The sequence below is a fragment of the Molothrus aeneus genome, chromosome 1, assembly GCF_037042795.1.
Source record: "Molothrus aeneus isolate 106 chromosome 1, BPBGC_Maene_1.0, whole genome shotgun sequence".
Classification (NCBI taxonomy): domain Eukaryota; kingdom Metazoa; phylum Chordata; class Aves; order Passeriformes; family Icteridae; genus Molothrus; species Molothrus aeneus.
This window is the reverse complement of record NC_089646.1, coordinates 29929148-30001236: the sequence shown is the minus strand read 5'-3', so window position 1 is coordinate 30001236 and position 72089 is coordinate 29929148. Positions and strand designations below refer to the sequence as shown.

The 72089-nt window shown below is 39.7% G+C and overlaps 3 protein-coding genes across 3 annotated transcripts; 2 read left to right on the top strand and 1 right to left on the bottom strand.

Moving 5' to 3' along the window:
• Positions 1-10799: 10799 nt before the first annotated feature.
• AGR3 (anterior gradient 3, protein disulphide isomerase family member) lies at positions 10800-19106 on the top strand. Its single transcript, XM_066565751.1, has 8 exons — positions 10800-10821; positions 12524-12653; positions 14887-14950; positions 16208-16260; positions 16892-16968; positions 17224-17287; positions 18261-18344; positions 19057-19106. The coding sequence occupies exons 2-8, from the start codon at positions 12548-12550 to the stop codon at positions 19104-19106; spliced, it is 498 nt and encodes a 165-aa protein (XP_066421848.1). The 5' UTR covers positions 10800-10821; positions 12524-12547.
• Positions 19107-45907: 26801 nt separating this feature from the next.
• Positions 45908-49202, top strand: AGR2 (anterior gradient 2, protein disulphide isomerase family member). Its single transcript, XM_066554083.1, has 7 exons — positions 45908-46037; positions 46388-46451; positions 46525-46577; positions 47537-47610; positions 47987-48050; positions 48474-48557; positions 49153-49202. The coding sequence occupies exons 1-7, from the start codon at positions 45908-45910 to the stop codon at positions 49200-49202; spliced, it is 519 nt and encodes a 172-aa protein (XP_066410180.1).
• Positions 49203-55199: 5997 nt separating this feature from the next.
• Positions 55200-71352, bottom strand: TSPAN13 (tetraspanin 13). The gene is made up of 6 exons (XM_066554082.1): positions 71220-71352; positions 59577-59744; positions 58451-58531; positions 57505-57618; positions 57065-57175; positions 55200-55889 (listed from the first exon to the last, which is right to left on the bottom strand). The coding sequence occupies exons 1-6, from the start codon at positions 71280-71282 to the stop codon at positions 55815-55817; spliced, it is 612 nt and encodes a 203-aa protein (XP_066410179.1). The 5' UTR covers positions 71283-71352; the 3' UTR covers positions 55200-55814.
• Between the last annotated feature and the right edge of the window lie 737 nt (positions 71353-72089).

Here is a 72089-nt window from a genome sequence, read left to right as displayed (position 1 = left end):
AATTACAGAATCACAGTATAAGCTAGGTTGGAAAAGACCTTTGAGATCTTCAAGTCCAACCTGTGACCTAACATCACCTTACCATGGCACTGAGTGCCTCATCAAGTCTTTTTTTAGACACCTCCAGGGATAGTGACTCAATCACATCCCTGGGCAGCCCATTCCAATGCTGAACCACTCTTTCTGTGAAGATTTTTTTTTTCTAAAGTCCGGCCTCATTTGCCCCTGGTGCAGCTTGAGGCTATATCCTCTCATTCTGTCACTGGTTGCCTGGGAGAAGAGAACGACCCCCACCTGACTCCAGTCTCCTTTCAGACACTTGTAGAGAGCAATAAGGTCCCCCTGAGCCTCCCTTCCTCCAGGCTGAGCAGCCCTGGCTCCCTCAGCTGCTCTTTACAGGGCAGTTGTGTTATTTCAACACTGCATTTAGGTACTGTGAGGTTGTTTTCTGATTTAGGAGTCTCTGTGACAATCAGGTTACCAGCAGGTTATTGGCACCCTGGCAGTGAAGCAACATGAAATCTGAAATTTGGCTGGGGTATTTGACATTTTTCTTCTCTTCAAGACCTTCCACTATTTCTTCTGCTCTTTACCTCATGCAATAGCTTTGTCCAAAGGTTCCCCTTTTTACTTGTCCTCTATGTAATTTCTCAGTGGTTTTGAAAATACTCATTATTTTCTGTGTGTAATGATTAAGAAACACATTAAGTTACATTATCATCCCCATTTCACAGATAAATAAATAAAATTCAGACACAAAGCTCACCAAAGACATTATGTACAGTATTTTCATAAAAAGCAAAACCTACTACCGGACAGCAGTGGACTGGATGAAAAAATGCCATGGGAGACCAGTACAGCTGCAAAAACAGACCAAGTGGGTATTTATGGTAGTCTGAGATGACTAATTCTATATAAAATTCCTTTTTTTTTCTTTATAGTACATTTATACATTTTATACATTTGCAATAGCATTTGTCTCAGTACAGTTGTTTTACTAGCTTTAGTTATGCCTGCTGAGGGCATTTTTTCCAGGTTTTCTGTTCTTTGTCATGTTAAAAATGCTTTTGAGATTTACCTCTGGGATAAATTCTGATATATATATAAACAGAGATTTATTTATTTATTTATTTATTTATTTATTTATTTATTCACAAACTCATTTTCCATATGTGGGACATGAGAATCTCGCAGGTAACTTTAAGAGTTGCTTACAGATTATGTCATGGACAAAACAGAAAAACAGTTTCATTCTTCTCTTACCCAAGAACTTTTCATACCTTTAGGGCATGGTTGTGAAAAGAGAATGTTTGTGGTTGTAATGTTGCTGACTTGAGCTTTAAATCTTTAATTGTGAACTGCTAAATCAAACTGAGAGATTGCCTCTAGGTCCCTGCCTGGTTTTAATTGCATAGTTTTATTCTGTGGTTGTCCAGTTCTAACCATTTCTGCTTTTCCACTCTGAGCATTTCTGCTGGTTGTTGTGGGGTGAGAAATAGATATGCTTTGTTCTGAGTATAATTTAATGTGATTAAATTTCTGGAGTTTCATGACATTCAAAAACAAAAATAAAAGCAAACTGCTGAACCTGGGATGAGCTAACAGACTGCAGTGGGGTAGTCTGGAGGCTGAGCAGCTTTAATAGCAGCTCTGGTGAAAAAGACTGGGGTGAAAAAGACGGAGGTCTTGCTTGGCAATATGCTCTACATGAGCCAGCAGTGTGCTCTGGCAGGAATAAAAGGCCAACAGCATCCTGGACTGAATTAATAAGAATCCTGCTACTGGTTATTCCCCTTTGCATGGCATTTATTAGACAGCATATGCAAACCTGGATCCAGTTTTGTACCCCCAACTACATGAAAGATGAAGATAAACCTTGTCAAGGGTATGTAGAAGATTCTGCCAAACATCAGGAGCTGGAGCAACTGACCCATAAGGAAAACCAAGAGGATTTGGGTTTGATTAGCCCAGGGAAGAGATGTGTTAGGAAGAACCTAACAGAAATTGTTGAGGGGTTGGAAGAAGGAGGCAAGATTTTAATTGGGGGAAGAAAATGTAAACTGGAACAGGGAAGGTTCTGTCTGGATTCAAGGACAAAAGAAAAAGAAACTCTGAAGATAATTTAACATTTAATTAGGTTACTGAGAGGAGAAATGGAAACCCTTTCCTGGAAGGTTTTCAAGGCCCAACTGGACAACGTCCTGGACAATGTGGTCTAAATTCGGTGTTAAATCTTCCCTGAGCAGGACATTGGACTAAGGACCTCCCAAGGCCATTTCCAAATCGGATGTTTCTGTATTTAAACACTATTAACAAATTTGGAGTAAGTTAGGAAACAGGAAACACATTTCTCATTAAATAATTGAAGAAAACATTGATTTCTCTGTTTTAAAAAGCCTGCTTTGGAAAAAGTCAAAATACCATGACCTCACAGCCAAGAAAGAGAGTTTCATAAAGATGAGAGGAAGATAAATAGGCAAGAAATTGCTAGGTTTTAGAGCATCAACCTGTTATGCAAATGCAATCTCAGAACTGTAACTAATGTGGTCCCTGTGAAACGTGTTTGCCATGGTACAGGCACTAACTGATTTTTGCTGTTGCTGTCATGACTGTTGCCTTTGCTTCCTTTTCAATTTGGTGGATATTGCCAATCTAAGAGACCTCCCTTCAGCAAGAGCCCAGGGTCAGCTTTCTGTCCTTGAGGATAGGTTCATCCTGGTAGATGGCTGCTTCAGAGGGTCCTCCACCCTGCTCTCCCTCTGCCATCCACAACAGAAACATATGGGATAGATTTTCCCTGCACAGCTTTGGTACAGATGTCCACAGTGCACACTTCCATATCTGAGCTGGTCAACCTCCATCAAAGTGCCTCATTATCAGTGGAAATACAAAATCTTGAGATCTCTACAAACCTATTTTAGACTTCTTTATTAGAAGGCACCTAATCAGAGTGCATTTGCCAGAGGGAAAATCCCCATGACATTTGCATCGTGCTCATATTGGAACAGGGGTTTTCATCCCACCTGGAATAGAAATGCATGGTCAGTTGTGCTGGGGCATCCATATAGCACTCCCATGCAATTTATGGCTACTGGCAAGCTAAGCTAGAATTGAATCTCCATGCAAGAGAAAGGGAAAGTATTTGTAAGCCACCAGCCTTCCCTCACACTGTCCAGGTCCCATTGATGATGGGCTCTGCCCATTACTCCTGCAGTAGCACCACACTGCAGACCTTGCTCAGCCTTTAATGTGGTTTGTGCTCCTATGACAAACAACAGACATTCTTTTCAACAAGTTTCCAAAAGTTCACTAATTTCCTTTTCATCATGGAAACATGGTAGAAGCTGAACAGAACCCCAGAGTTGTTGCAACCCACACAGCACCACAAACCACGCTTCCTGGCACCAAAATCTTTCAGCCAAATACCAGTTACAATATTTTACATATATATGCAACAATAACATATTTTTCATTCAATCAAGGGAAAAAGATGAAGTCACTGGAATCTCTAACATCATCCTTTGTGCAGCATCACCATCATAAATAACAAAGAATTGTCAGGTTGCACCTGTCTACTGAGACACCTCACTAATTCAAGCAAAAGGTTATCCTTTATTCTGAAAAAAAAGAAGCATATGTGGGAATGTACCACAGCTGGAAGTTATTATGCAGGCCTTGGAAATGACTGTCAGGAGAATATGAATTAATCAAGTGTATGGTGATAGCTAGGGCATATAATAGATTCACTAAGGTTAGCTTTAGTATTGGTAACACAGTATTTTGTGTTTCAGATATCTAGATCCTCTAGATCCTTGGGCTTAAAATCTGTTAAGTAGGTTTTGGGTTTAGGGCTTTTTTTTTTTTTTGAGATCTAATATTTTGATGTTATTTTGATGTACGTGCTAAAGAAGAATGCAGATATAATGAGATCTTCCAAAGATGTGACTGGAAAGATATCTAAAGAAACTAACATCAGCTGATGGGAGCCAATCTCCTAGGGTGTCTTTATCTGGTACCTCCCATCCGGATCCCATCTGGCTTCTCCAGATGGTGACTTAGAGTAGACTTAATCCATATGTTTGCAGTCATCTCTGCTCCTCTCCATTGCCTGAAGAAGTGGCTTTAGGGAGACCAACTGCTTTAGGTTAGGCATAGCCTGAGTGAATACTCCCAGAGAGGAAAATGCAAGATGTTCCAGTTTTCCCCACTGTCCTGAAGGCCAGCTCATCCACATCTTATAAAGATTGTAAAAGATGGAAAAGGCACTCACATAGAAAATTCTTTTCACAGAGCCCAGTGACAGATATTTCTGCTCAAAGTTTGAGCCTCAGATATTGGAAACAATTCTGGAAGAAAAAGGATGTGGATGTCATAGGACAGATCATATTAAGATTAATCATTAGTAACCAATGCATTTAAAAAAAAAATCTGTAAAAGAGGCAAATGTGACTCAGGGAGAAGTAAGACAACATATTGTCAGAGACACAGTAGCTGCACAGGGCCATGTGTGGGACCATGTCTGTAACACAATGGTACACCTCCATTCAGGAATTCTGAACTCCTGCCAGGATAGATGCAGAAAAGGACAACGAGATGTGGTAAAGGAAGAAACTCAAAATTCTTTCTTTGTTCCATCCAAAAGAAAGAAGATCCAGCTGAGATATGATTTCCCTGGAGACATACTTGAGAGCAAGAGAGACAGAGAGAGAGAGAAGCAGCATTTGGGGCAATGCTGGCAAAAGAACACTTGATCAGAAGTTGCCAAGTGTAAGTTCAGGCTAGTTAAATCAGAGTTTCTCCAAAGGACTCAATTTCAAAGGCAGGCTTGAGAAAAGAGAATGGCAAAATTCCTAAGTCATTTTAATGCATATATAAGCAGGATATTATGCTGTGGCTGCCTCCAGGAGTGGAGGACAGAACTTGATGACTCAGTTCTATGTTTCTGTCTGTCTCCTATTAATCCTTGGCTTTATAAAAGCAACAGCAAGAAAATACTGTAGCTAGAAGCTAATCTCAAGCTAAATTTTTTTCTGCATCAATTATGTGGGCTATAAATGTAACAACAAAATAGCAAAAGGTTATGCTTGGCCAGGCTAAAAATATATTCCACACTAAAAGCAAACTGTTACTCAGTGGAAGCCATACTGTGATAATTACCAGTTTTTAATGGCCATGCAGATAAAGAATAGCAAGACCTTGGACACCTGTCAGCATTTCAGGATAGTCCCATGTATTTTTACATCTTTGCTACCTCCATCTGTGGCACTCAAAGTGAAATTTGTTTTCAGTAAGCTGATGCTAGCTTCACCCTGCTTCTCAGATATGAATTGTTGAAAGAGGACAACCATAGCAAGCCATAAAGTTTTTCTTTGCTTTTGGTTTTATAAATATTATTGTTCAAGTTTTCTGAATATACTGAGTATATAAATAAATATATTATAATACTGAATATAAAAAATATCTGTCTGGACTGCAGTGAATGAGCTCAGCTTTAGGGGAATGGCTGAGCACCACCAAAGGGGTTAGTGCAGGCACCTCAGGCTTAGGTGAACAGTTCTGCATTGAGGTGGCCAAAGCTGAAGCCTTGCTGTGGCTACAGTTGCAGCATGGTCTGCTCATCAGTGAGTAACGATCTGCTAGAGCCCCTTTTTAGCAACTGGCTGCTGGAGAGAAACATTACTGCAGCATGACATGTCCACATCAGAAGAGAGGCTTGTCTGGCTTCTTCAGGAGAAGCCTGCCTGGACACTTGCCAGACACCTCAGTCCCATATTCTCTGATCCTGCAGAGACACTCAAGAACATGCCTAACTTTAAGCATATGAGTGGCCCAATGGACATCAATGGGGTTGCTAGTGTGCCTAAAGTGAAATATGCATCGAGTGCTGTGCTGGAATGGGACCAAGGACTCGGAAACTTGCAGGATCAAGATTTGGCCAAAGAACAGAGAGTGCAAAGGGAGACAAAAGCTGAGAGATACCGAGTTGCTCTCATGCCTCTTGCATCAGTCCTTCAAGGAAGCAAGCCCTGGAATAAACCCCTCAATGCAGCAAAAGGAATACCTGTGCAGAAAGCCAAAACACTGCAACTCATTTTGCAGCACACAGTGTCTTTTGCTTTTTAGATGGAATTACATTTTAAAGCAGATATTGTGATGTCACTGCAGGAAAACATTGCAAAAACATTGCAGCAACAGGATTTCTTTCAACAGAGGCCTGGTTGACTCACTCCCACAGCTGCAGCAAAGTAGTCCAATGTGTTTCTGGAGAGCGTTCTTGCTTGTGAAGTCTTTATTGGGACACCCTGACTGCAGGGAAATGCAGCCGCTTTTCATTTCTTGTGGCAGTCAGAAAGTTTCATTGAATATTTCTGAGCTCTCAATCTCTTCCAAAACACATGCTGAATTTCCTGGCTCTCTTCCTTAAAATCTGGTCTGGGTTTCTACCCCTGTCACCTCTCAAATTACTTGGTGAGCACATATATTTAAAAAGAAAAAAAATTACTTTTTCAAAATTGATTTTATTTGTTTTTTCCAAACGTTGTGAATTTTTATGTGCACTCATTTTTATGTTTAAATTATCTGTATTCTGAACTTATCACTAGAATACAGCAAAGCTGAAACAGAAAGATTTGTCCTTTTGCTATTAGTAATGCAACACTGCCAACTAGAGGCACTGGTAATGATCAAATTTTTGTCGTGGACCGCATGGATAAACTTCAATGGATTGCATACCTATGAATATTAAAAAATCATATTTGCACTAGAGGAATCCCACCCAAGTCCTTAAACTACAATCGTACTTACATATAATTTCCTTCAGTACGTCATTTATTGAATCCAAGCACCACATCACATCATCCAGAAACTCAAATTAAACCAAGTCAGATAGCAAATTACTTTGGGTTCCTCGAAGAGTTATGGAGACTCTTTAACAGCTTTTGGAACACCTCCACGAGAGGTGGTTTCTAACACCTCCAAAAGACATTGCAAGTATTTTTTTAAAAATGAAAATTGTAACTTTCACAGCAAACTAAATTCTAGCTATATTCGCAACTCATCATTTCAATAAGGCTTCATAATTTATTATTTCTAAAGAAATCATAGTCTATTCAGGTGGTTTAAAACACAATTTTTGTATAGGTTTTCAGCTTTGTCAGGTGGCATACACTTTGAGGACGGTGTTTGTTCACAGCTGAAGGAGCAATATTGAAAATAGAGAAAACATGTCCTTGACCAGAAAGCTCAGCTACTGCCTGTCCCATGTGGTTCCCTGACATGTCTGTGGTTGCTAATTTCCTGTGTGAGAGGGGCCAGAGCAGAGCTGTGGGTGTTTGTGCTCCAGCACAGAGCGGGGCTGCCTGGGCCCCGCAGTGCTGCCCCTCCTGCCCACGATGGTCAGGCACAGCAGCCCAAGCTGGGCACTGCATGCAGCAACAGGGAGCTGGAACGGAGAAGGACAGGGACCTTCTGCAGGTCCTTATGCCAGCCCAGGTCCAGCAAAGCCTTGGGGAAAGACCCCTCTGCTGCACCCCTCTTCTGGGCTGGCAGTGAGTGCCCTGGGCTGCACCAGCAGCTTGGGACGCCGGAGTGGCTTCCCAGGCTTCCTCTGGCAGGGCTAGAACCACACTGTAAGAGAAAGATCTGCTGGTAGAAGAGAAAGAAGAGAAAGTCCTGCCTGCCAGGGCTCTCACAGCAATAAATAAACAGTCCAGAACAGATCGTACTTTTGGACTGAAGGAAGGAGCCAACAACATCTAGAGCTGGTTTCCTTTTATTTACCAAAACACATTTATTCCGTAAATCTCAGCAAAATCCATGAAAAATAATAAATTACTTTTTTCCACTTACAGTCTTCAAAGCTTTGTATCTATAAAAAGTTCTGGGAAATCCGAGAAGCCTAGAGGGCAGGAAAATAATCTTGCTGAGAAGTGGGAGCCAATAGACAGTAATGACTCATGGAGGCACAGAGCTGCAGAGCAGCTGAGAGTGAGGTGTCAATGAAGCCTGGAACCAAGTTTGCCAGGGGCTGTACCACAGGGCAAATTAAGGATGGTGGGGCCAGCTTCCAAAAAATGCAGAGAAAACCTTAGAGGGGTTGGAGGTGACAGTACTGGAAGAAGTTGAAGGCTTAGAAGTGAAAACACGGGCATTGGCCTGTTTGCAGCCAGTACAAACCACTGCAAAAAGTAATTCAGTAAATGTTTTCCCAGTTATATTATTATGCTTATGTTCCATAACAACGTCTTTACAGGAATACAAAGCTAAAAATGTGCAATGGTGGAGCAAAAGCAAACAACTGGCATGCAGATAACACTGGAGTAATTTGTTAATTGAGCAGTACCTGGAGCTCTGCTTTTAGGGAAGGGGGTGGGGGGAAAGTACATCTGCTGTGAATCATCTTCTAGGACCAGAAGAATTATTTCCACAATTATGACTGTTTTGAAAGACACACACACAGAAACGAATCACCATGTCATATCTAGATTTCTTTAAATTACTTTATTGAAATTATCCAGAAATTGATTTTTGGCTGTCAGTCAAGACATAAGCCCAATGGACATTTGCAGGGTTTTTCCACTTATTCCTTTTACTGTTTGCCAGTGAAAGCTAATGCTCAGCACTCTAAGCCCCAAGAGTAGTTCTCTGCTCTGGTACTATGTGCTGCTTGAATGTGCAACTGAGATCCAGACTCAGTCCACACCAAATACCAGTGTTAGGAGCCAAAAGTACCTCCCATCCATGAAAACGTGTTCTGCAAAGTTTTCCCATATTGTTTACTGTAAATTGGTTTGGGTATTTGTGGTGGTGCATCTCCCTCCTCCAGGCCACACTATGACCTCTCTTTGTGATCTCCTAATTAATTTTGTATTGATTTGCAGAGGCACATTGATCACATGTAAAAGTCTTTGGCAGAATTGCCAATAGAGGTTGCAGGACTGGTGCTGAATTGCAGCTGTCACAGGAGCTGTGATCTCATCCCTTGTTCACACAGGAACTAAGGCAGAGCTGGGCAGAGTAAGAACTTCATCAGCAACCTCATTTGTGCAGCATTCTGTAAAGTAATATTTAAAAGTCAGTCTCACTTTTCATAAATAGGCTACACATATGAATATTTACCTAGATCTGCTGCTGCATGACTCAGACAAAAGCAGCAGCTTGAGATTCCAAATGCCAGTTATTCTGCAACATCTTTCTCTCTCTAGAAGTCTGTCTTTGACACATACTTTATTGTTGCCTTATTCTGCCCTACTTTTAGATAGTTATTACATTTCCTAATTTTGACTTAGATATTACTGTGTATACACAGTTAACCCATAGCTGTGTCTCCAAAACTGATCTTTAGAGTGGAGGAGAAAAATGGAAAGACTTTCCACCACCATGACCCTACAGACTAAGCTGGCTGAGTTCAGTGAGTGAGAGCACACTGGTTCAGTGAGGGGTGCAGAAGCACGTGCTCTACATTGCAGAGATTGAATTGAATATTTGGCTGGTAACTGCTGCTGCACAGGTCACTAGTTTGACTGCCAGGCAGCACAGATTGTGCCTGGGATAGAGCTCTGGCTTCACACTCCACTCATGTGTGGATGCTGACCAGAAGAAATCAAGGACAGGCAGCTGATCAGATGCACTTAGCAAGCAGGGACTGAATAAGAATACTGGAGGCATCCAGCTTGGTTTTACAAATTATTACAGTCATTTTCTTTCAGCATTAAACCTTAACATCTTTTTCACCAGGGCTGCCAATCTCTCTAACAAAATCGACAAAGGCTGAAGTTCTGACCTTCAAATATAGAGACAAATTGCTGAACATGATCCTACTAAAGGGAATTCTCAGGTAGCTCAGCACTAATTTCAGTCTATTTGATTGACTGTCTACCACTTTACACCTTACAATAATAAACCTGTGCCATGAAAAACACAATCTCAGAACTTAAGAACACAATATCTCAAAAATATTTCCATAATTTTGGAAAAATTAAATATTTTTAAGAACAGTAACCATACAGTCCATATAAACAAATGCATGGGAGAAGAAGAAGCAAAAGAGGATTGCTTCTGATTCTCCTGCAAAGCTATTCGAGGAGGAGGAAAAAGGTGATTCAGTTCATTCCTTCTTTATGCAAAGGTGATGAATAAAGGACTTTGCTTGTATTCATCAAGTTCAGTAAAATTATATCAAGCATCATGTCCAAAAAACCAGATATTTTAAAACTACAACTCCCAGCAGCAATAATCAGGTGGTTTAAACCATAGTTTTTAAATCAATAATTTTCTTTCCCTCTCAAAAAAAAAGAAAGTTTGTTTTATTTGTTAATTACACTTCTCTACACAAAGTAACCCTTGTGTCTTCCTATTAGGTTCATTCCTATCTTCAAGCACCAGTGAACCCTGCCATTCTTTGGGAACAAAAGCACCTCCAGTTCCAGCTTTCATTGGTGGTTTCTTTTTTCACTGGACAAAAGCCAGACTCAAACTGTTGGAGGGGGTGTTAGCAGACACACACAAGCCACTATTTATTTCCAGTCCTCATACAAGACACCTGATACAAGCTAAGATGAAGAGAAATGCGAGGATTCAGTGTGTAAGCATGGGAACTTGCAAGAGAGAAAGTTGGAGGCAAGGCAGAAAAGCAAGGGGGAGGGTGGAAACACATCATTTCAGTTTTCAGCTCAGAGGTTCCTCTCATTTTTTCCCAGGTGAATGTGCCGCTGCTGCTACACAGAGACCTGGGCAGCTCAGGTGTTCTGTGCTTAAATCACTGATTTTTAACTAACAAATTACAGGAAAAGGACCTTCAATCAGGAGAACTGGTCGTGGCTGGTGAGCAAGTATTTCTCATTCTTAACTCTCCTTTAGTAAAGCAACGAGGTTTTGTTCACAAATGCCTTACAAGCCTAGTTATACAAAAAGACAAGTGATAGATGCATAGAGATTACCTAGCAAATATTTGTTCTGGCAGGGAATTGAAGGAAATCTATGTGGTCTTGGCTGTCCTTTTTTAATCTGAATCAATTAAATAATATTGGAATATGCAGCATCAAAAATATGGAATATTAAATTTAAACTGCCTCCATTTGCAGCTCCAAATCCCTCTTAATTTTCTATAGGATAATCAAGTAATAAGCTTCAGATGATTTTACCTGTGATTTAAAGAGATTAACATTTTGATTTTTTTATTAATACATCATGAAAGACTCCTTTCTACTACAAAATTACAATGTATTTTTTCCTAGCTTTTGCATATTTTAATGTACAACTTCTTCTCCAGCCACCTGAATAGAATGAATTTCTCTAATTGAGATTGCCAGTTATTAGAAATGGAGTTTTAATTTGTTCACAAGACATTTAACTGCTAACAATGATTCTGTGATGTGAAGAGATCCATTAAAACAGTACTTTTCGTGCCTCTTGGTCCTAAAATGTATGAAGCATTTTCTTTTGCCATTGGTCAAGGTTGTATTTCCATACTAACATCAATTTTAAATGCAAGTTAGAGGTTTTCTTTATCAGTACAGGCACAAATATCTTGGGATTTTTTTTTTTTTTTTTTTTTTTTAAGGCAGGGGTGGAGGGTTGTTGTTATTATTATTCATTTGGTTTGGGGGTTTTTTATTCAAGTCAAAGTAATTTTTCAGTGGGGCATCCTGGTAGCTCCTAAAGCTCAACCTCTGAAAAGTGGAATCTCCAGTAAGATGACTGAGAGGTATCCTGACCTACATGCATTACACTTTTTAAACTCAGTTGAAACAATCTTATATCCACCTCAGTATCAGATCTTTAATGCCTAGAAGTGATTGTACTGGAATAAAGTGAACTTATCAATTAAAAACAGTATGGCTTTGTAATGCTTTTTATCAACTCTTGCTTTTGTTCTCTGACTTTTATCAATGTAAGAAATTACTGAATTTCTTATCATGATCTTGGTCAGGAAGAGAATACTCAACCAGACAGAAACACAGAAGAATCATTTTATTCAGAAGGAGTTAAGCTGAAATTCAGTGTAAAATATGAAACAAAGAATGGGAATTTTTTTAAGTGGAGACTTAAAAAATTACTGCAATTTCAACATTTTGGAAGGATTGGACAATTTAAAGAGCATTATACTCGAGGCAAATTCTTGCCAATCTTCCTACTTAATTAAGAAGGATATTATGATACATCTTTTCACAAAAAAGCTCCAATGTAAAAAAGAAATAAAAATCCCATGCTGTTACGTATCACTGAAATGAAAAAACCCGGAGCAGTGTCTTGAAATTGCTGTGATCCAGTATTACAGCATTGTACTAGTTCATGAGAATCACATGAGAACAGTACCCTGCAGCCTCATTTTGACTGCTGAAAGTAGCATTGCACAGCAAATTTAAGCACTTCCAGTTTGCATTTTCCTCACAAAGGCAAGCATTTCTAGAAAAAAACCAGAAGTGTCTCTGAAGTACAGATTGTTAGGATGCCACTAACATATTGATCTATGCTGCACCAAGTGACAAATCCATGTGACTAAAGCTGTTTCTTTGTTTCCCAGTTTCCTTGCATTGGAAGGGAAATAATGCTCCATTCTACACTGGCCTTGTCCCTCTTGCTAATTGCAGTCACTTCCAACCTTGCCATGGCAATTAAAAAGGAAAAACGAGCACCTCAGACCCTGTCAAGAGGTATTGTATGTTCACTGAATGTAGTTACCTCCTCACCTTACCATATAGATCAACAAATATGTTTATTTTGAATGTGCATTTATAGAATGCACACACATATATATTTATAAAACATACATAGAATGCACATATAGACTTACTGAGGTGTGTTTTCTTTAGTGTTAAGTAATGCTGTAATTAATATATGTTCTCATTCCAGATAATTTGACCCCATCAGTTTATTAAGCATATGACTGAAGGCCTCATATAGCCTGTATATTTTATATAACTCATTGTGATCTAACAGAAGCAAATAACCTAAACTGAGTCTCTTAAATCAAGATGTACGTGTAGGACTATCAGTGAAAAAATATTCTTTGACAGACCCATTTGAAATATATATTCTTATTGTAACCTACCATAACATCAGTTGCTATGGAACACATTTTCTACAGACTCATTTTTGTACACAGAACAGTTTGAACCACTGGTGGGGTTTCCTGCATGACTTTTTTTTTGCTTTTCATCAGATATCCACTGCAAAGCATGACTGTGTGTAATTCACTTCTCTATGGTGCATAATTTTCAACTTGGATATTAAATAAAGACCTTGTTTTAATTTATTTATATCTAATCAATCCTTAGAAATACAAGCAGAAAAATAGCTTAGCAAGCTCTTTTTCCCTTCCCCATCCTTCTCCTCCTTTTGGGACTATTCAACAACAACAAAAAAATCCCTTCATCTCTCTTCCTAACCTCTTCTGCAGGCCATGTAATGCCTGCAGATCCCACAGGATCTGAGTTTTCCCTATCCTAGCAAAATTGCACATCTCTCAGACATTCATCTGAGCCTAATTGCTCAGAGATCATTTGACAAAATCATGCACCACCTGGACTAGCCTAAGAGAAATTTCAAAACACTTTTTGCAAGCAGTGTCCCTGGGGAAAGGTTATTATCAGTCTGGGATCTGTTGCTTAGTTTGCCTAGATCAGGATTTATTTTTTCCCAGTAAGCCTAAATGGACAAAAAAGATAACAAAATCTTTTACATTGTGTCAGATTTGGAAAAAAGCAAAGCAAAACAAAACAAAAAAAAACAGCAAGCAAACTACAAAGTACTCACAGAAAACAAATATAACTTTTCTATTTCAGGTCGATTGGGATGCCTTGAGCACTTTCCCTGTAATTTTCACAGGCCACGGGAAAATGCTTAAATGTGCTGCAAAATGCCCCAGATTGCTGACTCCTGTGTGCAGTTACCTGCATCAGGAGCTGCCAGCAGCCAGGGTTGGGAAGGCACTGGTCAGCATGCCAGAGTCCCACCATCACCCAGACAGACCTGTGTACTGAAACAAGACATGATCTAGAAGCATCACAAGCAATTGTCCTGTGAGAAATCCAACAGCAAATCTGGGCTGGGCAAAGCACTGTCCAGACAGCACAGAAGAAACAGAGCTTTAACCTGGTCCAGGTCCAGAAACTGTTCTACAATTCCCATGAGAACTGTAGAACAATTCCCATGAATGGAGCCACACTGCCTAGGATACAGGGATCTACTATGCAAGGGCTGGCATCCTTGGGAACTGAAGGCATAAAACCAAGAAGACCATTTGATTTTTGAGATCTGTATGTCCCCAGCTATGGATGAGCTATGGAGCTGATGTTTGTTAGGATTTTGTTTCAGTGGAGATTTTTATTTAACAGCCGTTCCTTTACTGAATTCTTAATTAAATGAAGGGCTTGCAACTTCAGGGATTAAAGTTACTTTGGAGTTAAGTGTACATTCCAAGACTGTTCTAATGGTATTCATATTAAAGCTGATCTTATTTGAGCTGCCATATTTTATTTTTCTCTTGTTATATGCCAGCTTCTCTTTAAGTCCCAGGGTCTACATGAAATGCTGGGCAGACAATATGAAGATAGAAAGGACTAGGGTGCTGATTTAGGGACCTCTGAGCATTTAGAAAGATTAGATAACTTAAAGTCTGTCAAAGGACTTGAAGTGGATATGCAACCAGATATTTTTTGGGCGGGGTTGGGTTGTTTGGTTGAGGTTTTTTAACCTTTTAGTGTGTCTATCAGGAGATGTGAAATTAACATATCCACAATGTTAGAGAACTGTCAACTAAAAACCCCAAATCTTATTTGCATACAAAAGTTAATGCACAAAAACAAAAAAGAAAAAAGATAAAAAAACGTATTTGTTATGAGTTACTTGCCTGGCCAGCAGCTAGTCCTTTTGCTTTATTTCTAGGGTGGGGAGATGAAATTACATGGGTACAAACTTATGAAGAAGGGCTTTATCAAGCAAAGAAAAGGTAAGAGAATAAAAAGTAGCATGAAGACAAAGTTGTTACTTGGTCTTGCCAGAATACACAATAATGAGAGGGAGCAAAGAAACACCATGAGAGCTGATCTGCAGACCACCCAGTTAAATAAAACAGATTCTGTCTATAAACAAAAGGACTTCTAGGACTCATGACTCTGAAGTAACATAATGTAATGCTGTCATTTCTTTGCCACAAAAGAGATGTTGTCATTTAAATTATCAATCATAGATACCATAATTTTTTAACTACATCTATTGTGTTTTAATATCATGTATTTCTGATTACTTCCTTGAAATCTGTTACGTGTACTCTTGCATGGTGATCTACTGCCTTTGATGTTTCCCCCAACACTTTCTTAGTTGGAATATGTTCATGATATATTTTCTCACTATCTTGATAGAAATGGAAGTTCTAAGCTGTCTTCTCTGAGACTCAGCTGCAAATATATTTGAGAATTCATAACAATATTTATTTAAATATCTTTTACAGTTCATTGTAGATCATAATAGTGTAGCATGAGCTATTGCTCAATTGAAGGCAAATTATATGTAAAACAAAAGACAATTAATTTCATGTACCCTGTGTGAAAATGGTTAGAAATTGACAACTCCTGATATTGAAAGCAGACCCAGCATTAATAACCCACCTGCTGAACAGTAAATATAGTTTAAAAAATATGGGAGGAAATGCACAGAATTTGTTTATGTTTTGACATCCAAAATATAAAATTTTAACACTTTATCAAACTATTTACAGAAGATAAGTAACATCCCATATAGCTGTTCAAGAAATCTTAAAACACAATAAACTTTTCATGGAAAGTATTTGATGATAAACCCAATCTTACCAAATCTATTTTATTCTAATTCATGTACATAATTTTTATTCTCTTAACCCTGGAGAAATTCACACCTAAGCAACATTAAATACCTATTCAACCTGATTATTTACTACCTGGGAATGAAATTATGGTGGAACTGTTGTTTCTTTCTTCCAGAATTTCTTACTATAGACAGCCTATCTAGACATAGAAACTCTGTTTCTCTATTTCTTTCTTTTATGAAGTGCTTATGCTCTTTTCCCTCACTCAGAATTTTCTATAATATTTTACAGAATGTTTATATGGTTTTACTGTGGGTTAACATAAGATTAAATGCAATTTGCCTTTTTCAGTCAGCTAGTAAAATCATCCATCTGAATACATGTCAAATCATCTAACTACATCTTTTATTATTATTAATAAAGTAACAAGCCACTGATGGTAATTCATCATTTGGAAGACTGTCAATACTGCCAAGGTAATTTTGATTTTTTGTGTGTTAAAATCTTGTGAATATTTTTATAAGAAACTGAACCTATATATTTACATTGCACTTACTGAAAATTATTCAGAAAAACAGGTAAATGAAAAGTGAAAAATTTATTACCATTATTTACAAAAACTCCACTATGAAACTACGCAATAATGAACATGAAAAATTCTCACTGCTGCTGTACTGCTATCCCAAATGCAGCACTCAGTTTAAATTAAGAGGCACAGATTGGCTACTGACTCATTGAACAGAATTAATATTGTTTAGCTCTCCTGAAATGGTAACTAAAGAAGGAAGCAAGGACAGGGCTGCTGAAATTGATCTAACAAGAATTTTCTGAGAATAATGCACTTTTGTCAAACCAAGACATGGTATCCATTGAGACAACAGGCTTCATAAATAACAGAAGAGAGCTTCCATTTTCATAGCCAGAGGTTGCCCTGCCACAGGCCAAAAAGCCCCCAAAAGCAGAGATAGAGGCCTGAAGTGTCTCCTCAGGAATGTGAATCAGCAGAGACAGGAACAATGTGGCCCAGTCTCTGGCCAGTGTGGTGCCCAAGCACAGATGGAAAGGCAGCGTTTGAGATGGATTTCAAAGTGATCCTGTCTTTTCTAGCACTGAAGAAAGCTTTCGCAGAAAATGAAGAAATACAGGAAATGGCCCAAAATAACTTCATTATGCTGAATCTCATGGTATGAAGGGTTTGGGGCAATTTGACTGTATCGTTTCATGGTCTGTGTTTTCTCTTTCTTTGCCTTGTGTTTTATGTCATTTTAGATAATTTATCTGACATTTTAGTTATTTAAGTAGAGGCAATTGTGCATGTGTATCCACACATGAGTAGTACCTATCTGGTTTTGTCTTCTGGTAAAAGGTAATTCACAGGTGGTACTATTTCAGCAAATTTACAGAAACATTTTAACAACTAGCCTTAATTTTTATACCAGCATGAAACCACAGATAAAAACCTGTCACCTGATGGACAATATGTGCCTCGAATCATGTTTGTAGGTATGTAAAATATTTATGTATCATTGAAGTTGTTATATCTGAATTATGCCACTGTTGACCTGTGGGGACATCAAAGTGATTCATTTTGCCAAAAGAAAATCTCTCTGCCTCTGTTGTATACTTTGACTCTTGTAAACTTCCTCAGATTACAGATATATCCTGGAGGGTACTAATTTGGGTTTGAGAGCAGGACGTTTAAAACTTTGTTATTATCTGAGTTTTTGCTCTCCATGCTTCTTTCTAGTGCTGTTACAAGACAAAGTTTAATAAAAAAGTCAAATATCTGACTGAATGTAGATGGCTATAAAGTGGACATTACCACAGAATAAATCAATAGTCAGTGGCATCTAAGGATTTATCCCATTTTAAAGCTGACTACTGGAATGTACCAAATTAATTATGCCCCAGAGTGCCTGTTCCTCCTCACTCACTGTACAGGGAGCCTGGAGTGACTCCGTGATGGCATTCAGAGTCCAGCCCACACTCAGACAAAGAGCAGTGTAGTTTCAGCAATCGGTAAATTAATAATAAACTTGGAAGGGTAACTGAGAGAAGAGATGTTCACAACAACTTATTCCCACTCTGGGAACATTAGTAATCAGAAGATTTTCATTCTGAAGGCTCTAGGTAAGTCATGCTATCTATTGCCATAGATAGGCATGACCCCCACTATGCATGCATCTGATCAGATTAACCTCTTCTGTTGTAAACTCAGAACCTGTAAAACAGGATATTTTTCTTTAAATATGAATGTGTAACCTAGCACTTAAAAATAACTGTGTACTATAAAAATGAGCATTAGCTTTTGTTCAGGATTTCTCCAAGTAAAGAGCAGTTGTTTGGAACAGAGTGTAACGGCCTCGTAATTGCTGCACTGATGGAATCAGAAGCAGGGCTGCCAAAGTAATGCCACACCATCACCCTCAGCTGCTGTGGGAATGGAAGGCAGTGTTTGACCCAAACCCTTTTTCAGACCCATCTCTCACAGTAAGAGCTGATATCACAGGAAGATACTCCAACCGGCTGTACACGTACGAGCCGCAGGACATGATGTTCCGTAAGTGCCCCTTTGCCCTTTGTATTTCACACTGGAGGCAGCCAGATAGCCCCATCCTGATCACTTGTGCTTGAGAATCCATTAGGATCTCAAAGTAAAGAATAAATTCCTTGTGAGAGCATTTGCAATAAATTATAATGGTCTAACCTGTTCTAGCAAACAAACATGCATTGTCCCGTTGAATTTATTGGGACTACTCAAGTAAGAAGAATTGAAAGATCAAGGGTGAGAACCTTCAGGATCAAGATCTGAGCAGTTTTATGGAGAATGGTGAAAGTCACTCAAAAGTATCTGACTGTACAATGTAAATAGCCAGTGGTGGGAGGGAATCAGTAAATGCAGGTGGTTGTGTCCATACCCCTAACAGCCATGTATCAGAAAGGAATGTGATTTTTCAGGTTGAGCCAGTTCTTACTCTATGCCATCTATTTGACACCAATGCCGTATCTCACCACAAATACACACTTCACATCTGATTACCAGCTTGCTGTTGAGAAATGGGGAGTTGAAAGGATTCTTGTCAAATCCCTTAAGTTAAACATTTTGATTAATGAAATTTTTTACTTTCTGTCTTAGTATCAATTGCTAAAATAAAATGTGTGACCATAAATCAATTTCATAATGTGAATAATTTACTAAATTCAACTAGGTTTTTTAATTGTATAAATATGCTTCTAATACATTTTCACAGTTCTTTTTTATTTTCTTTCAGTAATAGAGAACATGAAGAAAGCACTACGCCTCATTCAGACAGAACTGTAACCAGTAACAGTGAAATTACCAGAACCTCTACGAGGTGAAGCTGCACCTCTCTGTCTCTACTTGCAAGATGAACTTTTACAAAGCAGATCTGGTATATCAGATTTCATAAGAAATGTTTCTGTGCAACTTGGAGAACAAAAATAAAAGACTAAAGCACCCATTTGGAAAACATGAGGAGAAATATATTAAACACTTTGCAATTAATTATCTAAATAACTGAAAATTATATTTTTAAGTGCAGCAAATTCAAGCTGTACTTTAGCAACCAATTATGACTCACTTAGGTGAGTTATGACTTCTGAAGAGGAGTTATAAACAACCTTTTTCATGTCTATTTGCAATTTATTACATGAGTTAATATCTGCATCTTGCCTCCTCATTTTAACTTTTATTGCAAGAAGCTTATTAATTGTTAGTGTACTCCTGCTTAATACAGTCATTTTTCATTAAAGGAAAGGAAACTTTGCTGTCAAAGCAGACCAGAAAGCTCATACTATAAATTTTGGAATAAATTTTCCTAGGGGGAAAAAACACCAGAACAAACCCACAAAAACAAACAAATAAATAAACAAATAAACAAAACCACCCCACAACAACTGAGTTCTGGGCTTAGCTTTCCTTTGTATAATCCTTTAATTTTTGTTGTGGTAGCTGAAAATGGAAGAGACTGAGTATGCAGTCTCAGTGAGGTGATAATAATCAAAAGGCAGTTACATGTTTTGCTGCAATAAAGATACAATGAAGCAAGAGAGATAGAAGGAGATAGACCCAGAGCTCCAAACCTGAGGCTAAGTGATGTTTGTGAATTCTGGCATGAGAAAAATGAGGAGGTCTATCCTAGCTCTTGACATTTAAATGTCCTTTCAGTCATGGGAAGCTCATCCCAGGCCATTCCCTCTTTTTCTGCAGCATTCCGCCATAAATTTGGGAGCTTATTGAGGGAATCTGGACATACAAAATCTTGGCAAAATTTTCACAGGATTACTGTATGCAAGGGTGGACACCTGTTTTCAGTAAAAAGCTAAAGTCATTTGAAATGGTTTACTATCCCAGCCATGTGGGTTTTTGTGAGGGAAAAATAGTCAGCAATTCAGCTGCAGCAGGAGCATGTATGTTATGTTACATGTAAGGAACTGTGTCATTTTTTTGTGCCACTTGTGTTTGCTTGATGCTGCCTCTGCACCCCAAAGATCCCTGCAGGAAATCTTTGCTAATTCACAATACTTAGTATTAATATGTCATGAGTGAGTTATATTGCATATATCCATGTGTTCATAATTATGTAAAATTTGAATATAAGCATATATTCAACAGAGTAGAGATTAATGACCTGTACACGAAGAAAAAAAAACTTATTTCAGTAATTAGAAATGTATTGTCCTTAGAATCAGCATGATCTTTTTAACTTATGGGAAAAATGCAAGAAGTAAAATTAAACTGCAAAGCTCATTCCTTTGATTTGTGCTCACGTCTACTCATTTATATCTTTATCTGCTCCAGATTTGGCAAGATATCCCTGTGTGTGGTCATACCCTCTTTCGAGCATGCCAGAGATATTCTGGAGAAAGGAATGCAAACTAGCTGCCAGAGATGACCCAGGGTAGCCACAGCAGCCATTCATCTTCCTTTTCTCCAAGCTAAACAACCCCAGTACCCTCAGCGACTCCTCATGGAGCTTTGTGCTCCAGACCCTCCACCAGCTCCATTGCCCTTCCCTGGCCACACTCCTGCCTTATTGGTCTTCCCCCAACCCTTACCCATAAACATCAACCCTGCCATCACCATCACCAAGCTCTAGGCCATCCAAACTCCCCAACATACAGAGCCATCCCTTCCTTGCCTGTCCCACTGGAAGAGTTTATAGCCATCCAGTGCAGCACTCCAGTTGTGCCAGTCAGCACACCATGTTTCCATGATGGCAACCTACACCAGTTTTCCTGACTCCCAGGGGCTTCCAGTTCCTTCTGTTTGTTGCCCATGTTGTGTGCATTGTGTAGATGTGCTTCAGCTGGGCTATTGATCCTAGCACCATTTTGAGGGGAGAAGCCCTAATTCCTACATGACCATTCCCAGGTACTCTGTGGTTTCTAATATCAATAACTCTTGTGTCTCTGCTGCCACATGGCTCTATCCCCCACCTCCACTGAGAGAACAGACCAAAGGACCTCACCAGCACACTGTCCCTCAAACATTTGTGTGACACTACCAGGCTTAACTCCACGGAGCCTGCTTTTATCCCCTTCCCTCTTCAAATCCAGTTTAAAGTTCTTGATTCCTTTAGTGGATCCATTCATAAGCAAAGATGGCTGTCAAGAATGCACAAAGGTGGAATCCCAAAAGATTTGTACAGGACCACAGTCCAGATCTTGCTTGATCTCAGGAAAGCTTAACTTCATAATCTCACCTCAGTGCTGTAAAAGGAAATAAATGGTAGAATAACCAGTTATTGAAATTGTGAAAGAAACAAGTAATTCAAACCTTAGTCCTGGAAGACTACTGTTCTTCTGCTCTTTTTTGGCATTTGATATTGAGTCAGCAGACTCAAGGAAACAAACAATGTAAATTAAACAAAATAAATAACCAAATCATCAGAACAAAGCAATGATCACTGACTCAATTGTCAGACAAAAGCTAGCCTTCAATTTACAATGCAGTGAATGTTATTTTAACATTTGAAGCAAATCCAGATTCATTTCCAAAGGTATTATTGATAATGATTGCATCTGTAACCTTGAATAGTGTTTGCTGCTGTGGAACTTTGTAACAGTTTTGACAAACCACTCATTCAAGCAGAGAGTAGCCAATTTCTAGAGATGCCACAGGCACATGAATTATGCTGTGTCAGATGAAATCTCTTTGAAAAGTCAGTAAAGAGGATTTCACCCTCTTCTTTCCCTTCTCAAATCCCCATAAGTACCATGCTGAAATCTCTTCCCAGCCACAGTCTTCAGAGATGGGACTAAATCTTTGGTATTCTTAAAGACTCAGATCAAGTCCTTTTGGTGGAGCTAGATATTCAGGTAAAAGACATCCTGCATGTACATATTTTTTATTCACAACTTCGTTCAACAGTTATCCCTAATTTTAGAGCTGTTACTACATTTCTGCCTTCTCTTTGAAGAATCTTTTGCCAGGTAATATTTTGGCTGATGGAACAGAAACTCAGATCTCAGATTAAAGTCTCATTGCTCTATAAGAGAGTAAGTCTGTAACCTATTCAATAACAGATTTAACATGATTCTTTCTCCTCTTTTCCTCTGAAATGACTGGCATGATAGTCTGCTCCCTCTTTTATTCTTTGCTTTTCTGTTTGCACACCAACAAATTTATTCACAATATTAGTAGGCAGATTTTTGTTTATACTCTTTGCTTTCCACTTTCTTAAGAAAAGAGTTGAAAACTGTTCCTTTTGTTCCTTGGTTATCTGGAACTAAACCAACCAGGTTAGAGTTGAAGGAAGAGAATAAAAGGCTGAAAATGTGAACATGAGAGCAGAAGTTATTTTACACAGAATAAATTTATTCACAGAAAAAGGACCAATAGATGAGAAAACCTATCTGTGTAGACTGTGTGCTTTTACAGAACTCATAACCTGTATTCTCTATGTTTAGGTGTTAACATTCACATGGGCATAATGCAGTATCACCTGTAGAAATCCATGTTTTATACAAAAAGATTTCTCTGAGTTTTGCCTTTGGTATGAACACAGAATATTCTGGGAAGAAAAAATTACTGCCACCTGCTCACATATCCGTCTCTGCTTTACTGTCTGGACTTATCTGGTGTAATCAGACCAAGAGTAGACAAACAAATGTGGACTTAACGTCAGCAAGGTGAGGCTCAGGAATCTGAGAAGTGACAGAACAGGATCCTCCCCTGTGTATCCGCCTCAGCGCAGAAAGGCGTTCCCTTTTCCAGGCAGATGGCTGATCCATTGGTCTGTGGAGCTAAAACATTTTCCCATGTGCAAATATTTGCACCTGACCAGAACAAAAGAAAAATCACCATACCTTTGTGTACTGTGGAGGTGAGAGACTGTGGGACACCTCAGCACTTAAAATGCAGAAGTAACTTGATCTTGCAGAATAAGACTGATAAAATTAGGCTTGTTTCATGTACTACTCATATTCTTGCCAAAGGCTGACACAGAGAAATTTCCAAATGCTGAGGTGTCCTCCACAGGATCAACCAAGTCACTGACTGCTTCCTTTTGTTTGTTCCTTTTTTCAAATGGATGTAGAGATCTACAGTGCAAGTCAAAAGGAAATGAATAGTCTCCACAGCAATTAAAAAGTCCAAAACCACTGAATATAAGGGGAAAAATATTTACTTTTTCACCAGAAAATCTACAGAATTTGCAGTCTATCTCTTAATTCCTTTTCCTTTCTCCTTAAGACGTCTGTGCAATTCATCGCTTCCATCTTTGGTTGCTACCATGTATTGTAAATAACTGATCCTTTCATCAATAAAAGTGCATCTATTTCAGCAAACTGTTTTCTTTTATGAGGTATCAGATATTTGCTGATCCCTTTAGAATCAGAGAAGGCACACAATAACTACTGCTTCCCCTATTTTTGTGTAATTAGACAAAAACCTAAATAAGCAGAATCATCTTTTAGTTCACACTGCCATATCAAGAACTGCATTTTGAAACTTTCCAATAATGCCAGCTCCATCAGACATTCATCAAGTCACCCTTTGTACACCTCTAAGTCTGACCTGTGAGAAAGAGAAAAGATGCTATACACGATAAGTTTTCAAGTTTATGAGACTCAAAAAACAACACTCCACATGGAGTGTGCTGGTGCTTAGACTGTGTTATTATTTTAGGAAAGAGCCTAAAACAGCTTTAAAAAGATCTGTGTCTTCTGTTACCTTTCTGAGGTATCACTCGTTACTCCTTACCACACCCTGGCTACATGTCCCCAGGTGATTGTTTGTAAAGGGCTGGCACACAAGAACCCACCCTGCTATTTAGCACTCAGCCAGCTGCAGAGAGATGAGTGCACGGATGTATAAAAACCACCAGCCTCATTGCTTATGTTCACATGCAGGGAAGAGAGCAGTGACTGCCTGGAGGAGAAGCTACACCCCATGGTGAGAAATATTGCATAGGATGGAGAGAAAAGTCCAGGAGTCCCTTGCTGCGCTAAGGGATTTTTTTGCTTCAAGCCTACAAGTAGTGGGGGCTGTGATTTTACACAGCTCTTGAGCATTTTTATCAGAGCATAAGAGCAGCAGAAGGGCATGCATCTTCCAGACCTTCACTGCTTCCCTTGGAAGACAGCTCTACAACACATATATCAAATTATTATTTATTCTCAATATTATTTGTATTCACAAACATTTTCGTATATGCATTCCTACTGAGGAGCATTCTTGCCCTAATTGAAAAAATATTCCTCCATGGTTTCAATGGCTTAGTTCTCAGTAATTCGTATACTCTCGACCTTGACAATTTAAAAAAAAATCCCAAATTCCATAATGAATTCCCAAAAAGGAATTCAAAGATGCAGAGTAATAGTTGCCCTGGACCTGGAGATTAAAACTTTCCTTCCTTGGAAAAACACCCTTTTTTATTTACTGACCAAACAAATTAATACAGAGGGAGTCATAGTCCAGTAAAAATGTATTATGGGCCGTCCTGCATTCTTGGACTCAAGATATGAGATGCAGAACAACTCCATTAAAGAGAAATAAACCTTTAGCATTTGTTTAGTAGTTGTTTATAAAAGCCAAGGAACAGCTCTGTGGATATCTCACAGAGAATTTTAAATGAATAAGCATTATTTCATATGCTATTTCTAGAAGGCACCAGTGGAAGTGTGAACCTATCTGAAGTGTTTATGTGGCAGCCACTTTATTCACACCATCAAGAATGACCACTGGGGATGCCTTCAGGCTGCCTTTCCTGACCAAGTGTGCTGGCTGCACAGATGGTGAGCTGGGTTGTACAGCCCTAGGTACAGCCACAGGGCATCTCTGGGGCACAAAGCACCAAACACCTTAAGCACTAGGCAAAGCTGTATCCAAGGCAGCTGTGCTGCCTGGAGGTGTCCTGCCATATGGAGGCAGCATTAAAGAGACTGACAGATCCTTTGGTTATTTACCCTGAAGTGAGTTGCAGGAGCTAAGGATGTTGACCTTTCCATATTTTTATAGAGAAGGAACGAAAACACAAGCAGGTTAAGATCACACAAAAAGCATGTGGCAGGTCAAGGAACTGAGGGTGCCTTTAGCTAGCTAGTATTAATGGAAAAAAGCACCAACTAATTAGCACTGCCTCTTTCTGACTGTGGAATCTGTTCTATCAGTCATTTCAATTCCTGAAATTAAGGGAGAAAAGGCATTGTGCTAAGACAAATGAAAGAGAGCATCCGCAATTTTGTAACCAACACATAAACCACAAAACCTTTCCTTCCTGAACTGAAACAAATCAAAGGATACGTGTCCTTTGAGAGGATGACTCACCAAGAAAGCTAAAGAAAAGTCTTCCTGCTATATAACTTCATAACATGGTCTACTGAGCCATAAACCTAGAAGAAACAATGTATTTGAGAAAGAGTGGATTCCCAAAATACCTTTGGTAAACATAATTCCACAGTTCTATCTACAGTGCTAGAGATTTTTTTAGTAGCTACCCTGTCTCCAGGTAAAGCTGAAATTCATTTAAAGAAGAAACTGTGGTTCCAAGTCTGACAACAGCAAGATTGCCAGTGCCTGTAAATACTTTGGCATTACACTAGATGTATATTTTAGTCATGTAGACTCAATATGTTTGTGGCAGTATGCTGATAAATCATGGAAATATTCAAATTACATAGGGACTATAGGGGCAAGTTACCAAAAACATGTCAGGCTCATAGCCACATTTTGAAACAGCAAAGTTGAAAAACAAGCAAAATCTCCCATAAATATAATTATAATAATTTAAAACAGTGCAGAGAAAAATAAAAATCTTACTTATTTTATATATTATATATTTGTATACACAATTTGTGAAGGTATTGGCTATGCTTGCTAAACCAGGAATAAAAAATATACTTTTAGAAGTATTTCACTTATGAAACTGTAGATTGCTTTGCATGCTGATACAGGGGTGGTGGGGGACAGGTGGCAGGATCATTCCCATCCCCTTTATGGGTAACCAACACAACAGGGTGCCTTTCTATACTGCCTGTCCACAGACACATATGGCAGGGGGAACAAATGGGAGGAATGAGAAATTTACATGCAGTTGGTGGGTTTACTGGGACTCTAATGGAAGTGTTCAAGGCCAGCTTGGATGGGGCCCTGGGCAACCTCGTCCAGTGGAAGGTGTCCCTGACCATGGAAGGGGGTTTGGAAATAGATGATCCTTAAGGTGCCTCCCAACCCAAACAATTCTCTGATTCCATGGAGAGAGGACAGAACTCAGTCCCAAGAGCAGCACATATTGCTGACATGAACACATTTTCCCTTTTTGGCCATTATGCTCCTCTCATGGTACTTGGGGTGAGTGATTACTGCACAAGTGAAATGCACTGCTCCTACTCAACAATAATGGCTCTGCTTGATGAAGGGAAGCAATGGCAGCTGTCATCATTGTTCTCCTTGGTTCATTCTGACACATGATTAAAGACTAATCATGATCCCTTGATTATTATTAGTTTATCTGAAGCTTAACTAGTAGGTAACTGCTAGTTAACCTTGTACAAATTAAGGGGAGAAACTTCTGTTTCAGGGGCAGAGTATCCACTACAGCCTAAGGCAGGTGGCAGGAGAAATAAAGGCTTGGCACTGTATCTACCAAATATGAAGCTAACTTCTCTTTGGAGAACAACAATTGCCTCAGAGCAGAGCCTTGGCCTTCAGTGTGCAGCTTGTTATTGAGTCCTGAAGTTCCCTTACAGGTTATTTTCTCTTATTTTGGGAGTGTTGCTCCAAAATCAGATAAACTGTTCGCATGAAGTGCTTTGGTTTGAACAGAATCTGAACTGATACCTGAAGGGGAGTGTGCACAATCACTTCCTGAGATTTACCTACACATCAAGTGCTTTCATGCAATGCTAGACAACATGGAACATGTTGTCTCTCCTGTATTAGGTAGTATTTTTAATGACTGATTTTATTACCTACAAGATGGATATAGACTTACTGTATGAAACATCAAACATATTGCCAGCGTGTTTCTACAGTTACACTGTGAGTAGTTATAATCTCTTGTTATAAAAAGCTTGATATAGAAAGGCTGCCTCCTCCTGGTATATGTTGGTTCTAATCACTTCTTCATGCACCTCTTCAGGCAACAAAAAACATCTCTAATTATCCTCAGAGTTACCAAGGCACTTACTGTGTGGTCATTACAGAAAATTTTCAAACTCATCTCCTGTATAAGTTAGACTTAGTGAAACCAGAGTAGAATGGCAGATAGAAATTAACTTGTTTAACAGAGAAAGGACAGCTTTTACACAGTTGAAGCGACAGTGCTAGGCAAGAGTAGAATGAAACACAGATTTCTTTGCCAATTTTAGGTGCAAACTGATGAAGTGATAACTTATATAAGCAACTTATATAAATGTAGCCATTCTACACATTAAACTTGAAAAATGTATTTTCTTTCTCTAGCTGTGTTATTTCCTTTTCTTGTTGACAAGACCACTTATACCTTATGGACCTAAAATTCATCTTTATGCTTCAAGTAATTATTTGGACATGACAGCAAAAGGGACTATAGGTGGGAATGTAATTTAACACCCCATGCTACTAAACCATGAGTTAATTTATTGCAAAACATTGCATACTAGGGAACATAACAGTGATACACTTCTTTAATTTGGTTTTAAAATGTGTATCATGCATCATACATGCATCTCAATTCTCCTGGTCGTGTTACCTTGTCAGCACAAAATGTTTCTCCTCCTTTGATTTAAGAGGAAAAACATGAAAGAAAGCAATGACAAAATAAAGACTGAATTTGGAAGACAGTAGAGAAACAAAGGATAAGCTATTCACTGAAAAATTCCTCTGTATATCTTAAATGATATTTTCCTGAACTTGAGCCAGAATTAAGCCAAAAACTAAAGCCTTGAGGCTGTCATTCTCTAGGGAAAAAGCATAAGTCAACTGTCAGTGGCTGCCTGGGGAAGGGAGGGTCATCCCTGACAGGTATTTAAGGCAAATATTGCTAACATACAGTCTTGTCCTACTCAACAGAAGATGGAGTGACACAGGCTGTAAAGAACAACAGTGCAAAATGTGCCTTTCTAGGCTCTTTTCTCCAGGGAAGAAAAAAAAAAATGCATCAAAGAGGAGCTGGTCTGAGCTACTTTAAACTGCCATTTCCCAGCATGGATTTCCTAGGGAAGTAGCTCTGGAATCTTGCCTCCTCATTTACAGGGATTACACATTGCCCTCTCTCTCTTTCATATCTCCAGGCCATGCAGCTTCCTTGTGTAGGCAGTTTGTGCCTATGTCCTGGTCCTTCCTGGAAGGAAGAAGGAAAGGGATTGCGGGCATGACCATATAATCTAAGTAATATTCATAAATCAAAGGAATTTTCACAATCAGAGAAATACTGTTATAATTAAAATAATTACTTTTATAAAACTATAGGTATTATAGGGTTTTTTTTTTCACCAAAACAGCACTTTGTGCTTTTCTTAAATATAAATTCAATTGCACAATTAAAATAACCCAGAAACAGGTATGTATCCATGACAGCAAACTTCCAGCTCCTGCATGGAATTTTGATTGTTGCTCAACATTACTTTGTCATTGGTTTATTATATCACTGATTCTATTTACCTTCATTTAGAGATCCCTCTTTCTGAAACACCTGTGAGAACAGAAGTGAGCCAAGCCCTTCACAATGCAGATATTCACCATGGACTCTGCTAAGCAGTTGCTCAGGACATAACAGTCATGTTATGTCAGGAGTGGCTGCAACTGTTCCTACAGGGTTCGGTGGGAGGGTTTGTGAGACAGCATCCCTTCCTACACTGCAGGAAGTTTGCACCATAAGCGCCTGTATCACCACCCTGACTCCTCATTTCCTCCTCCTGCACATAAGTGCATCCAGGCAGGAAGAGCTGCCAGTGACACCCTCCCAGTTTGGCACAGGAGGCACAGGGCAGCTTTCTTCCTTTTCCACCACATGATGACTCCTGTGTTTCATTGAGGACCCTGCCAGCCCCAGCTCCTATCTGCTTTCCCCTTGTCTCCAGCATCCACCCAGCTACGCAAACAGGGCAAGGCAGAGCTGTGTTCAGCTGCAGCAGCTGCCAGCCTGCACAGCAATGCCACTCCCTCTGCACAGACACAGCTTAAACTTGATTTCCAGAACACATCTATCCTCCCAGGTTGGTTTGCACAAAGCACTCTGTGTCCCTTCATTCTTTTCCACAGATACAAAACCTTCACTGAATGCACAGCAGGGCCTCAGCCTGAGCAGTGAACTTAATGTGACCAGCTCAGGGATCAAAGGTCTTACTGCACATTTACAACACAAAAAGAGTTGTCAAACAGAATGACAAGAATGATCAAGCATTCAAGAATCATTCCCTATCACTTTATTTGATAGGATAAGCTGTTTCCTATGCTCCCTCAAGACCAGAATATTACAGGGGCCAAGAAGGCAGAATATTAATCCTCAATAATCAGGCAAGATGGAAACAAATAGCCTGGGTCAGAATGACAGCCATGCCCCAGCGTGGGTGTATTTAGGGGCTTTGTTGAATAGGCTACCATGTGAAAAACCTCCCAATAGTCCTCCCAGCACAGCAGCTTAGTGCAGTTGTTTAGTCTCTCATTTCTGAGCTCCTCACCACAGGACCACAATTAGAGCCAGCACGGAGGCATTCCTCAGGCTGGGCTGGCAGGGCTGACCTCCTGCCCTCCCCTTCCCCAGAGAAGCAGTGATCTCAGAGAGCACCAACCACACTGCTGACATCACGCTAGGCACTGTAATGAGACAGCCTGTCCTTTGTCAAGGGGCAGATTCATCCAACTTGGCAGTGCCCAGTCCCAGGCATGGCTTACTGGTTCAGAATAAATTCACACAGAGAGGGGCAGGGTTGCCTGATGACCACAATGGAAAGACCCTCTGATGGACAGTCTTGATGTCATTCCTCACAAAAAAAAAACAAAACAGAAAAGTCCATGAGGTTTTTCAATTTTGCAACAGTGAGCGGTGGTCTTAATAGATATCAAATGTTTATAATTACCACCATGAAAGAAGCTTGTTTCCTGTTCCCAAATATTAATTGAAAAAGAGAACTTCTGCATCACTGCTCTGGCAAGATCCTTTGTCCTTTCTGGGGTCTGCATGTGTATAGAGATAGATAGAGAGATAGAGACAGACAGATAGGTAGATAGATAGATAGATAGATGTATTTAAAATATAGATTTGACAGACAGACATGGCAATTTGAAATCTATGGATCAGATTTTAATGATATATAGAGATTTGCATTTATCAAAACAGTAAACAACAGGTGTAAAAGTACACAGGATTTAGGACAGGTCTGAGATTTAGGACAAATTATTTAAGACTAATCAACCTAGAAATAATTGCTTAATACTAAAGGAAGTTCTTTGCAACTTAAATTAGCAGCGGCTTGACAAATTGAAACCATCATGGATAAATATAGCATGGGTATATTTATTCCCTGAAACTCTTCTTGAAAACATCAAGTCAGTCAGGAATAAGCAGGCAGCCACTCAGAAGCTGACACATTTTCTCTCCATCAGTAAAAGTGATTTGAAAGGGATTTGCACTACAAGAATACTCAACAGATTTGCTATTGCTTAGCACAATATACTGCAAATAGAACATGCAGCAGACTTATTATCTGACCTAGGTCATCTCCTGATTAAACATATATAGATTGGAAGAGATTATTCATTAAACAGAGTAGAAGTACTAGCCAAGCTACTGCTTACATGAAGAAACCATATCCAATTAGCTTTGCAAGTGAGCTAAATGCAGGAATTAAGAGGAAGGTAGTTCCAGGACACTTCCGCCAGCACATCCTGTTCAGGATGCCTGAACACACACCTGCTACACCCCTGCATCATACTGACTTATATTTCCATATTCTGTGCCACAGGGACAATATTTCAAAGATTATTAAATATTGGCATCACTATAATTGGGAAAAATTAAGGATTAATTTAAAAACTTGAGTCAGTAACAAAAAGTAGTCCTGCCACATTGTTTTCAAACCAAGAGTTATAATCACAATACATACATCCTCATGCTCCTAGGTCATTCAGGGAGAGGGCTGAGATCTCACTCTAAGCTGGTGCTTCTGTTCAAAGCCAGTCCCCAGGAACTGGACAGGAACCAGGACCCGACTAAGCACTTACACATGACACACAAGCTGTACCTCAGACAGCTTAATGTTAAAACCATGTCTGGCAGAAGTGAAACTCTTCATATAGAGCTGGCAAAGGAACACCTACTCAGCACCATGGCCAAGCTCACCCAAGAATAAAGGGGAAGTTCCTCAGTGACTGAAAAGGAGTTTAGGAATGAAGGCACTCAGCTAAGCAGTCAGCTGATTACCCATAATGGTGAGCCCAGTGCACTTCATCTGTCAAAATGACAGTATGATCACTTCTCTGCCCCAAATATCCCCAGCAGAGCTTGGGCCAATTTTTGCACAATATTATATCAGATAAGCTAAGAATTACCACTCAGAAGGAAAATCTTTTCCAAACATTTGTGTGACTATGTTGTGTGACCTGCCAATTCCTCCACTGCTGTGTGTACTTACAACAACACTCTGCTCCAGTAGCTCTGGCATAGGGGACTCCATCAACCTCACAAGCACCCTGTGCTCTCACCTCTCCATTTATATAATTTCCCTTTTTGTTATTATAATAGTAACAGTTTGCCAGCACAGTTTCACTGACACAGTTCCATAGCTCCCTGGATCTATGTGAACAATTTTAGGGCTTTACAGTTGGTTATTTGATTTCATCTTTGGTAGAGCCCCGATGAAAAACTGGACTCAAAGTGTAGATGCCATATTAAGATGCCCCACAAGAGCTCTGGAATGACCCAAGTTCATATCCAAAACAAACTCCTTCAGAATGGTAAAAGCTGTAGTCATTGTGCAGTGCTAAACTCCTAAACCATGTTTAACAAAGTGTTCCTAATCAAAAAGAACATCAGGGTACTTAGCAAAAAGTCACAAGTAAATTTAGTAATGGTAGGCACAAAATGCAAATCTGGGTTGTATATTCAAGTGTTGAGTCCAATATTGTTCAGATTTCAGTGGCATTTTGTCCTGAATTTGCAGGTTGAATGAATAGCAATTTCAAAAACTTGAACCTCTTGCTCTAACAATTTCAAAATCCTCTCTCTGCTTCAAGGAGGACTTAAATTCTCCATTTTACTCTATAAGGCAAACTTCTGCTATCTGATTTTCTACCATGAGTGGGAGGTTCTATGGAAAATTACAAATTTCACGTGTTATACTACATCTTATGCCACCATCTAATTATGAGTAAAATGATTTCATCTTACCAATCTCCCACCAGACTGTTCAACTAGTTAAGTCCTTTCTAAAACATAGACTTTGTAACTGACTCATGCTTTCACTTAGAGAATTATTCACACTGTGGATCTTCACAAGTAGAAACAGCACAAGCAATTCTCTGTGACAGTATCATTTTGGGAAGTGAAGCCAAAATAATTACTTTTTCTAAATAAATTTTTACTTCAATGAGAAATTTTGCAAAAAAATCTTGCTTTTCATATCCAAACATTTTTCTTTCTTTTTTTTTTTTGTAAAATGACAATTTGTTACAAAAAAATGGAAGTCCTTGATCAAACACTTTTTTTTTAAAGTTACTTTTTTTGTTTAAAATGTTTGGTTGGCAACAAATAATTCCCTGGATCCCCAAGCACCCCTTGCAAGAAGCTTGCCTAAATCATAGTTTTCATCCTTCTGCAGAAGCCTGAGAAAAAAAGACTTTAAATAAATGAATGAAAAAAGGAATGGTCTGACTCTGACTCCACTGTTACTTTGAAATTGCACAGTGCAGAATCTACGAATAGGCCCAAGGGCAGGGATAGCTTCACCAAAAAAAAGAACAAGTGTTACTACTCTAGCCTCCAAATATGTGTTTATTTTCCAAAATATCAACCCTGGTAACTGTAGCAAATGGGCAAAGAGATGGTGGTGGGTCTTTCATTAATATCTTTGCTGAATTCATGACTTAGCATGAACTGGTGAATAACACAATCTTTAAAACATAGAATAATATAACAAAACCCCCAAAATTGTAGGGTGGAGCTTTTATTTGCATTTAATTTTATATCCAATTCATTTCCTGATAGAAGAATTGCAGCAATATTTTTGGTACAACTTAGCTGCAAGCTCCTGTTAAACCAGCAGAATAAACCCAGCGTTAACCTTCATCCCTCTCAGCTTTGCTGACTGAGAGCTGCATTCCTGCATTAGAGTGCTGTCCCCAACACATTCAGAATGCAATACCACTTGCATAGAAAACACAAAGAGAAAGTAAAAGGGTAACATCCTTCATGGATAGAATAAACTTTGTCATTTATCTGATGTAATATTAAACCTCATTCCTGTTATGTGCCACAGGTAGGTTTGCTCTCTCTCTCTCTCTCTCTCTCCCTCTCCACTTCCCTAGTCAAACTAAAGGTAGCAAGTAGGATATTTTGATTATTAATTAAACAAAGCCACTCCCAATTGCTATGGTGCCGCAGAGCAGAGAACCAACACCCAGGGCTACAGCTATTAGAGATTCCTGCTCGCCAGCTCTGCAAGTCATCCTGGGCGAGACTCACACACAAGGCAGATTTCAGTGAAACCAAGCAAATTGGAAACCAGCCCTGTTCTGGAACTGGTTAGAAGGCTTTACAGAATTGAACTCCAACACAATGTATCTTCCACTTGAACCAAAGCATTTTATCTAGCAAGGTTTCTATATAAAGCAGTTTGCAAGGTGAGCTGAATTTATCATACCAGCTGATGGAGTCAGAAAAAGCAAAGGGTGTTCAGTTTGAGATTCACTTAAGGGCTGACTTAACATTAACATTACTGTACAAAAATTAAACAATGACCTTTTGACAAGTGGCCAAGAATAGAGCTTTACTTAAAAACTTTTAGAAATAGCAGTAAGACAGATGCACATACAATTTGGAAGCTGAAGTCTCTCTGCTGAGTGTGAACCAGACCACTGTATGAACTCACAAAAGGTTTGTTGTCTCACCAAACAGGCCACAGGAAAGAAACATGGCAACATGGTGCATTCTCATGAAGGCAAAACTCTTGAGACTTTCCTGGAGGGGTCTTTGCTAACAGATTCACCTTGCTAATAGAATCAGGTGCTGCAGAGCAAAAGGAGTAATTTTTCTTTACATGAGCAACGTTAATGACAGGAAGAAAACCTTGTGATTGTGCAGTAAGAAAAACACCCCTGGAACAATTTTGCTTTTCAATTTAAATTACCTGTAAACACAAAGCATTAGTTTCATTTTCTTCAGACCTTTGTGAATTTAACACTTCTTTTAAATTAACATCTTTATTCTTTTAATCTGACCATAGAAATATAGAATATGCTGAGTTGGAAGGGACCCACAAAGATCATCAAAGTTCAATTCCTGTCCTCGAAGAGGACCCCCCCAAAACTCACACCATGTGCCCCTTTAAGCATCTTTAGTCTTCAAGGCATGTGTCAGTTACCTGAAAAATATTTGTTAAATTCAATTCTTTTTTCTCATTTCCCAAATCCAAAGGAACTAAAAAGCCTGTGAGTAATGTAGACCCAAGCTCTGCTAGACAAATGCACATTCAACAACAAATGGCCCTACTAACTTTGCTGGAGTGCCTCACAGTGGCATCTCCCAGAAACTCTTACAGCCTGCAACTGAAATAGTTAAAAGGTAGAGCTACTCGTATCAGGAGTTTTAAATTCCTACATTTTCTGTATTTAACAGAAGAAAATGGGGTGGTTTTAGTTGACAACCAATCTGACTGAGTCAAGGAGACAGTTGGAAAATTCCTATTATTATGGTGCATTCATGCTTAAGTTTCATTGACATAGCAGTGTAAATCACCAAAAGGATGGTCTCAAAGTTCAAGATGCAGCTTGTTACTTCTTACAGTACTTATTAGACTTTTATGATGACTCTACTCTAATTTAACAGCTATAAGAATGTTATTTATTTTTTGGGCTGAGCCAGGACAGTCAAGACCAAAACGCAGGACTGGTTCTGTGTAACAGCCACATGAGAAACACAGCAAGCAAGCTAGATGCTGATCTCATGCACACATCAACCAGGAAGTTGGCAAGGAAATATAGGTGTGACAATCCTACTGGTCAGTAGAAAGAAGAAACAGAAGTGTAAGGAACACCTCTCAAAACTATGAAGGCATCCTTAGCTGAACCCACCATCTGATAGATTCTTTTTCTTCTAAAAGAGGAGGAAAAAAGAAAGATTTTGTAGGAGATCATGCCAAAGGTCTCAGCTCCTAACCATAGAGAACAGCTCTGCACACACACAATGTGACATTTGCAATATCCAAGAGTCCACATGAAGCTCATCCAAAAGTGCAAAGAATTTTTAGCCCTTTAGGATCTTTAGTTAGAAAGTACAGAGCACTAGAACAGATAACAGAGCTTATAAGCTGTCCACAGTTTATTATTCAATCCTCATATAAACCAGGTGAAAGTAGTGTCTACCATACAAACCTGTAATGAAAATAACAGCAATAATTACTGACTCCCATGCCTGTGGTCTTTTGGCATGTTGCAGCCACATGAATATAGCATTGAATAATTGCTTCTCTCCAAATAACTGACATCATCTACATGACTGCTATCCACCACCTTCAGTTTGCTTTTTAACTTCTTGATATTTGACATTTAAAACTTAGGATCACTGGAGGGATCAACACTGTGTCCTGAACTAGCAACTTGGATTCAGCCCTGCTAACCAACCCACCAAAGCAGCAAAGAGCAGAGCTCCACAACAGCCAAGCAAAGACAGACATTTCCTCCATTTTTCCTGTGCTGCTGATTTATACTCCCTCCACTCATTCCAGAAAGGAGGTGGGTGCTACCAGCTGGTCTCTGGTTACTTCTGCCCAGCAACACCTGCAGAATGTGGGAGGCTGCTGGTTGCAGGCAGCTCTCCACCAGCTGCCTGCTTGCTCTGCAGCTCCAGCAGCTGCATGATACAGAATAGGAGGGCAGGAACTGAAATCCCAGCCTGCTGGTGTTTGTAGTGAGTCAATGCATCCAGCTCTGAAATCCTAGCTAGCTACAGCAGGATAGCTACAAGTCTCTCAACACAAAACTGGAAATTACACCTTACTTTTTCTTCTCATTCAGACATGTTAAAAGCAGAAATGGCTCCTAACAGATAATTGACACAGGAACTCTAGTATATGCATTTTTACTTATGTATGGCTCCTCATGTAGTGGTCTACTTTTAAGTGATCTGTTTTCAGATCACACTCACATCTCCATCTTTTTCCACACAATTTTTTTTGGCACACAGAGATTAGACTACCCTTGACTCGACTATGGGAATTCCCTGCCTCCCAGGGAATCTCCAAGTGATACAGCTAGATACAGAGAACAGCTGGATGCAAAAAGACCACACTGCTTAAGCTTGCTTCTATTTCAGTCATAGTCAGCTGCTGGAATGACCTCGTGGAGAGAGAGGGCGAATGAGAGAAGGCTGCTCTGTCCCAGCTCCTGCACCTCTGTGCCAAGCACTGCTGAAACATACATCAGCCTTTTCACCACTAAGTATTTCACAAGATTTGGGATAGGATTGCCTATGCCACCTCCAGAAAAAAAAAAAATTAAAAAGAGCAATTTTAAATGAGCATTTTGCATTTGAATGCCAAGATAGAGCCACGTTATCATTAAGCCATCAGCTGGAGCTGTGCCAGCAGGAGATGGGAACACCCATCCTCTATCAGCTCCCTGTGACTGATACTGCTTGTTTAGTGTCACCACCTGTGGGGGTGTGCTCACCATTTCCAGGCCATGACGTTTAAACAAAAAATTTAAGTACACGTTGCCTAAAGTCACTCCAATTGGCTTGAACAGCCACTAGCAATCCTGACAGGGATTTTACAACTGTGTTTGTACAGTGTATGACCCACACCATGGTGAAACATGAGCACCTCATGGGTAAAAGTTAATAGCCATTCATTACTGTTCCAGCAATAATATTCTAACCTGTGACCATAGTATGGCATTTTTCCATTAATTTAGCTTATACTGGGCAACAGATCTGGTGTAGCTGAGAGTAGGATATGTGTGGGTTCAGTTATAAGTTCACCTTTGTACTGTTTAACCTTTCTTTTATATATACTACATATGTAGATTCACCAAATAACAGAATTGTTGAATTTGGCAGGCACCTCTGGAGACTGTCTTGTCCAAGTCCCCCGCTCAAAGCAGGGTCACCTACAGCAGGTTGCTCAGGGCTACACCCAGGTGAGTTTTGAATATGTCCAAGGATGGGGATTCCATAACTTTTCTGGACAGCCTGTTCCAGTCTTCAATCATCCTCACATTACAAAAGGAACAAAATTCTACTTTATATTTGCATGCAATTTCCTGAATTTCAATTGACTATCATCCAGGCACTTGATGACAGATAAGAGTCTGGCTTTCCCTTCTTTACTTAGAGTCAAAGAATCATGAAATGGTTTGGGTTGGAAAGCACCTTAAAGACCTTCTAGTTCCAACCCTCCTGATATGGGCAGGGACACCTTCAACTACACTATGCTTCCAAAGTCCCATTCAACCTGGCCTTGAACACTTCCAGGGATGAGGCATCTACAGCTTCTCTGGACAACATGTCCCATAGCTTTACCACCCTTTTAAAAGATTTCTTTCTAATATCTAATCTGAATCTACTCTCATTCAGTTTAAGGCCATTACCCCTTGTCCTATTCCCATATGCTCTTGAAAGAAGTCCCTCTCTAGCTTTTTTGTAGCCCCTCCTTTAGGTACTGGCAGATGCTGTAAGGTCTCCCCCAAGGTTTTTCCATGCTAAAATCCCAAATCAGTTTCTTGAATACATGGTCCAGCCTTCTGATCATCTCTGTGGCCTTCTTCTGGACAAGGAGGTGCCCACAATCAGGTACTGATACAATCAGGTATGAGATCCCCCTGAGCCATCTCTTCTGCAGCTGAACAGTCCTAGCTCTCTCACCCCTTCTCGAATAACAGACATTCCACCTTTTCACCACCTTTAAACCATTTTGGTGCACTTGTCCCAGTATGTGCATATCTCCTTCACTGGGGAGCTCAGAACTGGACCCAGCACTGTGCATGTGCCCTCACTTTCTTTGTCCTGCTGGTAACACAGTGGTCTGCAACACGTCATTAGAATACTGTAACAAAAGGAATTAAATTATGTCAATATTTGAAGACAAGGATTGTAGTGAGAAGCTTTAAGAAGCATGTTCAACATTCTGCATTAGGAGGCACCTCACAGCATGAGAGCTGGAACTGGGAGCTACGTTATTTCAAAGTTCATCTTACAAACAGTTGAAGGTCAGGCAGGATAAAAGTATTCTTTCCAACCCCATCCCTATGCATGACCACTGAATAATGGCATTAATAATCAAACAACAAGTTTGTTGAACAACTTTTTGAAACCTGACAGAAGAGTTATCCCACCACTTCTCTGGGTAACTTGTGGTAAACTATTCTCCTCGCAAAGATGAAAAAACAATCCCCATACTCCCCCCACAAAAAAAGAAATTAAGGAGGAAAAAAAAAGTAAAATAAGAAGGTGAAACATTGAGGATTTTATACCTGGTCTACATTTGGAGAGTTAGTTTTACAACTTTGTGGCTGAGACACAGATAAAAATATAATATTCAGGATCTGGAAAATCCAGCTCAGAAATGAGACTGCTGAATCCCAGTTTTAACCTTGACGAGACAACTAGAACTGCCCAAGCAAAGACCCCACCCAGTTCAGACTGAAGAAGAGAGAAAAATGGTGCCATGGCATGGACACAGAGAGGATGTGGTGGAACATCTGAGACATGGCAGCTGTGAGAGCTGCCACAGAAAGGACTCAGCTCTGGAGTCCACTAAAACAGCAGTCTGTGTGGCTGACTAAACCTGCACATTCTGTGACGAATACACAAGTCAAGGCAATGTCAAGAACTTGGGAGAAGATGGAGGGTTCTGTGGAGCACATCATGCAGGCTTAGAGTGTCAACACCACGAGGGTCTACACAGCTTGGAAAAAAAGACCAACACTACCAGGAAAGAGAGAAACTCAGCAGAACAAATGCATACACTTCATTGCAGAGGTCATACTGATTGGGATATTGGCCCCAAAGCAAAAGCAATGTTAAAAAAAAAAGACATTAGCACACAAGCAACAGTGGGTCCAAGAAAGCAGTTGTGTCAATGGTTTTAGCTGGAATTTCACTGAGATGTGTTTACTGCTCATTAAAAAAAATAAAAAGAACAGGATGGAATCCTCCATCTTTATCATTGCAAACTTTCAGGTAAGTTAGCAAGAATAAAGAGAATAAAGAGAGTCCTATCCATTATTACTTAAAGACCATGAATTCTGGAGTCAGATCTGGGACATCACGTCACTGATACTCACTAGAAGCCAAAGGTTTCTGATCTTTGAGGCAAAGCATTAGGAAAACTAAGAGGATCTGGGTTACAGATAAACAGACATAAATTTGAAATAAGAACAATGAATACAAAGGAGGCCTACAGAGAGATCACAGCAAGGTGGCAGCTCTGGGAGACTGGCTGAATTATGAATATTGTGGCTCAGCTACTTGCCTGTAATAGATTTTAGCATCCAAGGACCAAGGCAGGCCAGAAACAGAAGGAAGCTTAATTAATAGAAAGGGGCTTGTTAAAAAATGCCCATGTGATACTAAGTACAAAAATAAGCTGTTCACATCATAAATTTTTCCCCACCTTTCTCAATTACAGAATAACAAAATAGGAAACTGCTGGCTCACAGATTTCAAGCTGTACTGAAAATTGGGTATCAGTTATTCAAGGAAGGAGTAATTTGCTTTAATTTTGCAGTACAACAAATTTTCTGGTTTTAGACAGAGTTAGTAATTTTAATTTATTAAATGCATTTACTTCAGTATAAGAATTTCAGACATGAAGTGTTGCTGATCATAACTGACTTGCCCAGTTAATATGACCAGATAAAAAGTCTTCTTCTCAGGCTGAGGTACAACCCCAGCTTTCCTATCCCCCTCATCACAGAATTCCTCTTCACTTATTCACTGCTCCCCTGTGGGATGGAAAAAAATATTTCAAAGTTAAATCTAAATCCTACCAGGATCAGGCTTTCTCTTATCAAACACAACTGAGTAATTAAGTTCCACATATGCTGAAACCCTTGAAACTCCTTGGTGTAATAGACCATGACAGTTTCCTTATTGTTGTGAAAAGGGCATTAAACAATACAAGAACAAGAACACTTAATATGGGTCTTCAAATGACTTAGTGCTTTTAAAATGTGTCATTCAGCAATGCCTTCCAGACATCTCATCCCATCAAGACTCAAAACGAAGTATGGGATAAGAACTGGCTACATGACAAACCCATATCTTCATCTAAAACTGTGTAAGGGATGCTCCATGCTTTTCATGACAACTTGTATCAAGTGGTGGTGATTTGTATTATAAACATCCACATGTAATTGGAAAGAAATGCCTCCAGAGATATCAAAATCCTCACAGATTGCTCTTTTGTTTTGCAACCAGTAATTAAAGATTATCTTATTTTAAATCCTTAGGATGTCTTCTGCTAGCTAATTTGAAAAATAATACCAATAAACTGTAGATAGTGCAAATTTATTGAGTAATAAAAAGAGGAAAATGTTGGGCTGACGTATTTTGGAAAACCATCATTCTTCAGGACAAATCATCAGATTCCTAGCAAAAATTTACCTGAGCTCCAGTTACCAGCTTTAAATGTTTAGCAATAGAAATCTGCTGAACTTTTGTCTTTCCAGGCAGATTGAAATGTGGCTTTGTAATGAAAATAAAGTAGACGGGATGGTTGAACCATGGCCTTCCAACTCTCAAGAGAATGTCTGGACCACTTCTAAGACATCAGCTTCTCCTTTAGTAATGCATTTGCAAGTGTTAGCAAATATTTCCTGAGCCAATGTGAGAAAAAACACTTTCGTACCTAACAGATCACATCTGAGCAGGCCTGGGATTCAGTGCCTGCTCCAGCATAAATGTCTATTACACAAATAAACAGTCTTGGCATGCATGACCAGGGACATTGATCATCAGGGCATATCCCAACCCAGACAGCACCTACCTATAATAGACATGAAAAGGGTTTTAACTATTTCAGGGCAGGAAGGAAACAAAATGGAACCTGCACCTGTCATAGGTGTAAGAGGGTGTCTCAGCTCCTAAATTTTGGGGTATAAGGCTTTCTTGAAAATTTTAGTCAAATTTCATCCAAAGAGATTTCAGGTAATAAAAAACCTGTATGTGGTTAAAGCACTGACAATAGAAATTTGACCAGTTCTCAAATAAATTTTGTTTGCTTTCAACTGCTGTATCTTACAATACACTTCAACTTTAAGAGCACTGGAAGACTCTGGAAAGGTGATTTCCAGATCTGTCTCTGGCTTTTTCTCAGAGCATTGCTAGACTGGGACTGAGTACACATGTCCTTCATTACTTCTCATTCTCCCATGTAAATTTCTGATATTTATTCTATTTATTGTAAGACTTGGAAACACGTTTATTATGAAATTAGGAGAAATGCCTGAATTCTAAAACTTACATATTACAAAATACAAGCGAAAACAAAGCAAAAACATCAGAGAATGTTTTCAGAACAGATGTAACATCAACCACCTGAATCTGTGCAAATTTCTGTATAACATAATGAACAAAGGCATCTCAGAACAGGGGAACCAAAAATATATTAAAAATCTGATGACTAGCTCTGTAAAGCTGTTAAATATTAACAGTAACAGGGTCGACCAGATCTTTATAGGAAAAGAGGAAAAACGTTCTGGAATAGCCCTATTTGATTTGAAGCTCTCTGGGGCAGGTCCTGCAGGATGTAGTCACTGAGGCAGAGAAAGTAGCCCATTATAAAGGGCCAGAAGAAAACTTGGCAGCTGGGTACTGCTCAGTCTCAGGGCCCAGGCAGGGAGCTGTGGGAAGGACTGAGCTCCCCCTCTCTTCAATAACAAGGCACAAAGCTGGTCTGGAGACAAGTCTAACTGTCTGCATCGAGGTCACTGGGTTTGAGGTGGCAGGGAAGCCCCTGTGAGTGGCTGTATGTGAATTACTGAGACTCTTGCAGGAAACAGTTCTGTCAGAGTAGAACAAGGCTATGTGGAAACAGGCTAAGATAAATCCATCCCCTGAAAACAAGAGAAAGCAAAGGTGCAAGTGAAATGGCGATACATCTAAGGTGCCAGGAGCAGGTGGGAGCTTAGCTTTGGGGATGCATTTTTAGACAAAATATAATTTTATTTGTAAGGTGTGTGAGTGAGAACCCACATGCTTATTATCTCTTCACAGCACCAGAGAGCAATTACATCTTCTTTTATGGGCTTTAAAACTACCAAATGCACACGTGACCTGAGAAGACAGTCAGCAAGAGTGTGTTAAATTGCAATTCTGAATTGTCTAAACTGAGACCAAAATTAGCACCAAAGGTTAACTTCTACATCTGGATTAAACTGGATTTAGAATATAATCTAAGTTGTCCAAAGTGAGTGGTCCAAATAAGGACCTTGGAGACTTCTTTTGGTGTATGTTTTGGAAAAAAGACTGAGTGGATGTAGCTTGGATAGACAATATAGGAGCAAACAAATTACATCTGTAAATCTTCAGGGTCAAATCCTGGAGGAGAAGAAGAAATTTATATGCAAATTCTCTCAGGAAAATATACTTATTTCATGAAACATAGAAAAGGGCAGTTATTTAAAATGACTGATATGCCTGGGAGCTTTGGTTTCAGCCTCCTAATACATCAAGCAGCTAAGCAAAGCATGGTAGACCTCAATAAATTGTTTTGCTTGAGTTCACCATCTTGCTTCTGCACTTTGTTTTCCTAATTACTAGTCATTAAAAAAAACAAAAAACAAACCAAATCCACACTAAAATCCAAAGCTCTTAGTTCTCTCAAGCATATTTGTAACAATTGGGTGCTTTTAGCAGCCATCAAGCAGCACTGTAAATTTCAAACAGGAAAATCCATATCTGATGGATTTCATCTACCCAGCTAAGAAATGTTAGGCATTCACTGCCCATGCAGACATGATTTTAATCTCACTGAAATACATGAGGCATGCAGCAAAGAGAACATACCATAGTTTCAGCATTTATTGCTGAGGACAGACTTGCACTGACCTCTGCAGAAGGACTCTGTGCAGTCAGTGCAGCAGTGGGAATGAGCATCCACATCTCATTTTCCTGAGAATTGCACTGTATTATATGTAGATCTGAAACCTAAGATGATTTGGGTTCATGTTGTAGGTAAAAAATAAATGTCTACACAACTAATTAATTGTGGAACTTAAATTAAATGTTGGCTTGGATCTCTGCTTATGAACAGTTTTTTAGTACAGCTTTCAAATACATTTTTGTGGAGACCTTTACAAACTTTTTTTTAGGTTTGATTACAATTCTATGTGCTATTACATGTGCATGTGTGCACACATATCTGTATAATGTGCACAGTTATTTATCTAATTTACATTCACAGTTCTGAGTCATCAATTTAACTTTTTCTAAGGACTAAAAGAACAGGAACCCATACCGATTTTCCAACCAATCAAAAAAAGACAAATCACTCTTCAGGCAAATCAGGAGTCTTGACTTAAGCTTACCTGTACTTGGATCTTTGCCAATTTTTTTAAATCACCTTTCAAGAAATATCCCAAAAGTCTACAGAAATGTCTCTGAGCTTTAGACACAGTATCTGACAGGAGACAGTTATGTTATTTCATTACAAAATTAACTCTGAACCTTTTGGTGAGGAAAAACTAGGAAGTTTAGCTCTTTGAAAGTAGTATTCAAATTCAAAGCTTGTGGGTGGAGTTGGGGTGTGAAGGTGCATAAATAGGCAGTAGGAACAGCAGCATTCACACTGGAACCAGGAACACCTTCACATCCTGGCAGGAGCCTGGGAGACCAAGCAAGGTAAGGCACTGCTCAGTCCCTGCCTCAGTAGCACCCAGGGGAGCTGCGAGCCCCAGCTAGCTGGGATGGGGAACCTGATCAGCCGAAAGGAAAGACTGCAGCAAAGCAGGCACAGTCCAGCACAGCTTGTTGGGAAGGAAAATGTCTAGGGAAAGATTTGATTTGCAGGTTTAAAAAAGAAAAAAAACAAACAGGAGAAGAGGGGTTCTTTTGGAAAGCTTTTTAAAAGTGCACATAGTCTTCCAGAGGCAAGCTTTTTAAGAGACAAGTTTAATGTTCCTCTGTCTTTGCTTTCTGTGTGCTGCCTCCACAACAGCCTAGTTTGCCTGATCTTCAATTTCCTGGTTGTCCCTTATTTTTTACTTTATTATTTTTCTTTTTAAAGAAGCATTGCTTCCACCATACAGCTCTAGCCAAAACAATTCTCGAGGCAACCCTGCCAATCCAGAGTTTAACTGAACTTCATGCAATTTTCCTCCTTGGCAAGGAGGCTTTTCTTGGGGCAGAAATGCAGTCTGCTGCAAAAGTTGTATTTCATACCCATGAAAAAGGGACTCTTTGGATGTTTGAGCTCTACTGGACAACCCAGTAGCAAAGAGCATTGTATCACTTGTGGAAACTCAGCTTATGTCTCCTCCTGCAGTTCCTACCTGGAAAAACACTTCTGTTCTCCTGGAGTTTAGTTTTCATTGTCTGAACTTTAAAAACAATCAGCCTGTTGGGGTGGGAATTGTTATGTAGGCTTAGTTTTCCTTTTTTTTTTTTTTAATTGTTAATGAATCTTTTCAATGTGCTGTACTGCTTTTATGCTTTTAGAACATTCTTAAATTTTCTTTTTGTTCCCATTATATTGATTCTAGTTTCTAGGAGGAAATATAATGAGAAAGCATAGGGTCGTGTTGCTGAAATGATTTTCCCTTTCAGCTGAAATGCTGAGGAGCTTTCCATCAGACCTGTCTCATCTCCAAGTCTCGGCCTGGCTCAGGAAAAGCCCTCTGCTTTGTGCTGCTTCTACCCCCAAGCTCCATTTCAGTTCGCACTGGGCAGCACATCAACTCCTCCCAACTCCTTTTCTTATATGTTCTACTGGGTTTAAGGATTAAGTGATATTTTTAAGGGAAAAAACCAGGATTGGAAGCTTCCACAACACCATTAAGCTGTGTCTATGCTAATGTTCACTGTAAAGCCTAGCTTAAACATTCTGACTTCTCGTTTGAGTGGCTCCCAGAGCGAAATGGGGAAGAGCTGAGACAAATTAACTTTTCAGCACCTGCAGCTGGGTTACTCTAGCACTGGGAGATCAAGGTAGAACTGTGAACTTATTAGGACTTTTGAAATTGCTGTAACTATTATTTTACTGAGCATATTCAATATGTGTAACAAGAAGAGAGAGAAATTAACAAACACAAACACGCACGTCCTTAAAGGGCCATGGCCCAACCCTTTGCTGAGCAAACCTCACCCCGTGCCCTGAGGCCCCTGCCTGGAGCTGCTCCTTCCAGCCCAGCCTCACCCCGTTCATATTTGAGACCTGAGCCTTTAGCAGCTCTAGCCCCCCTGCCTGTCCCCACCTGTGGCACCGCGGTGACCGGAGCTTCTCTCTCCTGTTCCAGGAGCAGCCATGGAGAGGAGTTACGTGTCCGTGCTCTTGCTGCTCATCGTCATCTCCTGTGCTCTGGCAAAGGATGCGGGCAAGAAGGATTCAAAGGACACTACGGCTAAGCCAAAACTGCCTCAGACACTCTCCAGAGGTAAAAAATACACAACTGAACAAAAATCCCCACCAAATTTTTAAACAAGTGCAATCTTGTGAACATTTCAGCTACTATGCTGTTCTAAAAAATTAATTTTCTTGCAACTCGTTCTGCAAAACCTTTTCTAGTATTTCCTAGCACCCTCTCCTCCTTCACTCCTGATTTAAAGCCCTCTGGCAGGGGTTTGTTTCAAGCCTCCTTCACTCCTGATGTGAAGCCCTCTGGCAGGAGGTTCGTTCCAAGGGCTTCACATCAGGAGGGGCAGGACCCGCACCCGGGGTCCCCAGCCCCATGTAAGGCACTGTCTGAGGGTGTGTCTGTGTGTCTGTCCCCTGTCCCTCCTGCAGGCTGGGGAGATCAGCTCATCTGGACGCAGACCTATGAGGAGGCGCTTTTCCGCTCCAAGCACAGGTACCCACCCCACCGTGCTCACCCTGAGCCCCCCATGCCTCCCCTGCTCCTAACGAGGGCTCCTCTTTTCCAGCCAGAAACCCCTGATGATCATCCACCACTTGGAAGACTGCCCACACAGCCAAGGTAATCTTTTTCCACTCAGGAGGGGGGGAAAAAAAATAAAAAAGTTCTAATTTTCTGAAAAAGCTCTGCTTAAAAAAAAAATCAGCCTCCATTCTGCTTAAACCTTAGTGAAGTACTAGCTTGCACAAGCATGGGGAGAGTTCTTCAAGTTGCTGTACCACAAAAGTGTTTTCCAATGTGTAGAAATAAAATAAAAATGGTAATTCAGTATTGCATGATACCAAGTGGATATGGAAATGAGTACAGGTCAGTAGGGTTTGACCCCTGACAAATCTGAATTTGGTTCACAGCACAATCAGCCAAAATCAATAGCAAGACCAGTGGCAAGAAATAACAATTTGTCAGAAAGGCCATATTCAGACCATATCATCAGCGACTGAGACTGAATCCAGCCAGGGACTAAATCAATCCAGGCTGAAACTGAGCTCTTCCAGGATTTCTGGTAACTGGGACTGCTCTTTTCCCAGTGACTTTGAATTTATCTGAGGGCCTTTCTTCCTGCAAGTCAATCCACATGGCGAGATCTTTGCTTCCATCCATAGCTCCAGTAACTGCACAAGGGTCTTTGTACAAGCATTTGCATCCTTCCAAAGATTTTAGTCTGAAGCCCTACATGCTGTATTATCAAGTACCTTAAGATCTGTAGTCAGAAATCACAATAGTAAAACAGGAGGTTTAAAGAGTCAAATGCTCAAATTCAAACTTAAGCAGAGAATTTGAGAGCCAGCTGTATTCTCCAAAGGAAGGTGGGACATTTTGCACTATTGTAATTACTCTTTAAGGCAGAATAAGAATTAATGGATCATGTTCCAATGGAATGAACTGAAAATATTTGTTTGCTGCAGTTGTAAACTGGAAATTCTCATTTTGTTTCATCAGTTTGTTTGAATTTCTTTTTGGAGGACAATATATTTCAAGGTCATCTTTTTCATTTTCTTTCCCATTTTTTTCTACTTTAGCCCTCAAGAAGGTCTTTGCTGAACACAAAGACATACAGAAACTGGCTGAAAAATTCATTCTCCTGAACCTTGTGGTAAGTTTCCCAATTACACTTAATTAAGTGAAAGCGACAAAGTTCTGCTTTTAATCATGGCTTCTCTAACTTGAGTTTAATAGCTAGGGTTGGCTAGGAAAATGGCCACTGCTGGAGCATAACAGATTTCATAAGCAAGTCTCTTTCATTTGTAGCTATCATAAACTCAGAATGTGAGGGAATGTGAAGTTCAATAACATGAACTCTTACAACTTTGCAATTCCAGCCGTTAAAAAACTGCCTCCCAGACAGTGGATCTATTAGACTGCAAAATGTATTATTTAGCTGTATTTCATAATACAAATTATGGTGAAGGAAAAAAAAAATTCATGCAACGAGCCCTCCTTGACTAGGAACCTTCTCTGTTTTCTTTAAGTATGAAACCACAGACAAGAACCTTGCACCTGATGGCCAGTATGTCCCTCGGGTTTTGTTCATAGGTGAGTACCTCAAGCACCAAAGCTGATCTCAGAACAGAGCCCCTGCTGCACCATGCATCTCAAATCCTCAGGCTGATTAACAGGAATGTATTTCATGACAAATACAAAGGTTCAAGTTGGTTTTGTGGATCAAATATTGACTCAATACCACCCAGCTCCACAAGTCCAGCATTCCTCCCTCAATGGCTGATGCCACAGTCACTGGAATGGGTAGCTCATCCTGTTCCTAATAAACCTGCAAACACAACACTTAAAACTGAAATGTCAGTGACCCTTTTTAGAACAATCTCTTAGTCAGCAGAAGCAGACATGTCTCACAGAAACATTTAGGAAGCAAGCAGGGGTGCAGAAAGCTTTATTTCCTTTTATTTCCTTCTGCTTGAAGGTTAACCTCTACAATATCTCTCACCCTTTTTCCCCCAGATCCTTCCCTGACTGTGAGAGCAGATATTACTGGAAGATACTCAAACCGTCTCTATGCATATGAGCCGTCTGATATTTCGCTGTGTAAGTAGAGTGTTCTGACACGTTCTGGAAATATTCTGAAAGTGGCATTTTTCATGTGACAAGGAATAGCACCAGGCATTACAGATTCTTGCAGTCAGTACTTGCTGAAAGACATTTAACCAGGATTAAAATTAAACAGGATGCTAGACTTAAACTCAGTGAGGTGAAGAAAATGATGGCAGAGCCCTGGAGCTTTAAGCATCCATCTGTTTTAAAAGCAAGCATACATCAGTAGGAACTTGCATAATTCAGCAATGCTCACTGCAAGCAACGGTGAGAACCCATAGACAAGTCCCAACAGGCCAGGTCAGGAAACCTTCTGGGAGCAGGGAAGGATGTTTGCTACAGCCATCCCTCACTGCTGCACAGCTCCAGTCTCTGCCCATGTGTTGGCATTAATGAATGTTCTCACCAGTAAAAATTAAACCCATGATGTTCACAAATTGCTTGGAAGAGTTAAGTGCATCTGAATCCCTACAGCAATAGGCATGTGATTAAAAGCTTTAATAATAATGACATTTTCTCTGCAGCATTTTTGGTTGCTGGCAGAGGAAGTTGCAGCAAAAAATAACATGCATGAATATTTCATTTCTAGTGTATTCAAATATGCAGAAAGCGCTGAAGCTCCTGAAGACCGAGCTGTAAGGGGAAGAAGAAAGCCCTTAAATATTATGAAGTCTTATCTTCCATGTCTTCTCCACACCTTGATACTGGTGAAGAGACTATTTAGAGTGATATTTAGTGATGTGTAGTGATGGTTTCTATACATAAACACTACAGTTTTACATTAGCACTTTTGTACTGGGAAGTGTTTTTAAAAGCTGGAGGCTTTTATTTTAAGGCGTACAGAAGAATACTGTATGATTCAACTGTAAAAATGATTTTTTAAAAAATAAATTCATTTCAAGTGTTTACATACAAAACATTGCTGTGTTTTCATTTTTTTCCCCCTTATCTTCATCTACCATTATTAGAAATAGTAAAATCACCATTTTGCTTGAGACCACAGCTTGCATTTCACATTCAAGGAATTTGGGAAGAAAAAGGCTGCTGTGGATCATTCCCAGCCAGCAGCCCAGCCCCACACAGCCACTTGCTCTCTCACTCAACTCCAGTAAGATGGGAGAGTGAATCAGAAGATTAAAAGTGAGAAAACTCATGGATTCAGATAAAGACAGTTTAATAGGTAAAGCAAAACACAGGATTAATTCACTGCTTCCCACAGGCAGGCAGGTGTTCAGCCACCTCCAGGAGAGCAGGGCCCCACCAAATGCAATGGCGACTTGGGAAGACGAACACCCTTACTCCAAATGTGCCCCCTTCCTGCTTCTTCCCCCAGTTTGTATGGTGAGCATGGTGCATCCCCTTATTCAGCTGGAATCAGCTCTGTCCCACTTCTCCTGCAGCCCAGGTCTACTTGCTTGGCAGGGCAGTGTGAGGGAGCAGCAAAGACCTCGACCCTGTGTCAGCAACCACAGAAAACAACCTTGTGTTATCAGCACTGTTGTGGCTGCAAATCCAAAGCTGCAAATCCAAATTCACCACACAAGCTGCTGTGAAGAGAATCAACTTTACTCGGCCAAACCCAGCAGAGAAAAGCAGCTTTTTATCTCCAGTTTCAGAAGCTAGCTAAGCTCTCTATTACTCAGCCTACTTTATCTCAAATTATTTTCCAGTAGCACCAGCCAATGCAGAGTTTTCATTATCAGCCCTTTCTCTACAGCTATGATAGCAAGAAATAAAAATTTTTCACAGGAAAGTACTTGAGACTAGAGAATGGGATTGTTTGCATGCAGAGCTTGTTTTTCTTTTGAACAGGCTGTATTCTGAAGTGATTTAAGATATGCCTGCTCCCCTTAAAATGTCCCTGCTTACATCAGATTTCAGTAAAGCCTTGAGATGATTAAGAAAGGGATACCCTATTGATTATTGGCTGGTTTCATGATCGTTTATTTATAAGCCCAAAAGAGACAAGAGAAGTCAGAACTAAAATAAACGCTGCAGATGAACACCATGAGAGTATACATTTCATAAAGACTTATACAAAAAGGAGACTTTCCAGCCCCAAATATCTGCTACCTCTGAACTCAGCAGCAGCATCAGTGAAAAACACCTTGGCCAGGACCATGCTTTCATTATTTTCTCTACTCTTTGGCAATAACAGCATTCTTACCACTTCTATTACCATTACTGCCACAACCACAAGAGGAAAACACTTGGGAGGGCAGAACAGGTGAGAGAAGCAAGGCTTTCAGTTCAAAGGAGTCTCTCAGCAAAATGAGAAGGGAGGTACTTGCTAATAGGTCTTTGGCAAGCTGTGCGAACCCTGCCTACCAGAAAACCTCAAGAGGTACCTGGAAAGGGTCCCAGACATAGAATTCAGCATTCCTTCAGCACTTCAGTAAGATGCTACTTTCTATTGCAGCATCCAGAAGACAGAGGAAAAAGAGATGCAGTGGGGGGCAGAAATAGTCTCTAGAATCACTTATCAGTCAGAAAAATGTGGTCATATCACATAGCAGAGGAACAACACCAAGGGAGGCCAGAGCAGCTGGTTATCAGAATCATCTTCACCTACTTAACCCAAAGTACTCTTGGCTAGAGCTATGTGACATAAAACAAGGGCTGCCTATGCCATCATATTTTACAAGACTTTTTTATAACACTATGGAAGTAGTATCATTTTCTTAAGCAGAGGTGCTGATACTATGTATAACATTCAGTAAATGGATATGAGGCACATAGAGACCCTACAAGGGTCTACTAATGTACATGCCTAGATGCAAACACAAATTAGTCCAGCCTGCAAATATCAATAAATGCTTTTGAAACCGAAATTCTTTTTTGCACTCAAGGCTATGCTTTTCCCATGTACTTTTCACCGCAACCAAATCTGCAAGAATCTTAATAAATAAATAGTCAACTTAATCCTGCTCTTTTAATCCTTTCTTCTAAATACATATTTTTGGGGGGGCTTAAAGAGGCATTAAGCCAAATTGAGATAACTAAAAAAGCCTCTTTCAATTTCTTTGGAAAACCTGGGCATCATTGCTAAAATACTTATGATCGTTAGATAACCCAAAGTACACAGGATGGATATGGGGGTTTTAAGAATTCTGCTAGTATTCAGACAATCTTTTAATTAATTAGGTCTAAAATAATAATCCAAGTTAAGAACACTAACTCATTCCTATTCACTTGTCAGCTATAGCTTTTAAGGAATGTTTTTACAGATGACTTCAAGTTATACAAGCCTTCCCTTTTGTAATAGTTACTTTCATGTGAAAGGTGCAGATACTGTGCAGTAGTATCAGGATGTTAGTCAATATCTGGATTCACTTTCTCACACAGATGGAGAAGAATTAGATTGCTTTATAGCCAATTGTTTTTATATTATAAAAATTCATATGCATTTTGAAAGAAGACATCTTTCTACATTTTTCCAGAATAACCAGCTTGAAGAAAGCATTTCAACAAATTAAAGCCAAAAGACATCTAATGAAAGCAGTAAGAATGCTCCAAGTTATATCACTCCATTACTTTGACACTGTGCTGCTGTAAATAGCTTCTAGAAAATCTGGTTAAAATGAAGTCCAAATCTCAAGCAGTCAGATGAAAATTAAAATGCATCTCTAGAAAACAACAAAAAATCTTTTGAGTGGTGAAAACATTTTTCAAGAAGAGAAAGCAATGAAGTTCAATGACAAAACCCACCAAGAATAGGTATAAATAACTTTTTTAAGTGCTCTAGTTTGGCGTGTCAGAATAGTATGGCATTTCTTGGATACTCAAATGAGTCAGACTTTCTCTGAGAGGCAACACTCTTCACCTTCCAAAAACAAAGTCAGACTCGTGTTTTACTATCCCCTTTCAGAATCAGGTTTGGAAAGCAAAATCACACCTCTGATTGGGAATTTCAAGTTTTTTGTGGCTGGATGGGTTTGTTTAACCACAATCCCAAAGAGACAATGTATTTTTAATACAATAGAAAAACTTTAATCATTCCATACAATCCACTGATCTATCTTCTGACTACTAAAACAAATTCACATTATGAGACATGAGATTTTTGGAAGTGGCAATATTTTCAGTATTTTTGCATTGGTGCACGTTTACACTCCAGTATAACCTACCATATTTCTGAAACCAGATCCACCCAAAACTAAGCACTACAAAAACAATTAGGAAAAAAGTTAAAATTGAAGCAGCAATGTGGTATTATTTTAAGCAACATTAGCCCTCTCCATGGATTTATTACTGTAATGCACAAAACACAGAACCTGTGTAGACCAGGAAAATTAACTGCTCCTAAAGGCAGCCATGAGATCATCACTGTCCTCTTAACATATATTGGGAATGGCTGGAGAGAAAGTGAGGGCAACAGAACAGCAACTGGGAGAAGAAAAGCACTGTGTAGATTTTATTAGACTTCAGCAGGCCTGAAGCTCTTAAGGTGTTTCAGCACATGAGTGGGCTCATACCCTGGATCTCCAGGTCTGTGTTTGAGCCAGACACAGCTGCTGGGTAGGCACAGCACAGCAGCAGCTCCCAGAGCAGCTCCAGCTGCTGAATAACCAGCTTGAAGAAAGCATTTCAACAAATTAAAGCCAAAAGACATCTAATGAAAGCAGTAAGAATGCTCCAAGTTATATCACTCCATTACTTTGACACTGTGCTGCTGTAAATAGCTTCTAGAAAATCTGGTTAAAATGAAGTCCAAATCTCAAGCAGTCAGATGAAAATTAAAATGCATCTCTAGAAAACAACAAAAAATCTTTTGAGTGGTGAAAACATTTTTCAAGAAGAGAAAGCAATGAAGTTCAATGACAAAACCCACCAAGAATAGGTATAAATAACTTTTTTAAGTGCTCTAGTTTGGCGTGTCAGAATAGTATGGCATTTCTTGGATACTCAAATGAGTCAGACTTTCTCTGAGAGGCAACACTCTTCACCTTCCAAAAACAAAGTCAGACTCGTGTTTTACTATCCCCTTTCAGAATCAGGTTTGGAAAGCAAAATCACACCTCTGATTGGGAATTTCAAGTTTTTTGTGGCTGGATGGGTTTGTTTAACCACAATCCCAAAGAGACAATGTATTTTTAATACAATAGAAAAACTTTAATCATTCCATACAATCCACTGATCTATCTTCTGACTACTAAAACAAATTCACATTATGAGACATGAGATTTTTGGAAGTGGCAATATTTTCAGTATTTTTGCATTGGTGCACGTTTACACTCCAGTATAACCTACCATATTTCTGAAACCAGATCCACCCAAAACTAAGCACTACAAAAACAATTAGGAAAAAAGTTAAAATTGAAGCAGCAATGTGGTATTATTTTAAGCAACATTAGCCCTCTCCATGGATTTATTACTGTAATGCACAAAACACAGAACCTGTGTAGACCAGGAAAATTAACTGCTCCTAAAGGCAGCCATGAGATCATCACTGTCCTCTTAACATATATTGGGAATGGCTGGAGAGAAAGTGAGGGCAACAGAACAGCAACTGGGAGAAGAAAAGCACTGTGTAGATTTTATTAGACTTCAGCAGGCCTGAAGCTCTTAAGGTGTTTCAGCACATGAGTGGGCTCATACCCTGGATCTCCAGGTCTGTGTTTGAGCCAGACACAGCTGCTGGGTAGGCACAGCACAGCAGCAGCTCCCAGAGCAGCTCCAGGAGAAGGTGCTGACCCTGAATGCTGAAAATTCAGCTACACCTGAAGAGAAGCAGTTCTATAGCAAGTTCTTGACATCCCTCTGCTTTTAGTTTCTGCTCTTCCCCTTCAAAACCTCAAGATAAATCCTTCTTCAGAAGCACTCAGCTCATGAAAGTCTGAAAGTGCTTTGATGGGTATGTGTTTCAACTTTTTGCCTCCTCTGCAGGAATAAGGAGGGATCTCTCTAGTAATGGGTGACTGACTGTATGAGAATCTACTTCTGTCTGCCTCCAGATTTCCTTTCCACCTTGCTCAGATGCTGTATTCCTTGGCAGAGGGCCTTAATACTCTTCCCCTTTCCTTCCTGTAGTTTTGTCTTTCAGGCTACAGCAACTGCCTACCCTGACTGCAGCAGCAACTGAGTGAAGAATGAATGAAGAAAAGGTGCAGTGCAGATCTGCAATTCAGTATGGTTAGAAACAAATGGGACGCTGTGCACCTTGCGTGTTTAGATGTCTGCTGTTTCAGCTGATGAACCACTTCTTTCACAGGCAGCAAGAGGGACCATGCACCCCTTCAGCTCAGACAACACTTTCTACATGGGTAACATACCATTCTAACTTGAATTCTTTGTTTTCAGAAAACAAACTACTGGAAAGCAATTTTTTTGTTGCTGTTTTTCTTTCTTGTTTTTTTTTTTACATGTCATTCAACCTCTCATGAAATCAAGACTGTTATCTGGATGACACAGAAATATACACTGCTGAGTTATTACAACAATGACTTTACACCATCTAAAAAAAAACCAGCTGTACAACAACTTTCCAGACATCAAGTTTCTTATATCAGAGATGACAGACATTGATTGTGCAAATACCAAACCTCATTCATTGTCAAGGGAAAAAAGTTTCAAGTTAATCAGCTGCAGATTACATTCTCCTGGTTTTCTTCATTCATTGTTCTCATAATGACAATATTCATTAACATTGTTTTTATTCTCAACAAAATTCTAAAGCTACCAGAAAACCAAAACAATCAGGAAAGGGGAGGGGTGAAGACTACAGTAGTCATTAACATACACTTTTGTGCACTATAGAAAATAACATCTCTAGCTTCTATTTTTACCTTAACAAGAAAGTGGGAGACAAAAAAGTTTACTAGAGTACATCCTAAAACCTAAGTAAATCATACTCAACCATCCACCATAAATTTTTATCATTTTAATGAGAATTCACGTGAATTTCTGTAATCAATGAATACAGCAGAAAATACCTCTAGGTTTTTTTTTTTTACAGCAGATAACCCAGTAGTGCTATAAAACTCATTGTACAGAGTTTACCATAACAATTAACAAAGTCTTAACCAGCAGTTCAACTCTGCCCAGCTACTGAATGCACCCATCTACTTTAAGATAGAGATTCTTAGAAGAAAAATAGTAGAAATTAAATATGAAAACTACACATTTCCTACAGGACTTGTGTTTTATTTTGAGTACATGTAGAATAACTATTATGGAGAAATACCAAACTATGGAGAATCAGTATTTTTAAGTAGATGGTGCAGAGAGAAGATTTAGTCCTTTATAAACTCATCAAATAAATGCACTAGGGTTTGCACGGGGATCCTTTTGGTTCCTGTATCTGTAGGTCAGCCAAACTCCCAGAATCTGAAAATAAAAACCAAAGTTATTATTAAGCAGAGAGTTTCCATCCCATCTTCTAGTTTTACAAAATTTGTTTTAAACACAAAATCATGACAAAGAATTTTCAGTGTAGGATACAAGTTTAGGATATTTTACTGTTGCTAAAATTGTACAACCACACTCCATCTTTCTTAATTAGAAAAAAGAATACACCCTCTCTCTCTAAGAAAAATCATACCCTAGCAACAGAGAGAAAAACAAAACAAAAACCACAAAACTATGAACAACAAAAGCCAAACTCATATTCACAATGCAATAAAAAATTTCCAATTGTTTTTATAACAAAAGTTAAATTATTCTTCTCCCCTTCCCAAATGAAAAATACTCATAAAGCTGCTTTTAACATAATGACAAAAAAATCCTCCGAACCGTTTCATTTTACCATTACCACTTAACTATAAAGCTATTCTTGTGCATTTTCAAATCTTTTCATTCCCCCCAGCACCTTCACATTTTTAGCTGAGATGGCTGAGATCTGTGTGATTCTGTTTAAGTTGCAGTATGTGTCCTCTTGCTGTCTTATTTACAAACCTTCTCAAAAGTGCACTAAGCAGCAGGAAGAGCATTTTCACATGCTCCTCTCTGGGATTAGGAAAGGCCTACTCTGAGGATTTTTATGCTCCAATCAATAAAGCAAGTTATGCATCATCATGGTATTAAAGCAAAGAGCCAAAGACCTTCTTAATTTTAACCTACTGTTTAAAATAAAGTTCACTCTTTTGCAACTCCATCTTTGCATTACAGGTGGCACAAAAAAAAAATCCTCAAAGACCTTATGTGTGCTAGAGTGGGGAATAGGTGGGAAGAAAAGGGAACAAGGTAAAGCAACAGCTCTCTTTTAATACTGCTGGAGAAAGGTAGACTTGAACAGCTAAGTTTCTGACAAGCTTAAACTTTACATCACCACATTTTAATGCTGAGGTTTGTTGTCTAAATAAAAAAGCTGCAAGAAAAGCCTTCCTTCTAACAGACACAGGTCTGTCATCAAGGTCATAGCTTTGAGAAATTTGGCCTAATTAATTATCTGATTCCTGAGACTGCAGTGAGGTTTCCTGTAATAAACCCCCTAAAAATGTGCTTCACAAAGCAAAGCTTTAAAAGTGGGGAAAAAGCACTCAATTTTCCAACCACCCACTCACCTCTGTGAAGCTGAAGAAGAGTCCTATCCCACCAACAAATCTCAGCACCATTCCAGCATATTCTTCCATTATTGGTGCACATGGTCTACAGTGGAGATTTCTAAGACAATCCTGCAACAGATACAGAGAATTGCTTTCCATTTGCTGATAACACTTTGTTGTTTGAAAGCATCTAGTTTGCTCTAGAAGAGACTGCTACCCATGGACAAAACTACAGAAGTTTTAAAAGACTCCAAAAGCTCAAGTGTATAAATAAATGACAATGGAGTACAAACATTGCAGGGTGCCCTGCAACTGTCTTTCCAGTAAGTTAAGAGCTTAGTGTCACGGTAACAACTACATTACACACCTGTTAAAATGCTGCTTGCTGTAACTGTGGAAACATTTTCGAACAAACCCCGTGTGAATAAGTTATGTTTTTTCCCACTTGAAAAACTTACAGCGGCGCAGGTTTCATTCGGATAAAAAACTCTGAATCCACAACAATTCAGATTTCTCTCAATATCTGTTCTTGCGCTGTTGGTGTTACTCCATCCCACCTCTAGAAGTTCACTCTAGAAGCCATAAGCAAATACATATTACATTAATTTTTAAACTGTTTTACATTGCAAGCCAACATACAAAATCTAGTTGATAATGTCCTAACTAAAGCCTTCAGATCTTGATGCTTAAGAGGAGAATATAAATATATTAAAAACAACTGGAGTGTCCAAAGAGGCTGTGTAGCTAAAGAAAGAACAGCACCTAACAGCAGCATATTCATGGGTAATTCCTTTCCTTCCTTTGTTTTTGCTAAACCCAACAAGATCACTAATAAAGGGAAATGCGACTAATCTAGCTGGGACTGCCCAGGCTATACACAAAAAGCACCCTCACATGCAGAAACCTGTTGTTTAGTCACTGTGCCCTTACCCACCTCTTATGCACTCAGAATTGGTCTCCATACCACATAGAAGACTCTTTTACTTTCACATGTAACTGCCTAATGTAATTATGACCTTTCCAGTTACACATGAACAATTCAACCATGATTACTGTATATTTCAGATAAGATTTCATCAGTTTATCTGAAATTGCTGAACACGAGATATAATCAAGATTTCATGCTGCTACACCTGTGACAATAAACCTAGAAAGGAAGCTTAAAAACAAATCAAATTTAAAAAAAAAAAATAGTAATTTTAGGACCCAAATGTATTCTTTTCTAGCTACCAGAGCCAAACATTGACCAGGGTTGACTCTTTAATAACTAGGACAATGCTGATTTTCTTAAAATATGCTCTCCCCATTTTATGGATGACTACATACAAATACATGTGCCTGTGTATATATATATTTATAGTGTTATGCTATAGATTAACGGAGAAGGCAGGAAACTTTTCTTACCTGCTGTTCCTCATTTAGTGCCAAACAGGCACAGGAGACAGAAAACTGGACAATAAAGACTAGCAGAAGAATAATCATGTACTGGAAACAATCAATAGTTAAGGATACACTCTCAAATTAATCTTGCTTTTACAACATATGTACCTAATGGTATTCCTTATTTCACCGGGTCACAGTTAAGTCCTCTAAAACAAAAGAACTGTGGAAGCAAATTCTGATTGGATGTGGAAAAGATGACCTAAGTAATGTTCCCAAAACCCAATCATCATGTATTATCTCTTTTGGCTACTACTATACATTGGTGGTATTTCCTTATTAGGTATTTCTTGCCTAGCGAGAGAACATGAGCAGGGAGGTCAATAAAAGGAGCTTGAGAGCAAGATCTCCAGCCATCTGCTCCAGCTTTAGGGACTCATGTAATTTCATTATACTTCACTTAAATAAAGTAGTAGAGAAGATATTTTTTGGGGTATTGCATATTCAGGTTGCTTTTTTTCAATGACAAAGTCCTGAAATTAATTACCAAAAAAAACTTTAGTGTAGATTAAAAATAAAAAAAGATAAGAGTTGCTCTTGGAACACAGACTCACACACTTTTGGACTACTGCATCTGAAGATGGTATAAAACAAAAAGAATAAACTTTGATACAAAAGATCATGTTTTGAAAGTTGGGGAGTACTTTCAAAATGTGGCTGCTGTGTTCAGAGGCAGATACTTCACACAATTTAGCTGTTTGTAAAGTGGAGGTCAGTTCTTATTCACAGACCACAAAAGTTAAACATTAATAGTTCACCTACTTTAGCCCCATGTAGGGCTGAGCACACAGCAAGAGGCACCTGTGACACAGTGAGCTACCATAAAAAGCTCTCAAAGAATTAAGAGTCTTATTTATAAAAAGAGATGTGAATACTTCTATCTTCAAAGCACAGACAATGGAAAGGAAAAAAGGAAACTGAAATGAAGTTAAATGGGAAGTAAGTCTAATTTAGACTGCACTTGACCAAAGCAAGATAGTGAATTTCTGTTCTGTTTCTGAAGCCCCTCCCCAGCAGTCTCAGCTGACACAGGAGGTTGTTTACACAGCTCGAACCACACTGCAATCGATGCAGTGCATCAGAAGGATACAAAGAAGAGCAATACTTGATGATGTTTCACTGCACCGATCAATCCAACTAAGGCAATAAAGAAGAGGAAGACTCCTACTGCGATTACCACTCCAACAACTCTGAAACTAGAGATGAGGCCAAAGCCAATTCCCCATGCTGCAATTCCAATCAGCAGCAGGCTCACCAGCTGGAGGGAAGAGAAAACACAAAGTTAGACTGCATATTAAAACAGGCTCCCACACACAGGTAATTTTTTTGCGTTTAAGTTGTTTTTAAAAAGGTACAATTTCTCTTTCTAGTGTAAAGAAAAGAAACACAACCCCAAACAAACCAATCCTCCATGTAATTGTCTAAGTAATTTCAGTTCCAGATGTTTTAAGGCATACATATTCTTCCACACTGTCAATGTGGAACTGTTACAACTCAAATCACCTCTAAGTCAAGCCATGTTGTACTATCAGTGACTGACTAGAGACACTAAACTGTAGTTCATAACATAACTGACAAATAAGCTAAAAAATCATCAGCTTTAATTCAGAGTGGAGTAAGAACCAAAATTTTGGATGTTTTCTTAAACTGTGGCAGTATATTTAAAGAAAATAGAATATACACTATACAGCTCTGAATGTGTAAAAAAGGGCACTTTGCCAAAGCTTACTCTAATCAGCTGTATTAATTCACTAAAGAAGTTTCTATGTACTTGATAATGTAACACAATTGTTAATATGGTCACAAAAAAGACATTTCAGATCTGAATTGCAAGGACTTGATACAGTACTAAAACAATGAAGGTATCCTGTCTCTTCAGCATATTTTTTCAAGAAAATAGCTCTACTATTAAGTGAATCCTATTTTAATACCCAAAACACTTATGCTGTTTCCTTCCTTTTAAACATGGTATTCAGGGAAGGCAGGCAGGAATCTGTCCCAGTTACTTCACAGAGATTTATTGTTTATATGGGCAGGAAGCTCCAGCCTTTCCTGTTTCCACACCAAAAAAATACAATCCCAAGAAAAAAGAAATTCCATCATGAAAAGCTGCAGAGAAATCTGTAATGAAGTCCAGCAAGAGGGAAGCAGCAGACAAAGCCAATCCAGATGTCCAAGGCACAAGATGCCCAAGACTCTCTGGTTTGAAACAGACCTAAGTGTAACATTGCTTATTACATTTTCTGTTAAATGATGCCAATGTGCAAGTTTTAACTTTCCAAAACTCTGATCTCACAAAAAAAAAAAAACTCGGCTTTATAGCTGTTTTAAAATAATCCAAACCAACAATATAAAACATTAGGCACTTAGTCTAGTTCAACTACTTGGCTTTGCTCAACAACAGGTATAGAGCAAGCACTTACACTTGCTCACCATTTCAATTCAAACAAGGCACATTCTCATGAAGCACATTTTACTGCTTACCCAGAGGCAGGAAGGATTTAAAAAAAAAAAAAGGTAACTAGTAATTTCCAACTTATCACTTTAGTATACTTACCCTACATCTGGCAATTCTTGTTAGTATTAATGCCAAATACATCTGTATATGTTTTTCCATTTAAGTACATTTTAGAGGACTACCTATGTAATGCAGCTTTTGAAACATGGAAATCTAAGATAACATCAAGAAAGCTACTAAAACAACTGGAGACACTCATCAAGATCTAAACACAGCAGGTGGATTTTTTTTTTGTCTTCACACAGGAATACATCTCAAAAAACTTTTTACCAAAAGCCAGTAATCCACACAAGAAATTCAAGAGTTTGCAAGAACAAAAGCAGGATATTTGTTATACCTACGCTTCTCTCTTAACACATAAAGATACAAAAACCAATATAAAATTCAAAGGAATTGTCCAGTACTAGCAGAGTTTAGGATGATTTCACATTTGTCATTGTTTCTCTTAAATAAAAGGCCTAAATTACCACATTTATTTAGAACAAAAACAACAGGCCAAAGTGTCATGAATCAAAATTACAGAGAGGACTGAAGAAAAAAATAAAATAAAACACCTTGGCTCTTACACAGACAAATTTTCTGAATCCATGCTGCACAAGGCTATAAACTTCCCAATACCAGTAAAAAATTAGCCTAGCTAATCAGTTCATTGCAAGCCCTACCTTTTCTGATCTATGCCCACTCATTTTATTTCACTGTCTCATCCCACTGGAAAGATTTATTTTTCCATGTAAGTACCAGAAGCAAATAACTAAACAAACAGCCCGATTCCAATCAGAAAGTGCTTTCTGACATCCCATGCTCTGCACCAGCTTCTAAATACTGAACTCACATTTCCACTACATAGGTCTTTAAAAAAAAAAATCTCACAAGCAATGACAAAGTTCAATTTATTTCACAAAGAAGAGCAGATGAAACTTTGTTCCTAATAGTTTTCACCAATACTTTTCTGTCTGAGGGCAAATCTTTCACCAATCTGCCTCCAGGATACCAAAATATGTGTTTGCTCAGCTCTTTGCTCATTTTATAAGAGGTCCAAAAGCATTAGATGAAATTAGTTTGTTCTTAAAATACTGAAATCAAAACAAGAGACAAAATCTGTGACTCTAAGACCTCCTGGATAAACACAGTCTGTGAAGTGCAGGGTACCAGTTGCTTCTTGATGCCATTACTGATCTCATCTTGCATTAATCTGATGATACATGCATAAAATTAGCTACATGACACCAGAACTGTCCTGACACCCTGGTACAAAAAGCTCTTCTGGTAGAAACAGCCACATGTTGAGTCTAGAAAAGGTCTGGTTTTCAATAAACTGGGGGCAAAAAGCCTCTCTGGATTTTAAACCCAATATTGAACAATTCAAGTTTTAGAGCTATCAATCTCATTTTAAACTGTTACCTCCATAATACCAAGGTTCCATTTTCCTTGACAAAGTTAGGAATTGTCCAATTCCTTAAAATATCTGGAAATTCAGTGTGATCACAGATCCATGCTACTGGGCTCTGGCTGACAAACTATAGGAAAATGCTGTATCCAATCAGGCAGATCCATGATGTGGATCAAAGTCATTACTGGCCACTCCTTTCTTGTCACTTGAAATTGTGGAAAATTGACTTTTTCAAAACTGAAGACTACAGTTTTACTAATCACTCCAGAAACTGTTTTAGTGTTAAGTTTCTGTCTCCTCCACATGTTTACTGAAAGATGAAATTATGGTTGTTCCTTCATATTCAGGGTGGCATAGACTATCTGAATGAGAGGAATAACTTTCTCTTATGTAGTTTTTTAGTGTCATAATGCAAAAAATTGAAGTAAAACAACACTACTACAAAAAGGAAAAATAGCTGTTTTGAAAATAGTTTAAGTCTGTAAAACAATGCAAGGTTCACAGCATTATCTACTGTTTAGCCACTAGAAATAACCACTCAATAGTGCTTATTCCAGTGTTTTGAGATGAAAGGATTTGAATGCAATATATCTAAAATTGAAGCTGCTATGGCTTTATTATTACAGTGTACTTGAAACAAAATTAGTGACCCTAACCACTTCAAATTACTAACATGTACATTCTAAACATACAAGCTTTACCTACATGCAAAAAGGCCAAGTATTTCTGTTCAATGAAGGAAGAAAGACTCTCTATGGAGCTTCTGAATGTCACATTTTATTTAACTGAAACCACATTTTCATGGCAGCAGAAGCCTCCCAAAGTAAACAGTGTCATCCTTGGAGGACTGAATTATCTGTGAAAGTTCATTTTACCTATATGAATTTACTTAGACAAAGCTAGCTTTGGTTAGTAACACTTAAAATATCTGCTTGATGTATTTATCAGAAATATCTGAAATCACAGACCAGTTTTTAGTGATTAGGGCTAATTCAGTTTCCCACAGGAAGGCTGGAGAAATTGGCTTGTTAAGACTGAACAGCCACAGGCCAGACTGCTGAACTTGAAGAGCAGTAATTGATGGCCTAGCATCCTGCTGGGCAGCAGGTAAGCAGCACCACAAAGGCTGGAGCCAATATCACACAGTATTTTCATCAACAACCTGAATATAACACAAAATGAATTATCTAAAAACATGTGGATGACACTAAACAAGGAGGGGTGGTTGACTCTCCAAAAAGAGATTTAGCTCAGATATACCTTGATAAACTTGAGGAATAAGCCAACCTCAGGAACCTTGCAAAGTGAAAAATTGTGCTCTGGGTGCTTCAGTGGAGCCTGGGATTGGACCAGCTGAACAACAGCCTTAATGAGACAGATCTGGAGATCAGATTGTTTGTCAGGTTGAACACAAGATGAGACAGATCTGGAGATCAGATTGTCAGGTTGAACACAAGGCAGGAGTGAGCTCTCGCTGCAAACAGGGAAACCAAGAAGAGTGCAATCCAAGGAAACATAATGCTGGAGAGACTGAAGCTCAAATACTGTGTTCTATTTCAAGTCCCCCGGGTGGAAAAGGAATTTGAGAACCTGGCAGGAGTCAGTAAAATGGCATGGAGCCTTGATAATGAGAGGTGTGAGAAGAGGGGATGGAGCTGGGTTTCTTTAGTATGACAAAGAGGTTGCCTGGGGTAATCATATACTAAGTAAAGCTGAAGGCACGTCATACAAACATGGAAGCAAACTCTTCTGGTTATCATAAGTAACAGCTTGGGAGGTTCAGTGGACATTAGAAAACACACCTGCAAGGTGGTTTGGGGATGGTCTTTGTTCTCAGGGGTGTCCAAGACTCCTCCACAGGCTAAGTCACAGATAGCAAGCTACTGCTACTCATAATCCTGATCAGGGGCCTGGACTGATGAGCCCCAAAAATGCCTTACAACCAACACCACCACACACCACAGCCAGCACTTCGACCACACCACTCTTTCCAAACCAAAAATCAAAGTTTTAACAGATAGATAAGAGGTGGATTTAGCACTGACCAAGGACTATCTTCACCAGTTCAAACCCTAGCTATCTTACTTAAAGGCACACACACAAATATAGGCTTAGCATAATTTAATATATAAACTAGTAATTTTGAAATTAAGTAAATGCTTCACCAGAACAAACCTTTAGGTAGCACAAATTCTAGGTGAAGATCAGTGGTTTTCCCTATGAGATTAGAGTATTTCTACTTTGGAGTAAAACAAATGGGAAAAAAAAATTCAAGCATATTGTCAGTAGACAAAACATTATTCCAATGTCAGTATCTGTATAGGGAAAATTTTAGGGAAGACTGAAGTTCAAGATCAGTGGAAGAGATCAGACTCCAGTTTAGGCAACTTCCCTTTTTTTAATACACATACATACACACATTTGAACTTCAGAGCTGTTCCAAATATAACAGTTTCCCTAACAAATCCCCAAATTTGCTCTGTTCTTTAAATCCAAGTTCTCCTGTGCACACAGCTGCTCATTTCCCTCCTTTCTGTACTGGACAAAACATATTTCTTTCCACAAGTGCTCCTGCTGTACTTATGTGCAATTTTATAGTCCATGTTACAAAAAAGAAACAAAGATACTGACAAACTATTTCTCTATACAATGCCATGAGAAACAATTCAAATGCTAAAACCACTTCCTCCTTCCTACAACAGCAAGCCACCAGCAAATCTGCTGTCTTGACTAACTGGCAACTTTTTGGTATTTCAACTAGCTTGGACTGCTGGCTAGGAAGGAAGTCATATGCAGAAGCTGGTATTCCCCCTGCTTCCTTACCACCTCAGTATTAACAGGAGTTGGTAAAAACCACATTTCAGAATTTAAATTTTACAGACTACTGACTCACCATTCCTAGGTAAAGAGATTATATATCATTTATTCTCGTATCAGCAAGGGAAATATTTACAGAATAGCTGTCAAAGTGAATATATGGAACAGGAACTAAAACCAGAGAGATTACACAAATTATGAAATACATCCTCCTTAACCTCTCTCCCCACATATAAGTTCATATTTTGCTACTTTAAAGGGTTCTTTAAAATTTAAATGTCAAATGACATATCCACTTAAGCTACAGGTTTTCACTACTCTCCTCTTCCACTTGGACAACCATTTCTGCACAGCCATAAAGAATCTAGAAGACAATCAGAAGACTGATTCCTGGCACTTAATTTAAAAACACCACGTGAAAACAACAGGCAGTGCATAGTGGTGCAACCATAACCTTTAGCAAGTTAAAATGAAGCTAAAGTGGTTTCTATCACTGCTGTAAGCTACTCAACCTGTAAGCAACTTTATTTCCTTACAGTACTACTTCAGCTTTACTGAGAGCAAAAGAAAGCTCTGGGTACCACCAAAGAATTTCTAACAGAAAGCAAAATCTTCCACCTTTATGAGACTTACTTAAATGAAGAGTCATCAGCAGTCTGATTGCTGAACAGCCTTGAGACATGTAGTGTGGAACAAGCAATTTATGTGAAAGGCAGCATTCCTGGCTCCTATCACAAAAGCCTGTTCTTTCAGTTTCAGGCCTTGTGAAGAGTTATTCACTTTATTGGTCATGTAACAAACTATTTACACACTAAAATGTCAGTTAGATTTAACCCCTGCTTAATACCCTCTGGTCTTTGGAAATGGAAGCATTGTTCCTGTACAGCAGGAACAATTATGTTCTAAAATGTTTACTTTTACTTGTGCGTTTGTTCATTGTTTAAGGGGTTACAAAATGTTTTCATAAAGCCTGGTGAGCCAAAGATCCTTCTTCCACACATCCTATCTCCTTCAACACAAAAGCAGGAGTACAAAACCCCACAACTAATGATATAAGCGACAAGGTTTCTGCAGGACATTCAAAGGGGTTCTCAATAATTGTGCTGGTTTCAAAGACCCCACCTGCACCACCAGGATGGCTGAAAAGACCAGCAGTATCAAAACAGACTGTGTTCCATATACCCTCCTCCTCTGTGCCCTGTCATTCTCCTCCTTCCCTAAGGACAGGCTGCCTTCTTAGCTCCACATCCCACTGCACACTCTGCATAAGACAATGAAAAACCAAAACTCTCTCCTGGCTGGTGTATGGACCCAGCATACGTCTAGATTCTGACCCACCATCAGAGACTGCTGTCACTTTGGCTATAAACTGACACACAGCATAGGCAAAGGCCTTTCCAAGCCCTGGAAAAACATCTTTAAATATCTGTCTGTACTTTTGCTATGTTCTTGTGTGTTCTCAAGCGTGAGCATAGAAACCTTCCCAAAATGCCAATGAAAACAAAAAAGCCACAAGACTGACATGACCAACATTAGCTTCCTTGACCAATACCTGGGAGCTTCTGTACCAGTTTTATTTACATGTCAAGACTAGACAGCCCAGCTTATACTGCCATCTTCAAAATGTTCTTGAGAACAACAGAAATGGCCCCAAGGCAACCTGTCCCATTTGCTGAGCATCCAAGCGTGACAATGAGGGAGACCAGCACAGAACAGGCTGGTGCTGGGGCAAACTCTGGATGCTGCACACCTAAATGCTGACCAGAGCCTGTCAGACAGGGCAAGCAGCAGGTATTTTATCTTATTTATCTTACAACTGAAAACAAACTTACAACAAACCAAAATGGAGCTGCACTCAGAGACTGCAGGTTCACTAATCAATGTGAAAGAAATGGCCACTTGAGGCAAGAACTGTGCTTCTCTAACTCCTGTCTGCTTGTCCCTGGCTCTGTGTAGCCCCTACGCCAGTCAGGAAATATCAGAGAACACAAAGACACGTTCCCTTTCCTAAGGAAAATCCAGATGTTCACCCTGCCTCAGACACTAAGTTTCCCTATGCAGCAAAAAGATGAAGCAGACAGATTTGCATGGAAGATGATCCTGATTTCTCTGCATCAGGAACTCTGAAAGCAAGACAAACATTATTATAAAATACCTTAGTAATTAAAAACCCTCTTAAAATCTTCAAGGCCAGGTTGGATGAGGCTTTGAACAACCTGGTCTAGTGGTAGGAGTCCCTGTCCATGCCAGACGGGTTGGATTATCAAGATTTTGAAGGTCCCTTCCAAGCCAAATCATCCTATGATACCAAGCACACACTGTCCAAATCTGAGAATTTCTATACTTATCTTTGCATATTTCCATAATACAGGGAAACCAAGTTTGATAAAGAGGGCAGAATGTCCAAATGTAACTTCAATAATTAAAGCACCCAGAGAACAAGAGACAGTGATAGGAAAAACAAAACAAACAAGCCCAAAATCTCTTTCAAACACAATGCTTTGAAAATGGATGCAAAAACCACTTAATAGACAATCAAAAAAGAGGTTCAGAGAATGACATAATATAAAAAATGAATTATTTTGATATGGTACTTTCTAGTGTTACAAGTAAACGTGGATGCCTTTATGGAATAAGCTTTGTGCTACTAAAAAAGTACACACTTCTAATGGAAAAGATACTGTATGGTTTAATTGAAATCAAATGGCTGTTCTAAGTGTAAGAAAACATAAAGCCTGCTCATCAAAACGTGAGATGTTTACATACTGACAACAAACATTTCATGTTTCCTGCTGCAGCAATAATTAAGTAGCTGCTTGGGTGACAAAACCAGCACACACCACCCAAATGAACTGTAAGTACTGTTTTTTTATTTGAATATTTAATCTTGTGGCTCACCTACCACTTCAGCCTTTCACCACTAGTTAGGAACTTCCCCTTCCTCTCCGAAAATCAGATACGAACAAAGATATTGACTGCTTGTACTTCAACACAAACATTGAAGACTTCCTTAGAGGCTTAAGTTTTAAGCTACAAAGACAGCCCTGAATTTGGATTAATTCTGTGAACAGGCACTTTAAACAGTTTGTATAGATCTACCATTTGATGGGAAATGTAAATATGACTGACTAAATAAAAACTAAATAGGCCAGATACCCAAAATTAGTATTTTAAAGGTTCTTGTACTCAGTTCTTCCGTGTAAGGCTTTATTCTGACAATATACATCATCACATACTCAGAGTCAATAAATAGTCTCAATTATTTTTTCTACTCTTCCTCTACCCATAAGGAACCATACTGAAGTCAGCAAGACTCAGCATAGATGCCAGAATTACTCATATAAAATAGATTGAAAAATAGAATCAGGGCCTAAGGACCCTAACTTAGTCAGGAGAAGAACCAAAATCATCGGCAAAGTAACATCTGAAAAGAAGATTAAGTGAGCAGTTAGGTTAGTGGGTTTCTGGTTTCTTGCCTTAAACTAGTAACTGATTTATTACTGCCAGGACATATATTTTTCTTGGTGTACTACTACAAAAAATAAAAAAAGGCAGTACTAAAAAAAATTAAAAGTAAGTTAAGCTCCAATATAATATTTTATTTAGAGTGTTTTAATGAAAGGCAGAATGTAAATTGAAACCTCCAATAAACAGTTTTCAAGGTTAATTCATGTCATACAGACACATCAGTGCTAGCTACAAAAACATCCAAGAAGTGTCACCTCTCCCTTCTTACCACCACTACTCCTTTCTCACCATTTATTAGTGAATGAACACTATTTAAAAGAGACAAACATTATGTTATTGCTCTGATTGTCTTCTGTATTTTTTTCCAGCTGGGAAGAAATAAGTCCATCATTCAAAGGGTTGCTGCTTCAACCCTTTATTTCAGGTTTCTGTCTAACCAAGGAAGAGAGAAGCCCACACACTTTAGAACTCTACCAGGTCAAGTAAGCACTTTAAGTGTTATTTCCACAACTAGGAATTTAAAAGCATTAAGTCTTGTAACTTGTTTTATTAATAAACAATACTAGCAATAATAATTGGACATTCTTGTAACTATCATTTAAAGATGTCATTCCTTCCCTTCAGGAAAAACAGATGTTTTGTACAGGTCAAGTGACAGAAGAGAGAGTGACACCCACAAAATAAAGTCTACTCAAGCAGACATCAGAGCAGAGATTAAAGTGGTAAATACACTGTACAGATACCACAGACAGAACTACAGAAGTCCAAAAGTTCAACCCACCCTTGCTAAGGCCAGATATGCCCAAAAGACCTACCAGACTCATTACACCTGGTTAATATCTGGCTATATAACTGTAGAATTAATGATGCAGTCATTAGAAAAAAAAAACACCTGCTGTCCACATGACATTACAGTATTACTTGTGCATCCATCTGAGAATGATCCAGATTTCTCTCACTCTTCTGTCACTCAAGGAATAATAGCAGCAATAACAAAACAAGTGTTGCATTAACTGAAAAGCAAAATTGGGATGGGATAATGCACCCATAACCCACCTGTTGGCACAGGAAAATCTCATGAAAAGTTGACCACAATGATAGTCTGGGGACCCTTTCAACCTCAGCTATTTTATGACTCTAACTTAGCTCCATTGTGACACTCTACATTCATTAAACTTACCTTCAACTACAGGTATCTAACATCTATCTGCTCCCCTCTGCTCTGGCTGGGTGTAGCCCAACAACAGGAGCCATCACAGAGATCCAAGCTAACTTTCACAGTGGGTAGGCTGGGCTGCCTAAGCATGCTCCAGACTTTTTCAGAGACATATTTCACTCCTCAAGCTCCTCCAAGGATGGAGACCAAGTAACAATGCAGCCTCTCCTACATAAAGGTTTCGCTTTTGCTCTTTCCTGAGGAAAGGGGGGGTTGGGTCACCTGATACACCCAAGAACATCAACCAGCTCTGGATTCAGCAGAGGTGCTTCCACATTCCTTCATGCTCCATCAGGTCCAGTTACTGCCAGGTACTGTTTGTTCTGATGAACAGTGTGGACCTGCTTGTTCTCCAGTCTTGTTTTCAGCCCAGGTCGGGCATGGCTTTCGGAAAAGCACAGATACAACAGCCAAAAGCATTGGCTGACCCCAATTTCAGTCTGCTGAAAGTCACTCGCAAGCACAGTTGTTAAACTTGAAACATTAGAGGACATTCTACCTCTCCAGAGGTGCTGTGAGAGGAAGCCATTACCCTTACTCCCGTTTCTGGTTATTTCTGAGCCCTTTAGAAATAGATATCGAGGAAAAAAATTCCTGTAGCTACACCACAACTGGAGATTTTTTTCTTCTCTGTTGAAAACAGACCCTCCAACACTCTGGAACAGAACCAGGCACCTGCCTGCAGCTCCCGAGCAAAGTCATTTATTTCAGTTTAACATCCTACTTTTTTCCCCCCTCCTCACGTATCTTCCCACCGCCGCAGGCAGCCCGACTTGGTAACTGCCTGGTTTATCCCAGGAACGCCGCGGGTGCCGGGGGCCTCGTCACTGACCCAACTGCACTCCTTTGGGCGCGGATGCTCGGCTGAGGAACAAAACAAACCCTCCCCTGCTTCACGCCTGGACTGGTGCAGCGCCCTTTGCAGACGGACAAAAAGGGCACCGGCGAGCCGGGCCCCGGGGCCGCTCCCTGCAGGAGACGATCCAGCCGCCGCCGCCGCCCCGGGCGGGCAGCGCTCCCGGGCCTCGCTGGATTTTGATCCCCAGCAGCCACGTCCGCGCGGTGACAAAGCCCGGCCTAACCGCTGTCACCTCCTCACCCCTCCCTCCCCATCCTCCCGAGCCGGAAGCCGCGACCGCCCAGCGGCCGCAGCGCGGACCCCCCCGGCCCCCGCGGCCACATCCCGCCGGCAGAAGCGCAGCGAGCCCCGCCACGCCACCTCCCCTCCCCAGCCCAGCCCATCCCATCCCAGCCGGCGGCGGGAGCAGCGGGACGAAGCAGAGCCCGCGGCGGCGGGCGGGCCCCGAGCGCGGCGGGCACGCACCGTGTAGAGCAGGTTGAGGGCGCACAGGCAGTTCTTGGAGCAGGCGAAGCCCCCGCACGCCATCGCTCCGCCGCCACCGCCGCCCCGCGCGGACGCCGCTCCGCCAGGAGGCCGCGGCCCCGCCCCCGGCCGCGCGCGGGTGCGGCCGCAGCAGGTGAGCGGCGCCCGCTGATTGGCCGCCGTGGGGCGCAAAGGTAAATGTATGCAAATGAGGGCTGTGACGTCGGCGCCGTCACCCGCTATCCGGCGGCTCGCGCCGCGCGGGCGGGGCCCGTTGCGCTGTCTCCGGTCCCCGTTCCCGTGACGACGCCAGCCCCGGTCCCCTGTTCTCGAAGCCCGTTGATGTCACTACACGAGTCCCGCTCTCCTGTCCCTGTTCCCCCTTGCTGTGACGACACCAGTCCCGGTTGCTCTGACGACAGCAGCCCCGGTCCCCGTTCCCCGTTTCCCGCTGCTGTGACGACAGGAGCACGGGCCTGGCCCCCGCCCGCCGGAGCCGCCGCCGTTCTGTTCCCTGCACGAGCGGCGGCGCCTCGCCGGTGACGGCGGACCCCTATAATCCATGGCCTGTGTGATCCCAAGGGAAATATCCAGGGATTTACTTGTACAGACCGTGAAAGTGTTCGGAGTGCTGGTAGTTCTGCCAGTGCTTCATAGAATCATCAAGGCTGGAAAGGGCCATCAAGTCCAACCGTCAAGTCAACACTGCTGCTGTCATCTTATTTCTTTTTTTAACATATGTTATTTATCTATTTATTTATTTTTACTAAGTCATCTTTCTACTGCACCTCCTTAGATACTTGTGTATTTCCTTGGTTTGAGGGTTAAATATTTTCAATTACAATCATTCTATTTTACAAAACCTTGCAC

What these genes read in the sequence shown, in the direction of transcription:
- AGR3 (XM_066565751.1), top strand. Translation starts at nt 12,548, where the DNA reads ATGCTCCATTCTACACTGGCCTTGTCCCTCTTGCTAATTGCAGTCACT. An exon ending in CTTTATCAAGCAAAGAAAAG is followed by an intron (nt 14,951 to 16,207) that starts GTAAGAGAATAA and finishes TTATTAATAAAG; the next exon opens with TAACAAGCCACTGATGGTAA. An exon ending in GCCGCAGGACATGATGTTCC is followed by an intron (nt 18,345 to 19,056) that starts GTAAGTGCCCCT and finishes ATTTTCTTTCAG; the next exon opens with TAATAGAGAACATGAAGAAA.
- AGR2 (XM_066554083.1), top strand. Translation starts at nt 45,908, where the DNA reads ATGGAGAGGAGTTACGTGTCCGTGCTCTTGCTGCTCATCGTCATCTCC. An exon ending in AGACTGCCCACACAGCCAAG is followed by an intron (nt 46,578 to 47,536) that starts GTAATCTTTTTC and finishes TTTCTACTTTAG; the next exon opens with CCCTCAAGAAGGTCTTTGCT. An exon ending in CCCTCGGGTTTTGTTCATAG is followed by an intron (nt 48,051 to 48,473) that starts GTGAGTACCTCA and finishes TTTTTCCCCCAG; the next exon opens with ATCCTTCCCTGACTGTGAGA.
- TSPAN13 (XM_066554082.1), bottom strand. Translation starts at nt 71,282, where the DNA reads ATGGCGTGCGGGGGCTTCGCCTGCTCCAAGAACTGCCTGTGCGCCCTC. An exon ending in CACTAAATGAGGAACAGCAG is followed by an intron (nt 57,619 to 58,450) that starts GTAAGAAAAGTT and finishes TATGGCTTCTAG; the next exon opens with AGTGAACTTCTAGAGGTGGG. An exon ending in TCTTCTTCAGCTTCACAGAG is followed by an intron (nt 55,890 to 57,064) that starts GTGAGTGGGTGG and finishes TTTTATTTTCAG; the next exon opens with ATTCTGGGAGTTTGGCTGAC.